The sequence below is a fragment of the Silurus aristotelis genome (assembly GCF_946808225.1).
Source record: "Silurus aristotelis genome assembly, chromosome: 2".
In the NCBI taxonomy this organism is placed as follows: Eukaryota; Metazoa; Chordata; class Actinopteri; order Siluriformes; family Siluridae; genus Silurus; species Silurus aristotelis.
In genome coordinates, this window is record NC_139575.1 from 1,187,057 (window position 1) to 1,248,004 (window position 60,948).

General features: G+C 44.1%; 3 protein-coding genes across 3 annotated transcripts in view; all 3 read right to left on the reverse strand.

Annotated features, from left to right (window-relative positions):
- espl1 (extra spindle pole bodies like 1, separase) overlaps window positions 1-16,162 on the reverse strand; it is a 24,016-nt gene extending 7,854 nt beyond the window's left edge. The window contains exons 1-25 of the mRNA XM_083562403.1: window positions 16,028-16,162; window positions 14,818-14,905; window positions 14,391-14,696; window positions 13,605-14,315; window positions 13,386-13,475; window positions 11,866-11,977; window positions 11,068-11,195; window positions 10,754-10,947; window positions 10,403-10,645; window positions 9,637-9,781; window positions 9,213-9,378; window positions 8,973-9,112; window positions 8,759-8,893; window positions 7,821-7,937; window positions 7,419-7,587; window positions 7,016-7,144; window positions 6,546-6,702; window positions 6,245-6,354; window positions 4,070-5,301; window positions 3,599-3,950; window positions 3,379-3,510; window positions 2,583-2,796; window positions 2,301-2,494; window positions 2,091-2,215; window positions 1,860-1,982 (exon numbers count right to left, since the gene is read on the reverse strand). Of these exons, the coding sequence (XP_083418529.1) occupies window positions 1,860-1,982; window positions 2,091-2,215; window positions 2,301-2,494; window positions 2,583-2,796; window positions 3,379-3,510; window positions 3,599-3,950; window positions 4,070-5,301; window positions 6,245-6,354; window positions 6,546-6,702; window positions 7,016-7,144; window positions 7,419-7,587; window positions 7,821-7,937; window positions 8,759-8,893; window positions 8,973-9,112; window positions 9,213-9,378; window positions 9,637-9,781; window positions 10,403-10,645; window positions 10,754-10,947; window positions 11,068-11,195; window positions 11,866-11,977; window positions 13,386-13,475; window positions 13,605-14,315; window positions 14,391-14,696; window positions 14,818-14,898 (5,505 nt within the window). The 5' untranslated portion in view covers window positions 14,899-14,905; window positions 16,028-16,162. The remainder of the gene's footprint in view (window positions 1-1,859; window positions 1,983-2,090; window positions 2,216-2,300; window positions 2,495-2,582; window positions 2,797-3,378; window positions 3,511-3,598; window positions 3,951-4,069; window positions 5,302-6,244; window positions 6,355-6,545; window positions 6,703-7,015; window positions 7,145-7,418; window positions 7,588-7,820; window positions 7,938-8,758; window positions 8,894-8,972; window positions 9,113-9,212; window positions 9,379-9,636; window positions 9,782-10,402; window positions 10,646-10,753; window positions 10,948-11,067; window positions 11,196-11,865; window positions 11,978-13,385; window positions 13,476-13,604; window positions 14,316-14,390; window positions 14,697-14,817; window positions 14,906-16,027) is intronic.
- A 16,027-nt stretch (window positions 16,163-32,189) lies between these two features.
- Window positions 32,190-40,284, reverse strand: LOC310737243 (uncharacterized protein; the record flags this gene model as incomplete). The annotated part of the gene is made up of 5 exons (XM_083561458.1): window positions 40,202-40,284; window positions 35,984-36,071; window positions 35,557-35,862; window positions 33,931-35,481; window positions 32,190-32,195 (listed from the first exon to the last, which is right to left on the reverse strand). The coding sequence occupies exons 2-5, from the start codon at window positions 36,062-36,064 to the stop codon at window positions 32,190-32,192; spliced, it is 1,944 nt and encodes a 647-aa protein (XP_083417584.1). The 5' UTR covers window positions 36,065-36,071; window positions 40,202-40,284.
- Window positions 40,285-43,362: 3,078 nt separating this feature from the next.
- LOC310739020 (uncharacterized protein) lies at window positions 43,363-58,275 on the reverse strand. The gene is made up of 2 exons (XM_083564606.1): window positions 58,044-58,275; window positions 43,363-44,745 (listed from the first exon to the last, which is right to left on the reverse strand). Exon 2 carries the CDS (start codon window positions 44,651-44,653, stop codon window positions 43,868-43,870), a length of 786 nt encoding a protein of 261 aa, XP_083420732.1. The 5' UTR covers window positions 44,654-44,745; window positions 58,044-58,275; the 3' UTR covers window positions 43,363-43,867.
- Between the last annotated feature and the right edge of the window lie 2,673 nt (window positions 58,276-60,948).

Here is a 60,948-nt window from a genome sequence, read left to right on the forward strand (position 1 = left end):
TACATAGTGCACTGTGTCGAGTCAACCATTACCCATCATACACTACATAGTGCACTGTGTCGAGTCAACCATTACCCATCATACACTACATAGTGCACTGTGTCGAGTCAACCATTACCAAATCATACACTACATAGTGCACTGTGTCGAGTCAACCATTACCCATCATACACTACATAGTGCACTGTGTCGAGTCAACCATTACCCATCATACACTACATAGTGCACTGTGTCGAGTCAACCATTACCCATCATACACTACATAGTGCACTGTGTCGAGTCAACCATTACCCATCATACACTACATAGTGCACTGTGTCGAGTCAACCATTACCAAATCATACACTACATAGTGCACTGTGTCGAGTCAACCATTACCAAATCATACACTACATAGTGCACTGTGTCGAGTCAACCATTACCAAATCATACACTACATAGTGCACTGTGTAGAGTCAACCATTACCAAATCATACACTACATAGTGCACTGTGTCGAGTCAACCATTACCAAATCATACACTACATAGTGCACTGTGTCGAGTCAACCATTACCCATCATACACTACATAGTGCACTGTGTCGAGTCAACCATTACCCATCATACACTACATAGTGCACTGTGTCGAGTCAACCATTACCCATCATACACTACATAGTGCACTGTGTCGAGTCAACCATTACCCATCATACACTACATAGTGCACTGTGTCGAGTCAACCATTACCCATCATACACTACATAGTGCACTGTGTCGAGTCAACCATTACCCATCATACACTACATAGTGCACTGTGTCGAGTCAACCATTACCCATCATACACTACATAGTGCACTGTGTCGAGTCAACCATTACCCATCATACACTACATAGTGCACTGTGTCGAGTCAACCATTACCAAATCATACACTACATAGTGCACTGTGTCGAGTCAACCATTACCAAATCATACACTACATAGTGCACTGTGTCGAGTCAACCATTACCAAATCATACACTACATAGTGCACTGTGTAGAGTCAACCATTACCAAATCATACACTACATAGTGCACTGTGTAGAGTCAACCATTACCAAATCATACACTACATAGTGCACTGTGTCGAGTCAACCATTACCAAATCATACACTACATAGTGCACTGTGTCGAGTCAACCATTACCCATCATACACTACATAGTGCACTGTGTCGAGTCAACCATTACCCATCATACACTACATAGTGCACTGTGTCGAGTCAAACATTACCCATCATACACTACATAGTGCACTGCGTCGAGTCAAACATTACCAAATCATACACTACATAGTGCACTGTGTCGAGTCAAACATTACCAAATCATACACTACATAGTGCACTGTGTCGAGTCAACCATTACCAAATCATACACTACATAGTGCACTGTGTAGAGTCAAACATTACCAAATCATACACTACATAGTGCACTGTGTAGAGTCAACCATTACCCATCATACACTACATAGTGCACTGTGTAGAGTCAAACATTACCAAATCATACACTACATAGTGCACTGTGTAGAGTCAAACATTACCCATCATACACTACATAGTGCATTATATTGTACCCCCACTACATAGGGTACAATTAAGGCATTATAGACCCTACATAGTGCACTATATACTCTACCCGGACTACATAGGGGATAATTTAGGCATAATGGGCCCTACATAGTGCACTATGTAGTGTACGATAGCTAATGTTTAAACCTACATAGTGCACTGTGTAGGGCCTATTATGCCTTAATTGTACCCTATGTAGTGGGGGTACAATATAATGCACTATGTAGGGTTTATGTGATTATAAGTGTTAATAAATGTTACAATATGAATATAAAACCTGCACACGAGCGTCCAGAGACTTCCTGCCTTCCCACCACTGCACCTTATCTGCTACTGTGCTCACTTTCTTCTGCCCCTGCAGGACCGCCTCCATCTCCTCCAACAGCATGGTTATAGGGTGCTACACACACACACACACACACACACACACACACACACACACACAGTAAATAAACCCAGCAGCACACGGGTTGGTACTGCACTGCAGAAACCTAAGCACTGCTCGTACGCTGTGTGCGGTCAAGATCCTCATGGTGATGGGGGCCGAGTCACGCTCCAGTCGAGTGATCAGAACGGTGCTGCCAATCTCCCCAGGACATGCCCCCACGAGTGAGATCAAACAAACTGTTACACCTGTAAAGGACGAAACACTCCAGTTAATCTGCGCTCACCTGCACGGCATTCGATTGGTAACGAGTCGCCCCGCTGCACGGTTTACCTGCGGGCAGGTGTTCCAGCTGCTGTGTAAACTCTGTGCAGTGTGTGTGTGGGAACTGTGCTGGCTGCGTGCAGGTAAACGAGTAAATGCTCTCGAGCACAGACAGAGTTTTCACTTGCGTCTGGCTCGGGGATTCGTCCAGACTCAGGCCACTCAGAGTCTCCGCTACGTCGTCGCCAGACTTCTTCAGCTTCCTGAAATATCAGGGGTAAATCCAGGGTTAGACGAGCAGAGACGGGTGGAAAAGGGTTAGGGTTGATGAACACAGCCTGCTGAACATACCTGAGGCGATTGGCCAGGTGGCGGGTCATGTGGTGACGAGAGGACACGCCCAGTGCCTGAGAGTGCAGCATTGCCGTGGTGATGGGATCGGACTGGCCGAGCGACTGGGCGAGCAGCGAACACAGGTGTGAGTAGAGGGAAGGGTGTGGGAAGTGGTGGAGGAGGAGCCAAGACGAGGTCAGAAGTGATCGGATCCCATTTACCGAAAGATCACCTGTACATACGCATTCACACAAACACTTTATTACAGGGTTTTATTGTTAATGTAATTTTAAATAGGTTTTACTCGTATCATATCTGTATCTGATAAAAAGTTCGGCTTTCAAACTAAAATGTTCTTTAGTTATTAATAGAGGTCGAGGCACCGATAAAGTTCCAGTTTTTAAAAAACTCTAGGTTGATTAATCGGTTATCGGCGAATAAGATCCAACATCACTACAGGTATCACTGAAATCCACTATCGCTCGACCTCGTCTTAACATAACCTAATTATTGATTACATTCAGCCACCAACCACATGCATATGTAAATGTTTTAATTTCAATAGTAATGAATATGAAAGGTCATAATGACAGTAATGATGCTCTTTAAAAGGTAGATATTAGGGTGAAAAGATAAACATCAATGTAAAATGTATGAGGGGGCGGGGCTTCCAGATAATTTGAAGAACTGTCAATCATTCCAGATTCATGTCTATCTTCGGTCTGCTGCTGGTAATTATCAGTAAGAGCCTGTAGCAGGAGCTCCTAAAGACAGGTCTTCTGAGAGAGGTAATAAAATCAGGAACTGCGGTCACCTGGTGCGACGTGTGCCAGTGGAATCTCGATTCCGGTCTGTCCAGAGCTCTTGAGCTCCTTCACACAGTCTCTGGTGGAATCTGCTCCGAAATCTCGTCTTAACACCTCACAGTCTCCGTCAGCTGCACTTCCTGCACGAGTGCGCAAACACACACACACACACATCCAGGATACAGCTACATGCACCAGTCACATGAACATACACATGAACATACACACCTGTGTTCACCATCTCAGAGACAGACTCCTGAAGTTTCTCCAGGCTGATATCCAAACTGTCTCCATCTTGGTCCTCATGGACCATCCTCATCCTCTCCGGTATTTCGACGCCGTCGGAGCTGGGAGTTTTCCTGGAGCGTCCTCGCCGTGGCTGCGGTTCTTCCTCTGAGGAGGCGTCACTGGTGCACGGGGCGGTGCTCTTCTTAACGGTTCTTGTGCGTCTGGGCCGGTCCTGTGCTGAAACTCTGCTCACGGAGGATTTAGACGAAGGTTTAGGTGCAGAAGGGACAGAGAGCTTGTTTTCCGATTTTGTCTCGAGTGTCTCAGCATCGCTCTCGTCACTGAACTCCACCTGGAAGAGGAAGAAACGAGGATGGGATTTAAAGGTAAATATGGAATAAAACGTTAGAGAACATCGTCTGAAAACAGCCTGTGTGTGTGAGAGAGATGTGTAAAGATCACTTCTCAGACCTTAAAACGTGAACGTTTTGTCCGTCTCGGAGCAGCTGGAACAGGTACAGGTTTCTCCTGCAGGCGTGAAGAATCTTCAAAAACTTGGAAGGAACCCTTGGGCGCATCCTTCGCCCTCGTGATCCCGCACCGGCTACTGGTTGTAGCTTTGGTTGAGGGAAGAGGGGTGGAGCTTACTGTAATATCAGGCACCTCATTGGTGAAGTCGAAAGCGCTCAGGTCAGCGCCCATCCCAGCCGGAGTTACGGCGGAAACACACCTGGGCCTGGGGGTCCTGCTTGCTCTGGGGGTTTTGAAGGCCACGGCAGGGTTCGTGGTGCTGATTTTTGGCAGTGAGCTCTTGGTTTTCTTCGAGGAAGCGATCAGGACCTCTTTGTTTTTTCCCCCCCCTGTCTCCATGTAAGCCTCTCGTTTGTTCTCTGTGAGGTTCTTCCCTGATGGAGCTGTAGCTGGAAGAAGTCCGTCACTGCTGGAGCTCTTTCCTCGAGATTTGACATGCGCTTTGATTTTAGGAGTCGTCCAGCCCCACACAGAGGAGAAAAGCTCATCAGGGCTGCACTGCTTTTTCCCGGCTAGAGCCAGGCAGCAGACTACAGCTTTTGCCCCAAGCAGAGCGGCTTTCAGATGCCCCAGATCGGGTAACAGTGCCCCCTTGGGTTTCACTGCTTCCAGTCCTGCCTCTAACTCCTCCCACAAAGCAGAGACTTTCCCCACCTCTGCCCCATTGCAGCACAGCTGACTCAGCACTGTGCTCAGCTGCGCTCTCACCATCTCTGTCTGCAGCATGCACGGCCTCTCTGACCGTTTAACGGGCACCAGTTCTGCTAAGCGAGCGTGGACTTTAGCATGGATGTTCTGACAGCGGAGTTTGGCAACATGGCGTAGGCGGAGTGAATTCTGCGCCTCGCTCTGGGCGTCTGCCTGCGCCAGGGCCCAGAGTACGCCGACCCTTGCCAGGCCTGGGTCGGTGCAGCAGGGACAGGAGCAACCCTCGGCGTGGCTCAGGCACGACAGCATCCGCTGACGTTTGGGCTTCAGAGGAGGCGAGGAGTCCTGCCCCAACTCAGACAGCTCCTCCAGAGCATCCCGGCCCAATGCACGAGAGCTCAGGAGCCCACTCATCTCCTCTTCGTCCTCCTCCGGGACCTCAGGGGCAGAGATTTTCACCGCTGGGCGACCCTTACGGGGTTTAATCTTCACTTCACACTTCTGCTGCTGCTGACGACCAAAATCTAACATGCAGAAATGCTGGATTATTTTCCTACCACAGAATGTCCCCCAAAGTGTTTTGATCTCGATCTCGATATCTCTCTCTCTATCCTATTTTATTAAAGAGCATAAAGAGAATACGGAACCTATGGCCCCATAGTCACTGGAACGTTCGTCTACTGGTCCGCTGTCATTATGAGAGCGACCTCTAGAGGTGAATCACTGAAGCCACGTGCTGGTTTAATTTAATTTTTTTTTACACGAGACTGCACGCTGCATGGAGGGCGCTATATTATATTTATCATTTATAAGTTAATATATAATTATATTTATGAATTTATATTTTCATATTTATTTCATTTAGCACATTGATGATTCGGCAATGTTTTTTATGTATTATTTTTGTAATAAAGTTTAGCACTATTTTACATGGAACATTAATATTTTATTTATTTTTTAAGGTTTTATGCAGTATTATTTTGAAACCTATCGGTTGATTAATCATCTAGTTGTATCATGTAGTTAATCATGTAGTTATTAACAAGATATAAAAGTGTAATTATTGATTACATTCACCAACCAATCACATGTTTTGAATTCAATAGTAATGAATATGAAATGTCATAATGACAGTAATGATGCTCTTTAATATGTGATAAATCTGTTGAAAAGTGACGCTCGTGTGTCAGTACACTGCAGCACAAAATAATAAACTAATCTAGAATTAGGGGTCAAAATAAATACATTTAAAATGATAATACTGGTAGTCACTACAACTGACCCGGTCCCCATTAAATAAAGGAAAAATGATCCATCTCATAGAAAAAAGTTTAAGATCCCTGCATTAGACTGTAGATATAATATACACTTTTTGTATTAAATGACAAACGTGTGATTTCCAGCTCCAATATCAGGAAGTTTAAATCAACCATTCAGAAGCAGCAGTGATAAAAATAATGTGTTTACCTGTGCAAAGGTCCAGTAAGTGTCTGACCTGCTCCAGGTCTAAACCACCTGCTTCACCTGCACCTTTCATCAACTCCAGCTCAGCCTTCAACACCAACAGCTCAGCACAGCTAACGCACACACACACACACACACATTAGACGTAACACAATCTCATAAGACATGCAGCATAAAAATCACAAAGTCTGGAATAACTGATATTTAAATGCATAGCAGGAGATTATGTTGGAATGATTCGGGTGAATGTTTCAGTGTGTGTGTGTGTGTGTGTGTGTGTGTGTTTTACAACATTAGGACTTACTGGCTGAGTGTGTGCAGTTTGGTGGCAAGTTTGAGGGCCTCAAGGCACTGAGCTTTGGCTTCATGAGCTGTTCCTCCGCTGCTCCTCAGGCGCACCATCCTCTCCGAGCAGAGCAATACCTCACTGAGCAAGAGCCATTTAAACACCACGCTGTCTCCTACACACACACACACACACACACCAAAAACCTAATTTACATTCAAGAGCTCCATATACACCAACAAAAGAAAAAGACAGACATGGTGAAAATACTGGTGTAACTTGGGTTATTTTATTTCATGGCCTGATGTTCAGTTGAGAGGCATTGAGAAGGTTTTTTCAGACCAGCTTGGTGCATTGCTTGGCCCCTTAATTACCGCTATATACCTGCTATTACAGTAGAATTTCAGCTAATTTCACTCCTACAGTTTATCAGCGTGTTAGTAACAGGGACTTTAATGAGCTTCCAAGTGATTGTTTTTTTTTTTTACCCTGGTCCACAAAGAGAGTGTCTGTATTGAGACCAGGTGCTCCATAAAATCCATTCCCCAGCAGCATCATCACCAGACTGCACAACAGCTTCAGTGCTTCATACTGAGTAGTGTCTGGAGTCTTTAATCCTACACACACACACACACACAGAGAAGGATATTAAATAAAGGACATTATCGGTAGTAGAGGTAAGAAATACTTCAGTCATAAACATGTTCAAACAGAATGTGCTACAAGTCATTAAAGTAATAAATCTCTGATTTTAGAAAAGTGATAAAAACGTCAGAAGTCTTTGTTAGAGTGAAGATGAGCCTCACACTGGCTCTCTAAACACATTCCTATGTTGTGTGTTCAGTGTCTATAGGATCTGTATGATGTGTGTATGTGAGGGTGTGTGTGTACCGTGCTGGATGATGGTGTGACGCAGGTGCGTGTGCAGTGTCCCCGTGTCCAGACTGAGGTAAGTGCTGGCAGTCTGCAGAGCTTGAGCTTTCAGCATATACCAGCTTTTAGAGTGATGCAGCGCAGTCTCCTTTAACACCTCACACAGAACCTGTACACCTGTCTCCACCTGACACACACACACACACACACACACACACACGGTGTAATCATGCTGTCTGCACATTATCTTTTTTATTAAGATAATAGTCTTAGAATACAAGCACCATTTAAACAAGCATATGTTGATTTCTGTAAAGCTGCTTTGAGACAATGTCTGTTGTGAAAAGCGCTATACAAATAAACTTGACTTGATATGTGTGTGTGTGTGTGTGTGTGTGTGTGTGTGTGTGCGCACGTCACCTGTCCTGATGCATAACAGACTTGTGCTCTGAGCAGTGTGTTAGTGACAGACAGGATGGTTGCTCCCTCAGAGCTCGTATCTGTGTTTAAACACTGTTGTGCCTCATCTAACTGCACCTGAACACACATCAACCCAACACCATCACAATCTTAATAAACAGTGCGATAAACACCGCAATGACCCTTACAGAAAGGCATGAGAGCAATTAGAAAGGTCATGAACATTGACTAAGTGTGTCTTTTCAGAGTCATATTGAACCACACCCTTGGATCATTTAAAAGGCACCAATAGTTGATAGCTGGAACTATCGGTTATTGGAAAAAATCCATACGGAGTTTTTCTCGATTGTCTTATACAGTACCACAGCGGCCTCTAGAGGCGAATCACTGATACCACATGATTGTTTAAGACGACTGATCTGCCAATTTGAGAACAATGTATGAATTTTCAAGAACACAAAATGTATGTACTAATAAATAAACACTAAGCGTTAGTAGCCTTAGCAGGGTTACATTCAATATAGACACAGACCAACACTAAAGAACTAACACCATAGATACACAACACTAAATAATTAATACTATAGATACACAGATACGCAGCTGTGAAAAGCGTAGAAACAAGTGTTTAAACCATTTTTATAAAGTTATATAATACAGTAAATAACAAAAAGTCACAAGAATTAAAGAGTGAGTTAAAAAAAAAAAAAAAAACCACCACCACGTGGAGTCAGCGATTTGCCTCTAGAGGCTGCTCTGGGACTGCATAAGGGAACCCAGTAGAAGCTATTGGTATGGATTTGCTGATAGCTGATGACTCCAGCAATCAAATATTGGTGCTGCTTAATCTGCAAAACCGATGAATCACTTGAGCTCTACATTATAATAAGATACTATTTATTGTAATGTACATGCATGTATGATGATGCATCACTTACCTGGGCAAGTTGCGGAGCTCCCAGATATAGTAGGAGCTTCGCAGCGTGAAGTGAAGCTCCGGCGCTGTTCTGGACGTCACAGAGGAGCCGGAAGAGAGATGCAGCCAGCTGATAAGACTCCAGAGCCTGCAGAGGCTGCAAGAGGACAGGAGAATATAAACTAATAGATAGAGAAGCTGTGTATATACAGTATTGTGTGTGTGTGTTTGTGTACCTTGCCCATGAGTGTATAAAGAGCAGCCATTAGCAGGATGGAGGAGGCAGTGTGTTTGTGGTCCCTCACTGTAGGTACAGAGCCGTCCTTTAGCAGAGTCGCCCAGAGTGATAAACACTTCTCTAAAGGCTCAAGATGCTCTACACACACACACACACACTTTTGTGAGATGCAGTTGGACAGTAAGGTTATGGCTGTTTGTGGTTGAGTGTGTTATGATTAGAAAGAGGTGTCCCTCACTGCTGTGTTCAGACAGATTAAAGCTCAGTCCATCGTACACCAGCTGGCTCTCCTGGAACTTCTGTTTGTCTTCATACTCCAGATCGTTAGTGGGAACCGAGTCAAGATCAGCGGCGGTCCTGCTGCCTTCACGCACTGCACGCAGACGCTTCTCCATGTCCACCGCCTGAGACGAACACATGGGAGAACTTCTAATCAGGGTTTGATTGCATCCTGAGCTTTTATTTTTTTTAAGGTTATTGCATCATAAGTAGCCTATCAGGTTAGAGAAGGCAAATGTACACCATGAGAGATGGAAAATGGGCGTGGCCTGTTGGACTGACTTTCTAATCGATATTTTTTTCCCCTACAGTTAAGCTCTGTCAGCTTAACTGTCTTTAATTCAGTCTTTAATTGATGTGAAGGCATCTGCCCAGTTTCTGACCTCCTGTAGATTGGTCTCGAGGGTGCAGATGTACAGCCAGAGATAGGCATGGGCCTTCTCATCCTTCAGCCTATCAGAGTTCTCCGCTGTCTCAGGCTCCTCCTCCAACAAGCGCAGAGCTTCGTGGGCAAAGTCCACTGCAGAACTGAATGATGAGAAAAGATTAAATTAAAGACCTTATTAAAATCTGGGTGTGGGGAATAATAATAAAAAAATCAAATATTATGACATCATAACACACACAGGCCTATGAGTTTACAGTATGCAAATGAAGATTAGAATCATTTAAAATAATTCTTATACACTACATGATCAAAAGTATTCACATGAATTTTCCACCCATAGGAGACCCAAAACCTGCTCCAGCATCATCACTCGTCAGCTGTGCACAAAACATGCTTCATGAAGATCTGCTTTACATAGGTTGGAGTGGAAGATCTCCTGCCATTGAGCTCCAACCCTATTGAACATAACTGATGGATCCTAGGCCCCCTAACCTCACCTACATCGGTACCTCACTGTATTTACACCCTTGTGAATAAACAAATCTCCACAAAATCTAGTGGAAAATCTTCCCAGAAGAGTGGAGGTTATTAGGAGTGAATGAAGACTAAATGTGGGCTGAGATGTTCAAAAAGAGAAACATAGCAATCTTACAGTCATGTGTCCACAAACCTTTGGCCCATAGTGTTTATTTTCCAACAAAGCCATAGAATCAATGTTTGTGTGTGTGTGTGTGTGTGTGTGTGTGTGTATATAGACACACCAGTCGGTCTGTTTACTGAAGTCATGGTAACACACCACCTGAGCCATCTCACACAGGTAAGAGGCACGGCGTAGAGTGTGTGTGGTTTCCTCGTGGCAGATATCGAGGAGGTCACAGAGTGTGTTATAGCGCTCTTGCGCCGTGTCTCCGCTCTGCTCCTTGTACATCCTTAGCTCCTCCTCCAGGAGACGCAGACACACCTCCTCATCCACCGTTGCTGCTCCCAGACCGTCCCTCAGGGTCCTGAGATAATGAGACAGAAGCTCTGGGTTCTCATGCCAACCACAACCACAATCTAACAGGACGATCGGCTAAAACACTTCGCTCACAGGCCGCGTGCTTACGTGTTACCTGAGGCGCGTGTCGTCCTCCCCGGCCCGGGCCGCGTCACACTTGCTTTTAACCCACAAAGACACCGGTTCTGTGAGATGATCCAGAACACGAGAACCTAAAACCTGAATCCAGCGCACTACCCAGTCCAGAGCTCTGTCCAACTGAGACGCTCTCCGACTGCACTGCACTGCCAGCATGAAGCAGCGGTTCACCTGCACACACACACACACACACACACACACACACACACACACACACACACACACACACAGCTAAGAACTCAGTAATCATTAGTAAAGCAGGTGTGTGAGAGACGCAGGGGCAGGACTTACTCTGTCTACAGGGAAAGAAGAAGGACAGTCTTTACTCAGCTCCTGACAAATAATCTCCACCAGTCCATACGCTTCCTCATACAACTTCCTGTTAAATAACTCATACACCACATTGTTCACCACACACACTACACACACACACACACACACACACACACAATGAAATAAATAATTACACAGATGTTCCATTTACTGTCTACGTCATTACAATTCATTTTCAGACATTTTAAAACCTGCTTTACATATTTTAGTGTGACGCATAAATTATAGAAGCAATTTAGGAAATAATTACAATATAAAACAATAAATACACTCAGTCATAACATTATGACCACCTGCCTAATATTGTGTTGGTCTACTTTTTGCTGCTAAAACAGTTCTGACCCATCGAGCATCAACATCATGAACTTCTTCAGCAGTTTGAGCTACAGGAGATCGTCTGTTGGATCGGACCACACGGACCAGCCTTCACACCCTGTCGCCGGTTCACCACTGTTCCTTCCTTGAAACGCTAATAGATACTGACCACTGCAGACCAGGAACCCAGACGTCTAGATGTCACAATTTATCAAACTCCTCAAATCCTTACGCACATTTTTTCTGCTTCTAACCAACTATGAGGACAAAATGTTCACCTGCTGCCTGATAAATAAATCCACCCACTAACAGGAGCCATGATGATCACCAGTGTTCTTCACTTCACCACTCACTCAGTGTTATTGGTTAAAGAAACCGAAACCCAAGCCAAAGCTATCAGTAAAATAAAGATCAATAGAATAAGGATAATAAAATCTTGACCTGCTTTCAGGAAAAAGCCTTCGTTGGAAAGTTTACGAAGTTCAGTCATCAAGCGTCCTGCTGTAGCCTGGCAGTATAACAGGATTCTGTCCAGGAAATCAACAACAGAGTCCTACACACACACAACACACACAACACACACAACACACACAACACACACAACACACACAACACACACAACACACACAACACACACAACACACACAACACACACAACACACACAACACACACAACACACACACGTTCAGAAAACGCTGAACAAAATACTGGTCACTTGTGGAACAAATTACCCAGAACATTGTTTTTCTATCTTCCCATATTGAATATAAAATGGGATCTTCTGAAGAGGAAGGAGTCACTCAGTAGTTATGGAGTTGGACTTCTGATCAGAAGTTTAAATCCCAGGGCAAGGGCCCTAACAGGCTCAGGTGTATGAGATCAGTGTAAGAAACTCTAGATAAGCACATCAGCATGGAGTATGTTATATTAAATACTAATAAATAAATCAGAGGATAATGAATCATTAGAGTTGTGTGAGTAAAGTTCTGTTCTAATGCTAATATCCTGATTAATTAAAAGGATATATTGAAGGGCGATATTTATTAAATAAGACTGAAAGACTGGAGTAAGAAGAACATAAATCACTGCTCTGCTGTAAAGTGAACTGGTCAGAATTCAGCCGGCGTGTTTTTGACTCCCACCACAACCGACTGCTTCGGACACGTGTATGAACAGGTCTGCTTTTCTGCACGTATTTCACCGTTTGGTTCATTGAGGGCTGTTTAGATCCTTAGAGTGAAATCTCTTCGCTGTTTATTTGCTTTCACTTTCTCGTACCCAAGTTTTTGCTCTTGTTGTATGGAGGATGAATATTTGGCTTTTTCTCTGGGTGTTTGTGGACTTCTTTTTTTCCTCATTCTGGTGCCGTGTTCTTTAAATAAAACCCCTTGTTTGTCTCTGGGTTCTCACACACTGCAGAGGCACAGCTCGCTCGGAGCACACTTCCAGGATCGAGCTGCAAACATGCCCACAGGATTGTGCAGTACAAACAGAGGTATTACATCTTCACGTTTCCATGCTCATTAGAAGTTGTTCAACACACCACATGCTGCATGCGTGAGCAGTAGTACAAAGTGTGCAGTGAATTATTTTTGATTGGTCACTGAAAATGAGAGATATTCCAAAAATCTGATTCAGCGTAGCGTTAAAACAACAATTACGCCTAATGTTCAATGCTGCAAGTGTGAATGAAATAATGCTGCTTGTTTCCAAAACATTGTTTTAATTTTTAATTTGCACAAACAGCTTAAAAAAAACAAACAAACCAACAAACAAACAAAACTAATAACAATAAGGAACAAACATTTACAATATGAACTGATTCTGGTGTGAGTGGAGACATCTGAAGTTACAGAGATCAATAATCACTAAAACATTCTAATGGAGGAGGGAGAAACTCATACCTCCTTCATTTTCTGTCTGACTAGTGTGCGTGTGTGTGTGTGTGTGATGGCATTACCTGCGAGGTGTGTAAACTGTCGTAGGTGCTGATGAAACCCTGGTAGAGACTGAAGCACAGAGAATACTGCAGCTGTTGTGAGAATGAGCCCTGAAACACACACAATTATATATATATATATATATATAAAGAGTAATCTGTCAGATGAGGAAAGAAGGAAAGAATGGAGAAGGAAAGGGAAAAAAAATGAAAGGATTAAAAGGAAAAATAAAAGCTCACTGTCTGTAGTTTGATCAGAAACTCCTGATATTCCTCCCAGAAGGAAAAACTGGCCAGCAGCGTAGCTCCACCCATCCCTTTAGTCTGCCCTGCCTCTGTTGCCCAGACAACCAGCTGACACGCTTCCACCAGGGCGTGCGTCTCTGCATCCCCGAGGACAGGAGGCAATGCTCTGAGGATGCGAGCGCAGTCCGTGAACGTCTCACTGCATGCGGTTCCTGAGCCGAGGTCTCGATGCAGACGCGGTGCCCGAGCGGTTAACTCCAGCGCCGAGCGCAGCCCCTCCCCCTCCCGCACACACTCCGTCGCTCCGTCCACCAGCCGCACCGCTTCGTCCCACAGTCGGTTCTTACACAGAGGCTTACACACCTTCACCACCGCCTCGCACCTCAACCCGAGCGGGGGCGGAGTCAGAGCGCAGTCACGCCCCACGTCTGCGCCGAAGAAACGCGTCCGGAACTCGGAGAGAATAAAGCCAGCGTCGTCCTGAGACAGGCCTCCACATGCACGCTCGTACTCGCTCACGGCCTCCTCCACAAACGCCGGGACTTTACACGAGGCGGAGCACGTCGTCTCCAGCAGACGGAAACGGAGAGCCTGCAGCTGACCGGCTAGTTGCTGTCTGGGTGAGAGGCGCAAAGCCTGAGCGCCGCTCGACCCGTTCCACAATACGGCGAAACAGTTCCTCGCGACAACACCGAAGTCTTCGACCTGCAACCACAAATGTTTTAGATAATGAAGCTCATAAATGAGCACACTTTTTTAGGGGCGTGGCCTTGTAGGTACCTGTGAAGACACGCCCTGCAGTCTGAGATACATGAACTCTGCGAGACGCCCTGCAGGACCGTGAGCCTGCTGCGCGACCAGCTTCTGGAGGATGTGGAAGATGATCTTCTCCAGATAGAGCGAGGAGCCCCGCGATCCGGATTCAGGGACGGCTCCGTATCCGTGTGCGGCGAGTTCCACTAGATCCACCAGATGCTCCTGAAGCTCAGGGTCTGGAGCTCCTCCGGCCAGACGCTGGTTACAGGCCCGGATAATGCGATCGCACGCCGTGCGGCCGAACGCCCCGAGCCCCTGCTTTATGTGTTTCTGTAGGAACGGCAGGGTTCAGAAATACAGATGGTCACACACACATTGCATTGTGGGATTTTAGGAGTTTTCTGAGCATGAACCAATATACGGTATAGCGTTCATCACATCCTCGTCTCACCTCCAGCTCGCCGTGAAGAACAAAGGCGTCCTGTACACATGATATCCGCTGCACATACTCCTCTGTTTTTAGACATTTCATTCTTCTTCTGCAAAAATAATTAAATGTGATCATTGGTGAGTGTTTACACACTCTGAACTGTTACCAGGGGAGGATCATTACCCTCCTGATCCCTGTGATCTAGGAGACGCCACCACTAAATCAATAGCGAAAGCTGAAGCGTGAGTAGTGAAAGCTCAAGCGCGAATAGCGAAAGCTGAAGTCTGGTGTGAGATTGAAGACAAAGTTGTTATATTACTTGTGTTTGACTTTGTCCACTGATATCGTGAGTAAAAAAATATGTCCCAAATGTTTCACTGTTCACTAGTTATGGAACAGGCAATTACACTGCTGTTGTGTGAAATGTACATTAAAGGAGTTTATAAATGGAGCACAGTAACTTGTGATGTAATGGAATTAAATTCAGTACAAACTACACAACAATTTGCTGTAAAACATTAGAGGAGTTATTATTGTTGTGTTGTTTAAGTGGTGTTTATTGTAGTGTATAGTTGATTCATGGTTTCACACAGTGATCAGTAATAAACACTGCAGTATTTATAAGAGAGAGTGGAACAGTTCTAAAAAATACTCCTTTTTTAGGGTCATTTATAGTCAACACTGTTTGGCACTGCATTTATCCATTCATTTGACACAAGTATGCACTTGACACTGATCAGCCCCGACATGAGGACCATCATGAGTGATAATGGTGATAAAGAGCTGCTCTGTGGGCGTGTCCTTCAAATGACCCTCAAAACAGCAACACAAACCAGGAATGCAGATTTTCCCAGCCGATAAGTCCACCTTCTCCCTGCAGTCCTGACACACTGCTCCTGACACACTGCTCTTCTTATTATTTACACATTCTTTTACATTCTTTCTAGTCATAAAAAACAGATCAAATCCCCGCTATCGCTCCTGTAATACTTTACACCGGTGTTTTGATTCTATAAAATAAATAAAACAAACCGAGTGTAACATATATATGAATAAAAGACTTGAATAAGTGATATTAAAGCGCTATTTGTATGTGTTTATAATATTAACGCGGTGTTTGTTGATCACGTGATGCTCCTGTGGAGACTCCTGACTGACTAGCGTGCTAGCAAAACACCGCGCGGGTTAGCTCGCGCGCAGCTAAAGCACATGAAGTGTAAATGTCACCTACCGAGAATAAACTCCACTCGTGTTTATAAGAACACACCAGGGACCGGTTTCAACTCTCAGCTTCCGCTCCCACTGTAGCACTGCTCACGCTCACCGCGGCCTCGCGCACTTATTCAAACTGCGCACAGCCTGTCGGGAAACACGCGACACGGCATTCTGGGTAATGCAGTGCCACCCGGTTAACCCGATCCAACATGGCGCTGATGTAGTTCTTTATTGTTTTGTTTTACAGAAACACGCACGCGTTATTCTAAATACCCCGAGTGTTTAATAGTGTTTTAGAGACACATTAATGTTCCTTTTGTTTCTAAGCAACAAACTTCTGAAGACTGACTTTGACTCTGATACAATTCACGTGTATTTATATTGCGCTTTTATCAGTTAAAATTGTATTTGTCACATACACATATAGAATATGAGGATAAAAATCTTTTCTATTTTTTTTTATTAAGCAATTAACCATATACAAACACCGTGGCAATAACAAGTACAATTTCAATTATAAAACACAGAACTGGTGCATGAAAATACAAATATATACATGTATTTAGGGGAAAGAGGGAAAAAATAGATAAATCAAATGTATAATAATAATAAAATTAAAGTAAAAAAAATAAACAGTGCTATAGTTTATTCTAAAAAATCATATTTTTCTATAAAGGACAAAAGATTTAATCACTTTTAGGGCTTTTGTAAAAGAAAAAGAAAGGGAAAAAAAATTTTTGTTTCACTTTCAAGTATTTAAATTTTGTAAATAAAATTTTCCCATCAGAAGTATTTTATCAACAAGAAAGTCGTCTTTGTTAGTGTTCATTACAAGTCCAAAGAGAATGTCCTTCACAGTAAAAGTTCTTAGATGTTGAAGCTTTGTGTAAATCCAGTTATGGATATCAGACCATAAAGCGTGTGCAGTAACAGTCTGCAGCAGGAGAAAGTTGGAACGTTTGTGTAAAAGTGTAGAAAATAATCTTTATGTGATGATATACTGCAGCATCTCCAACATCACTGCATATCAATGTCCTTCCTTAAAGTAGCTCTGAATTCATTCCAGTTTCTCCCTGATTCTGTTTCCTTCTGTTATTTTATTATATTTAAAGTTGCACTTCTTCTTCTTCTTCTTTTGGCTGCACCCATTAGGGGGCGCCACAGTGGATCATCCGTCTCCATACCCCCCTGTCCTCTACATCTGCCTCCTTCACACCAACTACCTGCATGTCTTCCCTCACCACATCCATAAACCTCCTTCTTGGTCTTCCTCTTTTCCTCCTTCCTAATGGCTCCATCCTCAGCATTCTCCTACTGATATACCCCATGTTCCTCCTCTGCACATGTCCAAACCATCTCAATCTCACCTCCCTCACCTTGTCTCCAGAAACGTCCTACATGCGCTGTTCCTCTAATAAACTCATTTCTAATTCTGTCAATCCTCATCACTCCCAACGAACATCTCAACATCTTCAGCTCTGCTACCTCCAGCTCCACCTCCTGTCTTTTACTCACTGCCACTGTCTCTAATCCATACAACATCTCATGTCTCACCACAGTCCTATAAACTTTCCCTTTCACTCTCACAGATACTCTACTATCACAAATTACTCCTGCTGTCACTCTTCTCCACCCACTCCACCCTGCCTGCACTCTAACACACTCTCCATTACTTTGCACTGTTGACCACAGGTACCTGAACTCCTCCACCTTCTCCACCTCTTCTACCTGCAACCGCACCCCTCCACTGCCCTCCCTCTCATTCACACACATGTACTCTGTCTTACTCCTACTGACTTTCATTCCCCCTCTCTCCAGCATGTACCTCCACCTCTCCAGGATCTTCTTCACCTGCTCCCTACTCTCAACACAAATCACAATATCATCCGCAAACATCATAGTCCACAGAGACTCCTGTCTGACCTTGTCCTTTAACCTGTCCATCACCACTGCAAACAGGAAAGGGCTCAGGGCCGATCCTTGATGCAGTCCAACCTTCACCTTGAACCAGTCTGTCGTTCCTACTGCACACTTCACTGCTGTCACACTGTCCTCATACATGTCCTGCACCACCCTCACATACTTCTGACACACCAGACTTCCTCATACAATACCACAACTCCTCTCTCCACCCTGTCGTACGCTTTCTCTAAATCCACAAACACACAATGCAGCTCCTTCTGTCCTTCTCTATACTTCTCCATCAACATTCTCAAAGCAAATAATGCGTCTGTGGTGCTCTTCCTCGGCATGAAACTGTTGCTCACAGATGGTCACCTCTTCTCTCAGCCTGGCTTCCACTACTCTTTCCCATAACTTTATGGTGTGACTGATCAACTTTATTCCCCTGTAGTTACTGCAGGTCTGCACATCTCCCTTATGCTTAAAGATCAGTACCAGCACACTCCTTCTCCATTCCTCAGGCATCTTCTCACCTTCCAGAATTTGTTCCAAAACAATCTGGTTAAAAACTCCACTGCATCTCTCCTAAACATCTCCACGCTTCTACCGGTATGTCATCTGGTCCAACCGACTTTCCACTCTTCATCCTCTTAATCACTGCTCTCACTTCCTCCTTACTAATCCTATCCATTTCCTGCTTCACCATCTACACACCATCCAACCTTCTCTCGCTCTCATTTTCCTCGTTTATCAGCTGCTCAAAATACTCCCTCCATCTTCTCAACACACACTCCTCACTAGTCAACACATTTCCCTCTCCATCCTTTATTGCTCTCACTTGCAGTACATCCTTTCAAGCTCGGTTCCTCTGCCTGGACAATCGGTACAAATCCTTTTCTCCTTCCTTAGTGTTCAACTTCTCCTACAGTTCCTCATATGTCTTTTCCTTGGCTTTCGCCACATCCCTCTTTACCTGCTGCCGCATCTCCTTGTACTCCTGCCTACTTTTCTCATCACTCTGTCGATCCCAATTCTGTTTCTCCAACCTCTTTCTCCTTCTGCTCTCCTGCACTTCCTCATTCCACCACCACGTCTCTTCATCTTCCTTTCTATTTCCAGATGTTACGCCAAGTACTTTTCTAGCTCCCTCCCTTGCACTAATCCAAATAAAAAAGTTTTATTTTTTTATTTTTTATTTTTTTTACTTTACACATGTACAACAAACAAAGTTATGATTTGATACTTCTTGTGGATGTTAAATGACAGGTGTCTCGTCCAATGATCAGTAAGTGTTTTATTCACACACTTTACCTCCCTTTTCCACTGTCTGACTCGTCCTTGTGTTTTCGGATTTGTTAATGTTTTTCTCGGCCATGGTAGAGAATGTAAAATACACAAAGTCTTTGTCTGGACTTACATCTCTGGTTACTATGTTGTCCTACCAAATCAGGAACAGTTGTAGCTCATGTTTTTTCCAGTACAGACTCTCCCACTTTACGAACATTCACTTTTACAAATGTCTGCGGATATGAACAAACCTGTCCTGCTACTCCTCTTACTAGTGAGGTGAAGGTGGAAAACAGTTGGAATCGGTTAGAGGTGATCTCTGGTTCTTTCAGGTAAGTAGTACATGTTTGTACTTGTGGCCTGATTTCTGTGTCCTTGTCAGGTTCAACAAGCTCAAACATCTCACTTGTTTGTGTTTTTTCTGCGGGTGGCTGACATAGGAAGAGGGACCCGTGAACCAAGAAGTCTGAGTCAGACGGGATGCTACCACTGATCTTGAAGCGTGATCTGCAGGGTTTAGTTCTGTACGCACATAGTGCCACTGCTCCGGTCTTGAAGATTGACGGATACGTTGAACTCTATTGTGAACATACACATAGAATCGTTTTGACTCATTATAGATGTATCCAAGCACTACTTTGCTGTCTGTAAAGAAACTTATATCATTCAACTTTAGATCTAGTTCTTCCTGGATGAGATCTGCCATCTCTACTGCTAAGACATCAGCACATAACTCAAGCCTTGTTATGGTGGGTTCAGACAGGGTTGCTAGCTTTGCCTTGCCCATAACAAAACCTACTTCAACTTGACCAACTTTCTGAAGTGTTTTTAGATATGCCACTGCACCTATGGCTTTGGTAGATGCATCTGAGAATACGCATAATTCTGTGTGTACTACTTTAGTGAGTGAGGTCGTTGTGTACATACGCTGAACATGAAGCTGTTTAAGGTCTTGAAGAGAATCTCTCCAGGTTTCCCATTTGCTTAGTTTGTCCTCTAGGAGGGGTGTGTTTCAGGCTGAAGGTTCAGGGGTGAGTTCTCTGAGAAGAAATTTTCCCTGGATCGTGACAGGTGCCAGTAGACCAAGAGGATCGAAAACACTGTTAACAGTGGAGAGGACTCCATGGCGGGTGAATGGTTTGTTACTAGTCGATGCGGAGTAAATGAATGTGTCCACCGATATCTCCCACAAGAGACCTAAACTTCGTTGCATAGGTGAAGTTTCTCCACTCAGATCCAAGTCCTTGATTACTGGAGCACAATCTTCAGGTGGAAGAGCTTCCATGACAATCTGAGAGTTTGACGCAAACTTATGCAGGTGGAGGTTTGACTCTGCAAGCGAGGCCTGTGTACGTTGAAGCAAATCTATCACCTCAGCTTCAAAAGGTACAGATACCAAACCATCGTCAACATAGAAATGTCTTTCCACAAACTTGACAGTATCTTCTCCATGTTCCCTTGAGCCTTCTCTGATGGCTCATCGTAGCCCATAAATGGCCACCGCACGAGATGGCCCATTGCCAAACACATGAACCTTCATCCTATACTCGACAATTTCTTTGTTTATGTCATTGTCCTTGTGCCAAAGAAAACGCAGAAAGTTGCAATGGTCTTCACGCACCAAGAAACAGTGGAACATCTTCTTGATGTCCATTATGATTGCAATTCTCTCTTTCCGAAAGCGTAGCAGGACGCCCACAAGAGAGTTGTTGAGGTCAGGGCCCGTGAGGAGCACATCGTTAAGAGAGACGCCGGAGTATCTGGCACTGAAGTCAAAGACCACCCTGATCTGATCGTTTTTTTGTGGATGGTAGACCCCAAATGTTGGAAGGTACCGGCATTCTTCCTCTTCTCTCAGTGGTAGTGCTACCTCGGCATGTCCATTGGCAAAGATCTTATTCATGAATTCCACATACTGTTTCTGCATCTCAGGTTTCCTCTTCAGGGTACGTTGCAGAGATCTGAAACGATTAACAACTTGCTCTCTATTGTTTGGCAAATGCTTGCGTGGTTCTCTGAATGGTAGAGGAGCTACCCAGCTGTTGGCATCGTTTCTGTAGACGTTTGCAGCCAATTTTTTTCAAGAAAGCTATGTCTTCTATGGATGGGGCAGGTTTGTTGTCATGCTCAGTTCTGTCGAACACTGTCTGACCAAGCAGCTTCTTAGTGGGTTTACAAGACCTATTAAAGTTTTGCTGCATCTCCTTGACCTGGATAAAGCTTGTACAGGGTTGAAAAATGGAATGAAGACCACCTTCCAGTATGTTGGTCTTAAACGTGTTGACCGTTGGCTTATGTACGTTACCCAGGCATACTTCTCCTATTACCATCGGGAAGTTTGTTGTGGTGCTCTTTCTCGGCATGAAACCATACTGTTGCTCACAGATGGTCACCTCTTCTCTCAGGCTGGCTTCCACTACTATTTCCGATAACTTCATGGTGTGACAGATCAACTTTATTCTTCTGTATACACACTCTCCTCACTAATCAACACATTTCCATCTACATCCTTTATTGCTCTAACTTGCAGCACATCCTTCCCAGCTCAGTTCCTCTGGTTTTCCTTGGCTTTTACCACACCCCTCTTTACCTGCTGCTGCATCTCCTTGTTTTCCTGCCTACTTTTCTCATCACTTTGTCGATCCCAATTCTGTTTCTCCAACCTCTTTCTCCTTCTCCTTCTGCTCTCCTGCACTTTCTCATTCCACCACCACGTCTCTTTGTCTTTCTATTTCCAGATGTTACACCAAGTATCTTTCTAACTCTGACTCCGCCTCCTCTGCCATTTAGACGAGGCCGATGTATGTAACTATACCCAGAAGGACTCGCTTCATTTAATGCAAAATATTAGTTCAGTTTAATCCACGTTTCTGTTTAACCCAGGGGTCACCAACCTTTTTGAAACTGAGAGCTACTTCTTGGGTACCGATTAATGTGAAGGGCTTCCAGTTTGATACACACTTCTGAAATAATGAATTTGCTAAATGTACCTTTAATTTTGTTATTATTATTATTAATGAATGATATTTATCTATGTGAAGACACTGATCATGTTAATGATTTCTCACAATAATTATCAACAATGATTTAATTATATAAGTAGTAATAAGTAGGAAACAGAAATATACATATGCAAAACTTTATTTCTATAAATCTCTGCAAATATTTAAATTTTCAAATGATCACTTTTACAACATTTTCACCAGCCACTAACAATTTTTAACAAATCATCCACTACGTTGCATCATGTTTGTACAGATTATTAATTACGCAACACAAAATCAACTTTCAGATTTTAATGAACTTATCACCAAATCTGCAGCATTTTTTAAACAAAATTATCATATCTTACATTTTTAGAAATAAGTTTATTAGAGGGACAGCGCATGTAGGATGTTCTGGTGACAAGGTGAGGGAGGTGAGATTGAGATGGTTTGGACATGTGCAGAGGAGGGACATGGGGTATATCAGTAGGAGAATGCTGAAGATGGAGACACCAGGAAGGAGGAAAAGAGGAAGAACAAGGAGGAGGTTCATGGATGTGGTGAGGGAAGACATGCAGGTAGTTGGTGTGAAAGAGGCAGATGTAGAGGACAGGGGGGGATGGAGACGGATGATCCGCTGTGGCGCCCCCTAATGGGAGCAGCCAAAAGAAGAAGAAGAAGAAGATCATATCTTACATTTAACAAACATTAGCATCAGTGTTGGGCAAAGTTACTTTTAAAAGTAATGCATTACAATATTGAGTTACTCCCCAAAAAAGTAACTAATTACGTTACTTAGTTACTTTTTATGGAAAGTAACGCGTTATATTACTTTTGCGTTACTTTTGCGTTACTTGTATCTCTTTCACGCCTTACAGGTGTAACAGGTGTAATATAGATCATTGCCATTAAGAAATAAGTTATATTAGGGCAAAAGACATTTCTTAAACATTTAAAATGCTTAATAACTTCTAAGAGAACAATAAGATGATCGACTAACTTTTGAACGCAACTTTAGCTGTCATCTCGTAAAACGTGCAATTCCGTAAATATCACCTCGTCCTCGTCTACATCATTCTCTGCTTCATCATCAGCTTGAAACATTCTGAACGCTTTTACAAAGTTCACGCTATTATCAGTGACCGTGGCAGTTTATCTTCCCACAAAGAGCAAATGAGCTGTGAATTTGCTCTCTTTCTCATGTACATGTGTCTCCCACAGAAAACTTTTATTCTGAGCAGTCAATAAATCTGCAGTGGTGGAAAGTCGGCAAAAGTTGTCTATATTTCTGTCTCCATTTTCATATATTCAACATTATACACACACACACACACACACACACACACACACACACACATATGTAGTGCTGTGCTTTGCATGCAGATGTTTTTTTTTTTTTTTTTTTTGAAGTGGTATTTTTTTGCAGTTGACAAGAGCTTTTCACCAACACATAATCTACACTTAACCATTATTTCTTTCTCCTTTTCCTCAACTATTTTAATATAATAAGAACACTTCCATCACAGTGATGTAATGCTCTGGTTTGCCATCTCCGCTTTTGACCAGCTTCTGTTCCCACGGTTCGCACGTCTGAGTGCGCGATTCTACGTGACTACGTTCATTTTAATTCAGTATTTATTTTTTTATGCAAAATAATTTAACTAAAAAAGTAACTCAGATATTAGTGTGTAAATTTATAATGTAACGCGCGACATCGGAGAAAGTGCCGATTACATCAGTTCTATATTTCTTGTTTTTAAGCACAGTTTTTGCAATTATTATCATTGCTTCTTTGAAAACCTCCTCTTTTGAAAATGCCTTTTTTTCTTCTTAATCAAGAAATGTGTAGCTCTAAATGAGGCTACGGTTTTTCACCGGCCTCATAAAAAAAAGACTGCTGTTTGCACAAACCTGCCTTTAACTCGCTGACTTTTTCCGCTCGTAGTGCGCTCCCCAGCGGGTAGTTAGCATGGTAGCTTGCGTGACACGTTCTGAAATGTCTCTCAACATTGTGCTGCTTTGCGGTCGCCACAGTCACCCCGCAAGTGAGACACAGACAGGAATCTTTCACAGTGGTTAAAAAAAAAAACTTTTCCTCCCATTCACTGTGAAAATGATATGTTTTCTTTCTCTTTTCTGCCATGTTTTTGAGGGTAAATCATCTCCCCAACTACACTGTGCCCGCTAGCTCCAACCGTTGCCGTGTCACAACAGGTTTTACTGGCGGAGCTATTGTTTTTTTTATTTTTATATTTTGTGTATTGTGTATTGTCCTGCACTGTCCTGTGTTGTCTTGCACTGTCTTGTGTTGTCTTTTGCACTGTTTGCACCAGTTGCACACATGCACTTTATGTGGCGAGGATCTTAGTTCCTGGCCCTGTGTTCTTCTGTTCTGTGACTGTTGTTTACTGTTGTTTTATGTTGTTTTATGTAGCACCTGGGTTCAGGGGGAACGTTGTTTCATTTCACTGTGTACTGCATCAGCTATATATGGTTGAAATGACAATAAAAGCTTCTCGACTCTTGACTTGAGACCAGCAAGCTCTAATTTAATATGAATTTTTTTTTTTAAAGTTTTTCTTTTAATATTGTCATTATCAAATTCACACCAATGCAAGTGTGATTTCAAAAAGAATAGCAACCAAAAAAATGTATGCAGCTCAATGGTAAGTGGAGCTGTGGTGAGCTATTTTTAGAAAAGGCCCACAGGCAAATCATGTGGTCCTTGCAGGCACCATGTTGGTGACCCCTGGTTTAATCTGTCTGTCTGCTCCCTGGCCTTGACTCTGGACAGTCACTTGTTAACTAGTGCTGTTCTGAGACTATTACCTATAATACAAAAAATGAGAGCAGCACCTGTCCGAGTGGGATGGATACCGTCCCACCCTAACAGGCCAACCTTGCCCTCAAAATTGCTCCAATTATCTATGAAGCCCACATTGCTTTTGGAGCACCACTCGGACATCCAGCAGTTCAGTGACCATAACCTGCTGTAAGCTACATTAGCATGCTGTATTAGGATGGGGCCAGAGCATGTTACTGCATCTGAAATTGAGTTAGCTAATTTACACACCTCTATAATGTTACTATTAGTAACCTCTGAATGTCGAAGGCGTATATCATTAGCTCCTATGTGAAAAACTCTTAGAGAACCTGTGCTTTCCTAAAAATCAAACCTGATCTGCCATGTCCGGCGCCCTGCTCCCGGTATACACATGACCTGTGCTGCAGAATAGAGTCTCCTATAACCAGAGCTCTTTAAGGTTTCTCAGCAGATGATTCACTGAGGAGAGCAAACCTACTGGGTCTCTACATATTGTGGTTGGTTTTTTGATGACCCCTTTGTGATGCGTAGCTTGTGACGTAGCTTCCTGTGTTTTACTTGTTTGCTGCGAGTTCCGTGTTTGTATTTCTGTTGGCGTTTTCAAACAAACTTTACTATTTATCTATCCTTTTTTCCTCCTTAAACAATCCTAAATTGTTTTTTGTCTTCCTGACTTGTGCCTGTAGCTCGTTATCTCGACTATCACTAGTGTTTACTACATTCATTGCCTCACACAATCATAACTCTCACACTTTTCGCTATTATAAGCACTATGTCGGTTGTGTCTCTGCCCTTGAGCACAGGTGAGGACTCGATCGAGTTACAAACGGTGGAGTTGGAGGCTTTGGAGAAACAGATTCACAAGCTGCATGCAAAGCAGAAAGCAGAAAGCAGAAAAAGCGGTGCTGGAAACATCTTGGGCGGACGCTCACTCGTCCCAGGTAAATTCTTGGGTTGAACCTAATGCTCCCAACATCTCAACTCCGCGTGTCTCCCTGCCCAGGCCCAGCGCACCTACAACGTGGCCCGCCCAGGTATCGTTCACTCCGGCACCGGTGCACCACGGACCCTGGATGCTACAGCAACAGAAGACGCGAGCCAAGCCCCGGTCAAGGACGTCTCCCCCGCCACCACCACCAGCCTTCGAGATCTCGACCGAGAACCGATTTGCCAATCTCCGCGGGACAGAATGCAATACAGTGATTTTTGAAGATTCCATCACTCCCGGCATGTCCGCGCTACCAGAGCCAAAGGTAAGGTGCACACCCGCTGTTTTCCTGGTGCTCGTGTTCTCAATGTCGCTGCACAGGTTCCTGCGACTCGAGGGAGAACTTCGGAGCGGTTGTTCTCCATGCCGGAGCGAACGACACCCAGCTGAGGCAAACGGAGATCTTAAAGATGGATTTCAGGATCCTGGTGGAGACGGTACGCAGCACATCACCCACAACGAGGATCATAGTGTCAGGACCTCTTACCACTTATCAGCGAGGGATTGAGAAGTTTTGTAGACTTTTTGCACTAAATGAATGGTTACAGTCATGGTGTCGAGAACATAAACTTCTCTTTGTTGATAATTGAAATCTTTTCTTTAAGCGTCCGAGGTTCTTCCGCCCTGATGGCCTGCACCCCAGCAGAGTTGGAGCAGCAGTGCTATCAGATAACATCTCTAGGATACTTCACACCATCTGACTGGTAAGACATCAGGAAATCTTCAACTATGAGAACACGCATACAACAGACCAAATAATTACAAGTTCACACACAGACCAGTTTATAGAAACCGTATCTATTCCTCGTGTAGTAAAATCAAGAATCAAATACACAAGATCCAGAAATAATCTTATTGCAGTTAAAACTGAAAAATGCCAGATAAACAAACACAACAAAGTTCTAACGTTTGGTCTTTTAAACATTAGATCACTTGCACCCAAAGCACTGATTGTAAATGAGATGATCACAGATAATAATCTCGATGCACTCTGTCTCACTGAGACCTGGATTAAACCAGATGATTATATGGGTCCTACAGACCCTACGCTGATTTTCTTCATGAGTTTGCTTGTTTTCTCTCAGACCTCTTGATCAGTTTTGATAAAGTGCTGCTTGTAGGAGATTTTAATATTAATGTAGATGATGTAAACGATGCTCTAGGATTATCATTTGAGGACTTAAACTCTTTTGGGGTTAAACAAAACGTCACCGGACCAACTCATTGCTTTAACCACACATTAATCCCACGGAGCAGATGACACTAATATAGATATTTTACCCCAGAGTGATGACATCACAGACCATTACCTCATACTGTACACACTACCGGTAGAGCAGATTAGCCGTTTTTCATCACGTTATCGACTTGGTAGGACTATTGTTCCGAACACTAAGAACAGATTCATAAATAACCTGCCTGATTTATCTCAATTTCTCACTAAACCCATAACTGCTAATAATCTTGATGAAGTGACTACAACATAGACCTTATCCTCACTAGCACATTAGCATTGTGTATAAAGACAGTATGCTCAGCTACAGACAGGCGCTAAAAGCTGCTAGAGCTGAACACCCGAGCAAACTCATAGAAAATAACAAAAACAATCCCAGGATCCTTTTCAGTACAGTAGCTAAATTAACTACAAATCAGGGATCTGAAAAATGTATCGAACACAGTTTAGTAGTGAGGACTTTATAAATTTCTTCACTGAGAAAATTTGAAGTATTAGAAAAATAATTGTGTAGGTCCAACCTCTGAGATCATCTCCTGACCAATTCTCACCTAAAACTCCACAACTCCACTGTTTTACATGTACAGGACAGGAAGAGCTGTATGATGTTATTACCAAAGCGAAATCAACATGTCAGTTAGATCCCATTCCAACTAAACTACTGAAGGAAGTGTTATATACAGCTGGTGAGTCTCTTCTCAATATTATTAACTCCTCACTATCTTTAGGTCATGTCCCTAAACCCCTCAAGTTAGCAGTTATTAAGCCCCTCATTAGGAAACCTAATTTGGATCCAAACACGCTATCGAATTACAGACCAATTTCAAATCTCCCATTTATGTCTAAGATTTTAGAAAAGATTGTCGCTGCCCAGTTCTGTTCCTACATACAAGAGAACAATATCTTTGAAGAGTTTCAGTCAGGTTTCAGGCTCCATCATAGCACAGAAACTGCTCTAGTTACAATCACTAATGACCTGTTTTTAGCTTCAGACCAAGGTTTCATCTCGCTGTTAGTCTTACTAGATCTTATTGCTGCATTCGACACTATAGATCATGATCTTCTCCTGGATCACTTACAGAATTACATCGGCATTCAGGGACAGGCATTAAGCTGGTTTAAATCCTACCTGTCCAATCGTTACCATTTTGTAGACTTAAATGGAGAGGTTAATTCAGGTTATCCAGGTTAATGCAAGTAAATTATGGCATGCCACAAGGTTAAATTCTAGGACCCCTGCTTTACACAATATACATGCTTTCCTTAGGAAATATTATTAGAAGGTATGGGATTAGCTTCCACTGTTACGCTGATGATAACCAGCTAAATATCTCATCTAAACCAGGCGATACACTCAATTAGCTCGCATAACTGTTAAAGTGTGTTAAAGAATTAAAAGACTGGATTACCCATAACTTTCTACTATTAAATTCTGATAAGACGGAGATTTTGCTCATCGGCACAAAAACCAGTATACAGAAGCTCCAGCATCTCAACCTGCATTTAGAAGGATGTTCTGTAACCACTAGTTCAACAGGAAAAGACCTGGGAGTTATTTTAGAGCAACTTGTCTTTGTTACAAAAACAGCTTCTTCCACCTTAGAAATATTTCTAAGCTAAGAAACATGTTGTCTATATCTGATGCAGAGAAGCTCGTCAATGCGTTCATGACCTCCAGACTGGACTATTGTAATGCATTACTAAGTGTTTGTCCTGCATCATTAATAAACAAGCTACAGTTAGTTCAAAATGCAGCAGCCAGAGTTCTCACAAGGTCGAGAAAATATCACCATATAACCCCAATCTTCTCATCCCTACACTGGCTTCCTGTTAAGTTTTAAATCCACTAAAAACTACTGCTTCTTACTTACAAAACACTAAATGGTTTATCTCCATGTATCTCCAGTCTTCTAACACGCTACAATCCGTCACGCTCCCTGAGATCTCAAAACTCTGGACTTCTAGTAGTTCCTAGAATAGCAAAGTCCACTAAAGGTGGTAGAACATTTTCACATTTAGCTCCTAAACTCTGGAATAGTCTTCCTGACAGTGTTCGGGGTTCAGACACACTCTCCCAGTTTAAGTGCAGATTAAAGACGTATGTTTTTAGCGAGTTCTACACATAACACACATCACATCATAACCTTGTGCTCCAGAACATCTGATCACATGCACATTATCAACTTGTGCTGTTAATATCATGAACAGCAGCTACGCTAATTCCTCTCCACTGCTTCTCTTACTCTCCCCATCCCGAGGCATCCTGAGGTTCCTCCAGCTCCAGTCACGTCCCACCTCATCAAGATTGTGGACCTTTAAAGAAGTAGATGCCTGCAAACATCCTGAACCCTCTAGAGACGTACCAGTGCCAGCTGGATCCCACTACATGTGTGGAGTTTGGCCACTGGACCTCTTTGAGTGTTTAAAGGTTTTGGCATGGAGAAGCTGGTGTTGGATCTGTGATGATCTCAGATGTTGAGTTATTTTATGAGTTGCTCAGTAGCTCCTAGTTTTATAACCATAATGACTGTAAAAGACTGTAGAAAGATCATCAGTCATAATCACACACTCCAGTGCTCATGTTAGTTCTCACTCTCCAGTGTTCTGTAGTGTTTAAAGACTATAATCACACTCTTGATGTCACCCAAATGAGATTAAGGTTCTGCTTTTGAGTCTGGTTCCTCTCAAGGTTTTTCTCCTCATAACATCTAAGGGAGTTTTTCCTTCACCACAGTCTCCATGGTGATCATCAGGGATAAACACAAACCATTCACCTTCACTGTTAAATTCTGTAAAGCTGCGTCTGACGTCTGTTGTGAAAAGCGGAATAGAAATAAACTTGACTTGACCTGTTGGACACGTGAAGCGGAGAGAAATGGTGCTCCCATGGGCGAGCCTTAACGTTAAATTTGGCTTTGCGAGTATGGTCGTCACCCACTCGCGCCGCTGCGAGGGCTCTAATACCGGAGTCGGGAAATGTTAACTCCATCTAGGGCATCCAGACTTTCCCCTGTAGAACCTGGACTGCTCTCGCATTTACTACTTCTCTTTAGACTCTAGATGCTCCTCTCGTGTGAAGATCTTCTCAGTCAAAGAGAAACCTACACTTCTCACAGATAAATTTATCGCTAGCGACAGAGAAAGACTGACTAAACATGTCACAGCAGAGAAAATGCCTACTGTAATGTGGTTACTGTAGTGTGTTTGTAGTTCTTATGGGAATGACCTCCACTCACTGCTTTAAAACAGGGAATAAAGCGATCTTCCAAAAAAAAAAATTATCTGTATTTCTGAGAGGAGAAACAATCAAAAAAATATAATAAAATAAAGTTGCTTTATATTTCACATGTACTTTACAGCAAAATAAAAAAAATATACCAGTAATGTGTGGAAGCTGGGGGCAGAGTGCAGGGCCAGACATGATACATCTCCCCCTGGAGCACAGCGGGTTAAGGGCCTTGCTCAGGGGCCCCAAGAGTGGCAGTTTGAAGATACTGGAGCTCAAATTAAATTTTATTTGTTTGAGCTTGAACCCCCGACCTTCTAAACAGCAACCCAGAGCTTTAACCAGTGCGCTTCCACTCCCCCACACATCTACCTGTATTTATAAGTTAATACCCTTAGAGAGCGATCACTGGAAATGCACAAGCAGTTTTATCCTAATGTCCCTATATCTTTTTTTTTCCAGCTTCTCCCATTAGGGGGCGCCACAGCGGATCATCCGTCTCCATACCCCCCTGTCCTCTACATCTGCCTCTTTCACACCACCTACCAGCATGTTTTCCTCCACCACATCCATGAACCTCCTCCTTGGTCTTCCTCTGTCTCCACCAGGAAGGGGGAAAACTGATATACCCCATGTCCCTCCTCTGCACATGTCCAAACCATCTCAATCTCACCTCCCTCACCTTGTCTCCAAAACGTCCTACATGCCGCTGCCGGTATAACCTTTTATTAATTCTATAAAAGAGGTATCCCCCCCGGCCGAGAAAGACAATCACTTATGAAAAACACTGCGTTTAATGAATGAGACAAACAACATAAAACTTACTACACATACAAACAAAGAATTAAAGAAAATAAAAATAAACAAAAAGTTAAAAATAGGAAAAGGAGGAAGAGAAGGGAAAAGAAGAAAGTAGAGGCAAGCTTAAGCTTCAAAATTAAAAAACAGCCTAAACAAGACTCATCAACGATTCAAATTCACCTTAAAATAAAGGAGCTCACACTTAAATACGCATCTAAATTGGTTGGTAAAACGGTTACTTGCATTGGCTTGTTGCACAAGAGTCCAGATGCGACAAAGAGATCTTTGAAGAGTCAGTTAGGATGGAGTCAGATGTTCTTCCAGGTTCTCCTGAAGATCAGAGCAGTTGTTCTTGAAAGCAAAGCTTGCCGGAAGATCTTGAAGGAAGAGAGACTCGTTTCCAAGCTGTTCCGAACGCATGACCCTCTGGGCCTTTGGTCCCCTGGGCCCTCGGGCCCTTCCCTCGAGCGAGCGAGTTGACCTGGCTGACTGCATGATTAGTTGGGTTCAAGATGTTTTAAAGGTCCTGAACCCCACCCATCTTTGGGGGAATGGCCAATGCTATGGCCTGAGATTTTGGAGGGAAAAACCCCCCTTGTGTTTGTGGGTGTGGTTTCCAGCTTATACTTGCTTTGGAGAACTTAAAGTTTTATCCCAAGTGTATTAAGACAGTATGGTACATTTCATGATCAAATAAAATGCACCATTGTTTACAAAATAAGGAACAGATCATTTTGGTGATTGTTTTGATATTAGACATGGAAAGTAAGGACAGCATTAAACAGAGGTACATTACATACCAGTTCACATTTAACATACTATTAACATACCGGTATTTAAGGTATAACTGTTAATACATTGTTATATTCAGGTATATAAAATGCCCCTTGTTAGGAAAATAAAGAGAAGATAATTTTATGTCGACTTCGACATCAAGCCTTAACAGAAAAGACAGCGTTAAAACAGATGTACACTGTACCAGGACCAGTATTTAAGCTATAACTTATGTTAATACAACATTAGATTCTGGTGTATACAATGCATCCCTGTTAGGAGAGAAAGAATAAAGAGAAGATCATTTTAAATCAACTTTGAAATCAAAAAGAAGAGACATTAAAACAGAGGTATATTACTAAACCTTTAGAGTGTAACTATTATTGAGGTAGAAGTAAACACTTGCTTTATTTATAGGAGAAGATACAAACAAGATGTATGTTTGTGTCGTGTGAAGTGGGACATTCTATTTATTAGTTAATTAATAAAAGAATGCTCCCTTTTGGTGTGTGTGTCTGTATATGTGTGTGTCACAAACAGACGTACTGAGGCGGATTTCCAAGAGTGAATTGTTTTATGGTTTGAGGGTCCCTGTGAATTCAACCAGAGAGGCCAGGGGGTTATTTGGGTTTCAGGGTGGTGTATGTATGCATGTGTGTACAGTGTAGGGTATGGAGAGTGGCTTGTGTTATCAGTTGAATGCTGCTTTGAAGCTGGAGGGATCAGGGTTTGTCCTGCTTTGTGTCGTCCGGGGTGGAGGTATGACACTGTGGTATACAAACTCTCAATAAAAGTGTAAGCCGTGGTGCTCATCCTTTGATTGAAAAGCAGATGTCAAGGGTTAAAAAGGGATGCCTGAGACATGAAGTCTACATGACACCCACCAGATGTTACACCACAACTCCTCTCGCCACCCTGTTGTACGCTTTCTCCAAATTTACATTTGCGGCATTTAGCAGACGCCCTTATCCAGAGCGACGTACAAAAGTGCTTTGAGTCTCTAGTAATGGATAAATCTACACTGGTACACAAGATTCCAAACGTGAAATAAAATATAACTCGAATGTGATGTGATGAGGTCTCTGGGGTAAGATGGTGCTGGTCCATTTTTGGCCTTGTAGGCAAACATCAGTGTTTTGAATCTGATACGTGCAGCTACTGGAAGCCAGTGGAGGAGCAGCAGTGGGGTGGTGTGGGAGAACTTGGGCAGATTGAACACAAGCCGTGCAGCTGCGTTTTGGATCATTTGCAGTGGATGAATAGCGTTCAGGGGAAGATCTGCCAGCAGAGAGCTGCAGTAGTCGCAAATCACAAGAGACTGAACAAGAACCTGGGCAGCCTGTGTGGAGAGAAACGGTCGAATCCTTCGCATGTTGTAGAGAAGAAATCGACAGGAACGAGAAACATTAGCGACATGTTGGAAGAAAGACAGTTTATTGTCCATAGTTACCCCAAGGTTACAAGCAGTGGCTGAAGGGGAGAGCAGAGAGTCATGAAGTGTTAAATCCACAAACACACAATGCAGCTCCTTCTGATCTTCTCTATACTTTTCCATCAACATTCTCAAAGCAAATAATGCGTCTGTGGTGCTCTTCCTCGGCATGAAACCATACTGTTGCTCACAGATGGTCACCTCTTCTCTCAGCCTGGCTTCCACTACTCTTTCCCATAACTTCATGGTGTGACTGATCAACTTTATTCCTCTGTATACACACACTCCTCACTAGCCAACACATTTCCATCTCCATCCTTTATTGCTCTAACTTGCAGCACATCCTTCCCAGCTCGATTGCTCTGCCTGGCCAATCAGTACAAATACTTTTCTCCTTCCTTAGTGTCCAACTTCTCCTACAGCTCCTCATTTGCCTTTTCCTTGGCTTTCGCCACATCCCTCTTTACCTGCCCCTGCATCTCCTTGTTCTCCTGCCTACTTTTCTCATTCCACCACCACGTCTCTTTATCTTCCTTTCTATTTCCAGATGTCACACCAAGTACCTTTCTAACTGTCTCCCTTATAACTTCTGCAGTAGTTTCCCAATCATCCAGCACCTCTTCACCACCACCGAGCTCCTTTCTGACCTCTTCCCTGAATCTCAAACTACAGTCTTCATCCTTCAGTTTCCACCATCTTATTCTTCTTTCAGTCTGTACACTCCTCCTCTTCTTCTTCACCTCCAAAACCATCCTACAGACCACCAACCGATGCTGTCCATCTACACTGTCCCCTGCCAACACCTTACAGTCACCAATCTCCTTCAGGTTGCATCTCCTACATAGAACATAATCCACCTGTGTGCACCTTCCTCCACTCTTATACGTCACCCTATGATCCTCCTTCTTCTTAAAATACGTGTTCACCACTGCCATTTCCTTCCTTTTAGCAAAATCTACCACCATCTGCCCTTCCACATTCCTCTCCTTAAGACCATACCTACCCATCACCTCCTCATCACCTCTGTTCCCTTCACCTACATGCCCATTAAAGTCTGCACCAATCACCAATCGTTCTTTCCTAGGTACACCATCCACCACTTCATCTAACTCACTCCAGAATCGTTCCTTCTCCTCCATCTCACAACCCACTTGTGGAGCATAAGCACTGATGACATTTATCATCATCCCTTCAACTTCCAGCTTCACGTTCATCACCCTATCAGAAACTCTCTTCACCTCCACTACACTCTTACTGTACTCTTCCTTCAGAATCACCCCTACACCATTTCTCTTTCCATCCACACCATGATAGAACAGTTTAAACCCACCTCCAATGTTCCTGCTCTTACTCCCTTTCCACTTGGTCTCCTGAACACACAACATATCTACCTTTCTCTTCTCCATCATATCAGCTACCTCTCTCCCTTTACCAGTCATAGTACCAACATTTAAAGTGCCCACCCGAACCTCCAATGCTCTGAGGATGCGAGCGCAGTCCGTGAACGTCTCACTGCATGCGGCTCCTGAGCCGAGGTCTCGATGCAGACGCGGTGCCCGAGCGGTTAACTCCAGCGCCGAGCGCAGCCCCTCCCCCTCCCGCACACACTCCGTCGCTCCGTCCACCAGCCGCACCGCTTCGTCCCACAGTCGGTTCTTACACAGAGGCTTACACACCTTCACCACCGCCTCGCACCTCAACCCCAGCGGGGGCGGAGTCAGAGCGCAGTCACGCCCCACGTCTGCGCCGAAGAAACGCGTCCGGAACTCGGAGAGAATAAAGCCAGCGTCGTCCTGAGACAGGCCTCCACATGCACGCTCGTACTCGCTCACGGCCTCCTCCACAAACGCCGGGACTTTACACGAGGCGGAGCACGTCGTCTCCAGCAGACGGAAACGGAGAGCCTGCAGCTGACCGGCTAGTTGCTGTCTGGGTGAGAGGCGCAAAGCCTGAGCGCCGCTCGACCCGTTCCACAATACGGCGAAACAGTTCCTCGCGACAACACCGAAGTCTTCGACCTGCAACCACAAATGTTTTAGATAATGAAGCTCATAAATGAGCACACTTTTTTAGGGGCGTGGCCTTGTAGGTACCTGTGAAGACACGCCCTGCAGTCTGAGATACATGAACTCTGCGAGACGCCCTGCAGGACCGTGAGCCTGCTGCGCGACCAGCTTCTGGAGGATGTGGAAGATGATCTTCTCCAGATAGAGCGAGGAGCCCCGCGATCCGGATTCAGGGACGGCTCCGTATCCGTGTGCGGCGAGTTCCACTAGATCCACCAGATGCTCCTGAAGCTCAGGGTCTGGAGCTCCTCCGGCCAGACGCTGGTTACAGGCCCGGATAATGCGATCGCACGCCGTGCGGCCGAACGCCCCGAGCCCCTGCTTTATGTGTTTCTGTAGGAACGGCAGGGTTCAGAAATACAGATGGTCACACACACATTGCATTGTGGGATTTTAGGAGTTTTCTGAGCATGAACCAATATACGGTATAGCGTTCATCACATCCTCGTCTCACCTCCAGCTCGCCGTGAAGAACAACGGCGTCCTGTACACATGATATCCGCTGCACATACTCCTCTGTTTTTAGACATTTCATTCTTCTTCTGCAAAAATAATTAAATGTGATCATTGGTGAGTGTTTACACACTCTGAACTGTTACCAGGGGAGGATCATTACCCTCCTGATCCCTGTGATCTAGGAGACGCCACCACTAAATCAATAGCGAAAGCTGAAGCGTGAGTAGTGAAAGCTCAAGCGCGAATAGCGAAAGCTGAAGTCTGGTGTGAGATTGAAGACAAAGTTGTTATATTACTTGTGTTTGACTTTGTCCACTGATATCGTGAGTAAAAAAATATGTCCCAAATGTTTCACTGTTCACTAGTTATGGAACAGGCAATTACACTGCTGTTGTGTGAAATGTACATTAAGGGAGTTTATAAATGGAGCACAGTAACTTGTGATGTAATGGAATTAAATTCAGTACAAACTACACAACAATTTGCTGTAAAACATTAGAGGAGTTCAACTCTTCAAGTTAAGAGAAAAATGCCTGAATTGAAACCAAGTTCTCTCCATTTAAAGACTAATACAGGTCAATCAGTGAATGTTCTAGGAACCAGTAAAGATCAAGTGAAGTATAATAGAGTAGTTAGAGCTTTCAGTGGTGGTCGTGGCAAGATCTGGTCCTAATCTGTTGGGAAGATCATGGCTGGCAGAATTAGAAATGGGTGAGTAAAATGCAAGACATTTTACAGAAGCATGAAATTGTTTTTAAAGAGAAACTTGGGACATTAATTGGAGCCACAGCAACGATTCACGTAGCCAGTGGTGCAAAGCCACATTTTTTTGAACCACGTTTATTGCCTTTTGCCATGAGACAAAAAGTTGAAGCTGAACTTGATAGTTTAATTATAGAGAAAATAATTGAACCTGTGAAAAAGTGGGCATCTCCTATCGTGCCGGTGTTGAAGCCAGATGGATCCTTGAGACTTTGTGGAGATTGACAGAGTGACTGTTAACCGGGAATCATCACTGAAGCAGTATCCTATTCCTCGGATAGGAGATATGTTTACAGTTCTGTCTGGAGGTGACAAGTACACTGAACTAGACACGAGTCATGCATATTAGCAGATGCTGTTGGATGAAACTTCTAAGAAGTATGTTACAATGAATACTCAAAGGTTTATTCACTTACACAAGATTACCTTTTGGACTGAGTTCCAGTCCAGCAATTTTTCAGAGAACTATGAAGGGGAATTCTTAAGGATATTCCAAAAGTAATGGTGTACTTAGATGACATTCTGTTAACAGGAAGCAATGATCAGGAACATCTGAGGACATTGGAGTATGGACTGAGGCTGAAAAGAGGTAAATGTAAGTTCATGGAAGAAGAAGTGGAGTTCTTGGGATATACGGTTGATGCCACAGGTATTCATCCTGTTCCAGAAAAGGTGCAAGCTGTAAAGGATGCACCAAGGCCAACATCAGTGACGGAGCTGAAAGCATACTTGTGTTTGTTGAACTTTTATAACAGATTTCTTCCAAACCTTTCTACTCTTCTGGATCCTTTGCATAAGCTTTTGAGGAAGGATGTGCGTTGGGGTTGGAAAGAAGAGCAAGAAAGAGCTTTCCAGAAATCGAAAGAATTGTTACAGTCTAACCGTGTGTTAGTTCATTATGATGAAAGAAAAGAACTAAACCTTTCTTGTGATGCTTCAGCGTACGGTGTGGGAGCTGTGTTAGCACATCGTATGAAAGAAACTGAACTGGAAAAAATGGAACTGAAAGACCCATTGGATTTGTGTCCAGGACCCTTACAACAGCCGAGAAAAACTACTCACAGCTAGAAAAAGAAGGATTGGCTGTTGTGTTTGGAGTTAAAAAAAAAACCTTTACCTTTACTCAGTTTACTAAATGAATTAAAGCCTGTACCTCAAATGGCATCTCAACCAATTATGAGGTGAGCAATAATGTCGGGAGCATATGAGTATGTGATTTCTTATAGAGCTGGGAGAGATCATGGAAATGCAGATGCCCTCAGTCGTCTTCCTGCGTTACAACAATCTAAAGAGGAACCAGAGGAAGAACAGGTACTGATGCTGGATAGTGTAATGGCCCCCTTAAATACAGCAGAGCAAATTAGGCACTGGACTAATAAAGATCCTGTTTTATCAAGAGTGCGTGAGTATGTGCTTAAAGGCTGCCCTGATCACAATACTTCTGCTGAATTTATACCTTCTAAGCAAAAACAGCAAGAGCTCAGTGTTCAGGATGGATGTGTGCTGTGGGAAACCCGTGTTGTTATTCCAGTACAAGAACGTTTAAGGAAAATAAGAGAAAAATGAACGGGTTGGCCAGGAGTTATCTATGGTGGCTGAAACTGGATGCCGATATTGAGACTCGAGTAAGAGATTGTACAGTATGTCAAGAACAGAGGAAAGCCCCTGTGAGGGCACCGCTTCACCCATGGGAGTGGCCCAGACAACCCTGGAGGAGAATTCATATGGATTACGCAGGTCCATTTCTGGGTAAAGTGTTCTTAATTTTAACTGATGCCTATCCGGTAACTACAGCAACCACAGTTAATACATTGGAGTGTTTACGGAAAAGTTTCAGTGCACATGGGATTCCGGAAATGATAGTGTCTGATAATGCCCAGTGTTTTGTGAGTGAAGTCAAGTCAAGTGAAGTTTATTTGTATAGCGCTTTTCACAACAGACATTGTCTCAAAGCAGCTTTACAGAAATCAACAGTGAAGGTGAATGGTGTGTGTTTATCCCTGATGAGCACCGTGGAGACTTGAAGCAAGCAAGGAGTTCATGTCTAATAATGGAATAAATCATGTCACTTCTGCACTATATCACCCTTCATCTAATGGTTTGGCAGAACGAGCAGTTCAAACTTTTAAAGATATGATGGAAAAAAGTTCTGGCACTACACTGAAGACCAAGTTACACAGAGCTTTGTTTAACTATCGGATCACACCCCAGTCTACAACTGGACTGTCGCCTGCTGAAATGTTGATGGGAAGGAAATTGTGTTGCACATTAGACAAACTACATCCCGACTTCACCAGGAAAATGGAAATGAAACAAGAAGTTCAGAAAGAGTATCATGATCAACATGTGAAACCCCGACATTTCCAAATTGGAGCTCCTGTGTATACCAGAAATTTTGGATATGGCTCAAAATGGGTAGAAGGAGTAATTCAGGACATTACAGGACCTGTATCCTATCAGGTAACTTTGGGAAATGAGCAGGTAGTGCGACGTCATGTAGATCAATTGTTTAGTCGCCAACAAAAGGAAATAACTGACTTTCAACCAATCAGAGAGGGTCAGTGGTGTGAGGATGTTGTGTCTATGGATACTGAGGCTAAAATGGTAACATCACCCAGTAGGTTCCATCTCCTGTTCTACTCCTGAGAAAAATTAACTGGAAATGGTACAACCCACACTACCAGAATGGTCAAGTACTCCTAAAACACCTAAAGTAATACCAGGACAGAAATAACTGAATCTGAAACTGTACCCTCTGTGGGTTTACGACGGTCTGTAAGAGAACGGAAGGTACCCACACACCTTAAGGACTTTGTGATTTAAAATGTGTTGAAAACTTCTGAACATTATTGTTGAATTGGTAATGGGGAGTGCACTGTATTTTTTTAAATGGTTATTGAAGGTGAAAAATGTACTGCCTATTTTTGAAGAAGAAAGTGTGGGGGGAATGTTTTATAGTGAGATCTAGCTATGTATGTCCAGCAGGTGGCAGTAATGTAATATCTTGGCACTGTTAAAAGCTTGTGAAGAAGAGCTATCTGGGCTCACCAGGGATAACACTTAATGTGTGTATGTTTGGCTGCTGTGATGTGTCCTAAATAAAGCGACCAGCAAGAATGACTTATCTGAGTATTTCTGGTTGCTATCTCAATATATCACATTCTTTCTAGTCATAAAAAACAGATCAAATCCCCGCTATCGCTCCTGTAATACTTTACACCGGTGTTTTGATTCTATAAAATAAATAAAACAAACCGAGTGTAACATATATATGAATAAAAGACTTGAATAAGTGATATTAAAGCGCTATTTGTATGTGTTTATAATATTAACGCGGTGTTTGTTGATCACGTGATGCTCCTGTGGAGACTCCTGACTGACTAGCGTGCTAGCAAAACACCGCGCGGGTTAGCTCGCGCGCAGCTAAAGCACATGAAGTGTAAATGTCACCTACCGAGAATAAACTCCACTCGTGTTTATAAGAACACACCAGGGACCGGTTTCAACTCTCAGCTTCCGCTCCCACTGTAGCACTGCTCACGCTCACCGCGGCCTCGCGCACTTATTCAAACTGCGCACAGCCTGTCGGGAAACACGCGACACGGCATTCTGGGTAATGCAGTGCCACCCGGTTAACCCGATCCAACATGGCGCTGATGTAGTTCTTTATTGTTTTGTTTTACAGAAACACGCACGCGTTATTCTAAATACCCCGAGTGTTTAATAGTGTTTTAGAGACACATTAATGTTCCTTTTGTTTCTAAGCAACAAACTTCTGAAGACTGACTTTGACCAATCAAATCTATAAATATACAGACTTTATTCTGCATCAGCATGAAGATCAGCTTCACACACTCTCAGCATCCGGACACTTCTGGGCAGGTGGTTCCATGATAAATATCACTCCAGACGTCTGTTTACTCTCTAAATAACACGTACAGAACTCAGACGTGCTCTTCAGATCATCATCTTGTTGTACGGTGAAGTCGCTTCCAATGAGCCGCAGTCCAGACGGAACTGCATGATGATGAAGTGTGGAATGGAGACATGTTGGATCAGGATTCCTTTCACTTTCCGGAATCTTCACTGATCCTAAACAACCTCAAACCATGAAACTTCCACCTCCATGTGTGAGTGTGGGGGTGAGGGAGTCTAATCACATCTTCTCTCCTGTTCTCCTTCTTACACAAGTTCTTCTGTCAGAGACACAAACGTCCCATTTGAACTCCACACAACTTTCATCCACTCGTTCAACTCTTGTGTTTTACCAATTTATGTGTTTAATCAGTTAAACATTATCAGCATCTCAACCACACACACACAGTCTAAAAAACTTACTACTCCAAGAAAATAAACATCAGTATTAATATAAATGTGTTTATTCATGTCTATTTGTAAATTACACATGATCTGTATTTCTGAGAGGAGAAACAATTCATTTAAAAAGAATATAATAAAATGTGCTTTATATTAATCACATGTACTTTACAGCAAAATAAACAAATATATCAGTAATGTGAGGAAACTGGGGGTCAGAGTGCAGGGCCAGACATGATGCATCTCCCCCTGGAGCACGGCGGGTTAAGGGCCTTGCTCAGGGGCTCCGACCTTCTAAACAGCAACCCAGAGCTTTAACCAGTGAGCTGCTCTTTTCTTCACTGAGCACTATTTTATTCTAATGTCCCTAAATCTAATTTATTAGTGTCTAAAAACATATAGTAATATAAACTGCATGCACAGAAATACACACACACACACACACACACACACACACACACACACACACACACACTGCAAAATATACATAATCAGAACTCAATCCTTTATCCAGAGCGACGTACTTAAGTGCTGTGAGTCTGTAGTAATGAATAAATCTACACTGTACACCAGATTACAAACTTCCTATAAATATAACTCTTGAATTCTGCAAACTTGGAAAGTGGAAATGTAAGTATTTCAGGAAGATGAAGGTCTTCAATCAGTGGTTGAAGATAATCAGGGACTCTGCTGTACAGATATCTAGGAGAAGTTCATTCCACCACCTCGGTGCCAGAACAGAGAAGAGCCTTGAAGTGTACTTACCTCTCATTCTGAGAGAAGGTGGTACCAGTCGAGCAGTGCTGGAGGATCTCAGACAGCGTGGTGCAGTGCGAGATGTGATGAGGTCACTGAGGTAAGATGGTGCTGGTCCATTTTTGGCTTTGTAGGCAAACATCAGTGTTTTGAATCTGATACGTGCAGCTACTGGAAGCCAGTGGAGGAGCAGCAGTGGTGTGGTGTGGGAGAACTTGGGCAGATTGAACACAAGCCGTGCAGCTGCGTTTTGGATCATTTGAACAAATAGTGTTCAGGGGAAGATCTGCCAGCAGAGAGCTGCAGTAGTCCAGTCTCAAAATCACAAGAGACTGAACAAGAACCTGGGCAGCCTGTGTGGAGAGAACTGGTCGAATCCTTTGCATGTTGTAGAGAAGATATCGACAGGAACAAGCAACATTAGTGACATGTGGGAAGAAAGACAGTTCATTGTCCATAGTTACCACAAGGTTATGAGCAGTGGCTGAAGGGGAGAGCAGAGAGTCATGAAGTGTTATTTGGAGATCTTGACCTGGAGATAATTCACCTGGAATGACCAGCAGTTCTCTTTTTCTGGGGTTGACTTTTAGTAGGTGAGCACTCATTCATGAAGATATGTCTGTCAATCATGCTGATATCCGAGTGGAAGCTGTGGTATCTGATGGAGGGAAAGAAAAGATTAGTTGAGTGTCATCTGCATAGCAGTGATAAGAATGACTTGTCTCGAAACTCTGCACTAGAGCGCCACTGATACGGGAATGACTAGTCTGCCACAGACGTTAGTGTGGAAAGAACCGGATGGTCCAAATGCTTTCAGATCCTCACGTTTAATCATATGACTTCCTCCTAATTAACCCTCTTCAAGTCATGAGGTGGTGAAGACTCACCACAGGACACTGTTTAAATCAGGAGAAATCTTTTATTTGAGAACATTTCAGCTCCTGTTATATGATGAAAGACTACAGCACAGCTCTAATCTATAAGAACTGTTTACATTAAGAGGAACTCCCATTTGTTTCTCTCAACACATGATCCTATAATATCTGTGTGAAGTCTTTCATGCGTATACAGTGTGAATTCCCGTCAGATCAACTCTTCCATAGTGTTGGTTCTGTTTCCTTAGATAGTAATGAATGTAGACACTAAACCCTGAATATGTGTTTAACACTTCTACACTAATACACCCCCCCCCCCCATCATTCAAATCCACACTGCAGTCTGACAAAACCCTGTCCAGATTAGATATCTATCAGACCTTATAGAGAATATTAAATGATCTCTTCAGTGTCAGAGCTAGAAGGTGTAGAGTCATGAACAGAGCACAGAAGAGAGTCTGACCAAGTGATCAGGACCAGGCTGATTAATATGCAGACGCGTCTACAAAGACACCGGACAGACTATTCGATTTTATAGCATGAAGGGAAAAAATAGGTCAAACATATATCAGCTATCAGCTGCCCTGATTCTGAATCTCAGCTTCGGTCAGAGAAAAACCCATATCAGTGGAGCTCTAGTGCAGAGTTTCGACAAGAAGAACAGAGAAGAGTGAAGTTCTTTAATAATCCCCATGGGGGAACTCTGATGTCACAACAACAACAACAACAACAACACAAAACACACAAATAACCAACATAAATAATAAACATCTAAATATAAATGATATACCTACAACATCTGAGCTCTTAACAGACTGTTTACAGTTTTCTGTGTAGATGAACCTTCCAGACAGAAAATACTGTATATGCGTGATGAGGTGTGTGTGTGTGTGTGTGTGTGCAATAGTCACAAGTAAAGTCATAAATAAATAAAAAGTGTCAGTGCATGTGTGTAAGAAAGTGCAGTAACATCGAGTATGAAGTTCCTTTAGAGAAGATCTAGTTCTTCAGCATATCCTGGTCCTCAGCAGTGTGAATGTGTTTGTGTTGCTGAACGTTCCTCCTCTTGCTGAACCTGTTCCCACACTCGGAGCACTGACTCGGCTTGTCTGCAGTGTGACTGTGCTGGTGGACCTCCAGCGTTTCGTCCCGACTGAAGCTCCTCCCACACTCTAAACAGCAGTATGGTTTGTCTCCGGTGTGAATGTGTCGGTGTCTCTGAAGGTTACTGTGACTGCTGAAGCTCCTCCCACACTCGTTACAGAGATATGGCTTCGGCCCCGTGTGAACACGCTGGTGGATCTGCAGGGCGGTTCCTTGCCTGAAGCTCTTCCCACACTCCAGACAGTAATAGGGTTTATCTCCGGTGTGAATTCGGAGGTGGATCTGGAGCCCGGTTCCTTGTCGAAAACATTTCCCGCACTCCAGACAGTAGTAGGGTTTATCTCCGGTGTGAATGCGGAGGTGCTGCTGGAGCTCTTGGAACACAGCGAGCACAGATACGGTTTCTCTCCGGTGTGAACGCGTTGATGTTTTATAAGACTGTCGCTTTCTATAAAACTCTTCTCGCAGTGCGAACACCGATACGGTTTCTCTCCGGTGTGGATGCGCTGATGCCGCTCGAGATTGCTCTTGCTGCTGAAGTTCTTCCCACACAGCGAACACCGGTACGGCTTCTCCTCAGCGTGAACGCTCTGATGTTTCCTCAGGTTGCCCTTCTGGCTGAAGCTCTTTCCACACTGTGAGCACTGGTACGGCTTCTCTCCGGTGTGAACACGCCGGTGCTCTTTAAGTGTGCTTACCTGACTGAAGCTCTTCCAACACTCGGAGCACTGATGAAGCTTTTTCACTCTTCTGTCATAGTGGTTCCTGAGGAAAGAACCTGATGATATCTGAGCACTACTGGGGCTCTCTCGGTGGGGTTCCTGATTCTCACATTTCATCTTCTCAGACTTCATCCGAGTTGTATTTCTGGGTGTTCTTGCTGAGGAATCATATATGACGTAGGCACAGAAGACTGAGAGGATCAACAGATTCCAGTCGATTAGATCTGAATTGGAAAAGAGGTGGGAATGGTTTCAATCATTTCATCTGCAGTCCAAAATCAAACATCTATACTATAGCTATATTATTAGCTATATATTAATTTTACATAAGTTTTTAAGTTCACATATATAATATAAATATATAATATATTACATGTGTAAACTGATCTTCAGGCCCTCAGGCAGCAGTGCATTTAAATCAGTGATGATTCTGTAATGTGAATTACTGCATGGGCTCATTAACACCTCCAGAAATCACTGTCTGTAAACACGGTTCTCCATGTCATCTACTAATGCAGATTAAATCTCTATCACACAAAGAAGCAGAATTTATACCTTTACGCCTTCACACCGCGCCGCACGGTGCTGCTTTACACTGGACCTCCTGGACTGTTTAAAGGCTCGGGCATGGAGAAGCTGGTGTTGGATCTCAGATGTTGAGTTATTTTATGAGTTGCTCAGTAGCTCCTGGTTTTATAACCATAATGACTGTAAAAGACTGTAGAAAGATCATCAGTCATAATCACACACTCCAGTGCTCATGTTAGTTCTCACTCTCCAGTGTTCTGTAGTGTTTAAAGACTATAATCACACTCTTGATGTCACCCAAATGAGGATGAGGTTCTGCTTTTGAGTCTGGTTCCTCTCAAGGTTTCTTCCTCATAACATCTAAGGGAGTTTTTCCTTCACCACAGCCTCCATGGTGCTCATCAGGGATAAATAAACATCCTTCACCTTCACTGTTAAATTCTGTAAAGCTGCTTTGAGATGATGTCTGTTGTGAAAAGCGCAATAGAAATAAACTTGACTTGACACCGTGCCGCACATTGGTGCTTTATATCACACCACACTGCACATGGGTACTTTAAAGTCACTATATCACTTTAATTTGTACTGTTAATATCTGCCATACGCAATGATGTATATACATATATTTTCATATATTTTATATAGTTTATACTTTTTATTTATCTGCATTTTATTTTGGCTTCTGAACTGAGCGCTGAGAACAACTTGGGTTGTCCTTTTCCTCTTTAGTCCGGATGAGATGGCGTCCCAGTTTTCCAAAAAGAACTTCAGATTTTGATTCGTCTGACCACAGAACAGTTTTCCACTTTGCCACAGTCCATTGTAAATGAGCCGTGGCCCTGAGAAAACGGCTGAGCTTCTGGATCATGTTTAGATATGGCTTCTACTTTAACCTATAGAGTTTTAGCCGGCGACGGCGAATGGCACGGTGGATTGTGTTCACCAACAATGTTTTCTAGAAGTTTTCCTGAGCCCAAGTTGTGATTTCCATTACAGTAACATTCCTGTATGTGATGCAGTGGCGTCTAAGGGCAGAAGATCACGAGCATCCAGTATGGTTTTCCAGCCTTCACCCTTACGCACAGAGATTGTTCCTGATTCTCTGAATCTTTGGATGATATGATGCACTGTAGATGATGAGAACTTCAAACTCTTTGCAATTATTTCTCTGAGAAACTCCACTATTTATCACCACAGCATTGGGGGAACTGGTGATCCTCTGCCGATCTTCACTTCTGAGAGACACTTCCACTCTGAGAGGCTCTTTTTATACCCATTCATGTTGCCAATTGATCTAATAAGTTGTAAATTGGTCCTCCAGCTGTTCCTTATATGTACATTTAACTTTTCCAGCCTCTAATTGCTACCTGTCCCAACTTTTTTGGAATGTGTAGCTCTCATGAAATCCAAAATGAGCCAATATTTGGCATTAAACTGTCTCTCTTTCAACATTTGATATGTTTTCTATATTCTATTGTGAATAAAATATAAGTTTATGAGATTTGTAAGTTATTGCATTCCATTTTTATTCACAATTTGTTCAGCATCACAACTTTTTTGGAATCGGATTTGTATGTGTATGTGACAAATAATATTTGATTTTGTGGAGACTCATTTAGCTACAAGGGTCTTAGTAAAGACAGGTACTGATGTAGGTTGTGTATCTAGTGTAGACTTTGTAGTGCACTACGGAGTGTGTAGTAAACGGCGCTAGTGTAGACTCTGTAGTGCACTACGGAGTGTGTAGTAAACAGCGCTAGTGTAGACTCTGTAGTGCACTACGGAGTGTGTAGTAAACGGCGCTAGTGTAGACTCTGTAGTGCACTACGGAGTGTGTAGTAAACGGCGCTAGTGTAGACTCTGTAGTGCACTACGGAGTGTGTAGTAAACAGCGCTAGTGTAGACTCTGTAGTGCACTACGGAGTGTGTATTAAACAGCGCTAGTGTAGACTCTGTAGTGCACTACGGAGTGTGTAGTAAACGGCGCTAGTGTAGACTCTGTAGTGCACTACGGAGTGTGTAGTAAACGGCGCTAGTGTAGACTCTGTAGTGCACTACGGAGTGTGTAGTAAACGGCGCTAGTGTAGACTCTGTAGCGCACTACGGAGTGTGTAGTAAACGGCGCTAGTGTAGACTCTGTAGCGCACTACGGAGTGTGTAGTAAACGGCGCTAGTGTAGACTCTGTAGCGCACTACGGAGTGTGTAGTAAACGGCGCTAGTGTAGACTCTGTAGCGCACTACGGAGTGTGTATTAAACGGCGCTAGTGTAGACTCTGTAGCGCACTACGGAGTGTGTATTAAACAGCGCTAGTGTAGACTCTGTAGCGCACTATGAAGGAGTGTGTGGTAAACAGCGCTAGTGTAGACTCTGTAGTGCACTATGAAGGAGTGTGTGGTAAACAGCGCTAGTGTAGACTCTGTAGTGCACTACGGAGTGTGTATTAAACGGCGCTAGTGTAGACTCTGTAGCGCACTACGGAGTGTGTATTAAACGGCGCTAGTGTAGACTCTGTAGCGCACTACGGAGTGTGTGGTAAACAGCGCTAGTGTAGACTCTGTAGTGCACTACGGAGTGTGTGGTAAACAGCGCTAGTGTAGACTCTGTAGTGCACTACGGAGTGTGTATTAAATGGCGCTAGTGTAGACTCTGTAGTGCACTACGGAGTGTGTATTAAACGGCGCTAGTGTAGACTCTGTAGTGCACTATGAAGGAGTGTGTGGTAAACAGCGCTAGTGTAGACTCTGTAGTGCACTATGAAGGAGTGTGTGGTAAACAGCGCTAGTGTAGACTCTGTAGTGCACTACGGAGTGTGTATTAAATGGCGCTAGTGTAGACTCTGTAGTGCACTACGGAGTGTGTATTAAACAGCGCTAGTGTAGACTCTGTAGTGCACTATGAAGGAGTGTGTGGTAAACAGCGCTAGTGTAGACTCTGTAGTGCACTATGAAGGAGTGTGTGGTAAACAGCGCTAGTGTAGACTCTGTAGTGCACTACGGAGTGTGTATTAAACGGCGCTAGTGTAGACTCTGTAGTGCACTACGGAGTGTGTGGTAAACGGCGCTAGTGTAGACTCTGTAGTGCACTACGGAGTGTGTGGTAAACGGCGCTAGTGTAGACTCTGTAGTGCACTATGAAGGAGTGTGTATTAAACGGCGCTAGTGTAGACTCTGTAGTGCACTACGGAGTGTGTAGTAAACAGCGCTAGTGTGGACTCTGTAGTGCACTACGGAGTGTGTATTAAACGGCGCTAGTGTAGACTCTGTAGTGCACTACGGAGTGTGTATTAAACGCCGCTAGTGTAGACTCTGTAGTGCACTACGGAGTGTGTAGTAAACGGCGCTAGTGTAGACTCTGTAGTGCACTACGGAGTGTGTAGTAAACGGCGCTAGTGTAGACTCTGTAGTGCACTACGGAGTGTGTAGTAAACGGCGCTAGTGTAGACTCTGTAGTGCACTACGGAGTGTGTAGTAAACGGCGCTAGTGTAGACTCTGTAGTGCACTACGGAGTGTGTAGTAAACGGCGCTAGTGTAGACTCTGTAGTGCACTACGGAGTGTGTAGTAAACGGCGCTAGTGTAGACTCTGTAGTGCACTACGGAGTGTGTAGTAAACGGCGCTAGTGTAGACTCTGTAGTGCACTACGGAGTGTGTAGTAAACGGCGCTAGTGTAGACTCTGTAGTGCACTACGGAGTGTGTATTAAACGGCGCTAGTGTAGACTCTGTAGTGCACTACGGAGTGTGTAGTAAACGGCGCTAGTGTAGACTCTGTAGTGCACTACGGAGTGTGTAGTAAACGGCGCTAGTGTAGACTCTGTAGTGCACTACGGAGTGTGTAGTAAACGGCGCTAGTGTAGACTCTGTAGTGCACTACGGAGTGTGTGGTAAACGGCGCTAGTGTAGACTCTGTAGTGCACTACGGAGTGTGTGGTAAACGGCGCTAGTGTAGACTCTGTAGTGCACTATGAAGGAGTGTGTATTAAACGGCGCTAGTGTAGACTCTGTAGTGCACTACGGAGTGTGTAGTAAACAGCGCTAGTGTGGACTCTGTAGTGCACTACGGAGTGTGTATTAAACGGCGCTAGTGTAGACTCTGTAGTGCACTACGGAGTGTGTATTAAACGGCGCTAGTGTAGACTCTGTAGTGCACTACGGAGTGTGTATTAAACGGCGCTAGTGTAGACTCTGTAGTGCACTACGGAGTGTGTAGTAAACGGCGCTAGTGTAGACTCTGTAGTGCACTACGGAGTGTGTGGTAAACAGCGCTAGTGTAGACTCTGTAGTGCACTACGGAGTGTGTATTAAACAGCGCTAGTGTAGACTCTGTAGTGCACTATGAAGGAGTGTGTGGTAAACAGCGCTAGTGTAGACTCTGTAGTGCACTATGAAGGAGTGTGTGGTAAACAGCGCTAGTGTAGACTCTGTAGTGCACTACGGAGTGTGTATTAAACGGCGCTAGTGTAGACTCTGTAGTGCACTACGGAGTGTGTATTAAACTGCGCTAGTGTAGACTCTGTAGTGCACTATGAAGGAGTGTGTGGTAAACGGCGCTAGTGTAGACTCTGTAGTGCACTATGAAGGAGTGTGTATTAAACAGCGCTAGTGTAGACTCTGTAGTGCACTACGGAGTGTGTAGTAAACGGCGCTAGTGTAGACTCTGTAGTGCACTACGGAGTGTGTAGTAAACAGCGCTAGTGTAGACTCTGTAGTGCACTACGGAGTGTGTAGTAAACGGCGCTAGTGTAGACTCTGTAGTGCACTACGGAGTGTGTAGTAAACGGCGCTAGTGTAGACTCTGTAGTGCACTACGGAGTGTGTAGTAAACGGCGCTAGTGTAGACTCTGTAGTGCACTACGGAGTGTGTAGTAAACGGCGCTAGTGTAGACTCTGTAGTGCACTACGGAGTGTGTAGTAAACAGCGCTAGTGTAGACTCTGTAGTGCACTACGGAGTGTGTAGTAAACGGCGCTAGTGTAGACTCTGTAGTGCACTACGGAGTGTGTAGTAAACGGCGCTAGTGTAGACTCTGTAGTGCACTACGGAGTGTGTAGTAAACGGCGCTAGTGTAGACTCTGTAGTGCACTACAGAGTGTGTAGTAAACAGCGCTAGTGTAGACTCTGTAGTGCACTACGGAGTGTGTGGTAAACAGCGCTAGTGTAGACTCTGTAGTGCACTACGGAGTGTGTATTAAACAGCGCTAGTGTAGACTCTGTAGTGCACTATGAAGGAGTGTGTGGTAAACAGCGCTAGTGTAGACTCTGTAGTGCACTATGAAGGAGTGTGTGGTAAACAGCGCTAGTGTAGACTCTGTAGTGCACTACGGAGTGTGTATTAAACGGCGCTAGTGTAGACTCTGTAGTGCACTACGGAGTGTGTGGTAAACGGCGCTAGTGTAGACTCTGTAGTGCACTACGGAGTGTGTGGTAAACGGCGCTAGTGTAGACTCTGTAGTGCACTACGGAGTGTGTGGTAAACGGCGCTAGTGTAGACTCTGTAGTGCACTATGAAGGAGTGTGTATTAAACGGCGCTAGTGTAGACTCTGTAGTGCACTACGGAGTGTGTAGTAAACAGCGCTAGTGTGGACTCTGTAGTGCACTACGGAGTGTGTATTAAACGGCGCTAGTGTAGACTCTGTAGTGCACTACGGAGTGTGTATTAAACGGCGCTAGTGTAGACTCTGTAGTGCACTACGGAGTGTGTAGTAAACGGCGCTAGTGTAGACTCTGTAGTGCACTACGGAGTGTGTGGTAAACAGCGCTAGTGTAGACTCTGTAGTGCACTACGGAGTGTGTATTAAACAGCGCTAGTGTAGACTCTGTAGTGCACTATGAAGGAGTGTGTGGTAAACAGCGCTAGTGTAGACTCTGTAGTGCACTATGAAGGAGTGTGTGGTAAACAGCGCTAGTGTAGACTCTGTAGTGCACTACGGAGTGTGTATTAAACGGCGCTAGTGTAGACTCTGTAGTGCACTACGGAGTGTGTATTAAACTGCGCTAGTGTAGACTCTGTAGTGCACTATGAAGGAGTGTGTGGTAAACGGCGCTAGTGTAGACTCTGTAGTGCACTATGAAGGAGTGTGTATTAAACAGCGCTAGTGTAGACTCTGTAGTGCACTACGGAGTGTGTAGTAAACGGCGCTAGTGTAGACTCTGTAGTGCACTACGGAGTGTGTAGTAAACAGCGCTAGTGTAGACTCTGTAGTGCACTACGGAGTGTGTAGTAAACGGCGCTAGTGTAGACTCTGTAGTGCACTACGGAGTGTGTAGTAAACGGCGCTAGTGTAGACTCTGTAGTGCACTACGGAGTGTGTAGTAAACGGCGCTAGTGTAGACTCTGTAGTGCACTACGGAGTGTGTAGTAAACGGCGCTAGTGTAGACTCTGTAGTGCACTACGGAGTGTGTAGTAAACAGCGCTAGTGTAGACTCTGTAGTGCACTACGGAGTGTGTGGTAAACGGCGCTAGTGTAGACTCTGTAGTGCACTACGGAGTGTGTAGTAAACAGCGCTAGTGTAGACTCTGTAGTGCACTACGGAGTGTGTGGTAAACAGCGCTAGTGTAGACTCTGTAGTGCACTACGGAGTGTGTATTAAACAGCGCTAGTGTAGACTCTGTAGTGCACTACGGAGTGTATAGTAAACGGCGCTAGTGTAGACTCTGTAGTGCACTACGGAGTGTATAGTAAACGGCGCTAGTGTAGACTCTGTAGTGCACTACGGAGTGTATAGTAAACGGCGCTAGTGTAGACTCTGTAGTGCACTACGGAGTGTATAGTAAACGGCGCTAGTGTAGACTCTGTAGTGCACTACGGAGTGTGTAGTAAACGGCGCTAGTGTAGACTCTGTAGTGCACTACGGAGTGTGTAGTAAACGGCGCTAGTGTAGACTCTGTAGTGCACTACGGAGTGTGTAGTAAACGGCGCTAGTGTAGACTCTGTAGTGCACTACGGAGTGTGTAGTAAACGGCGCTAGTGTAGACTCTGTAGTGCACTACGGAGTGTGTAGTAAACGGCGCTAGTGTAGACTCTGTAGTGCACTACGGAGTGTGTAGTAAACGGCGCTAGTGTAGACTCTGTAGTGCACTACGGAGTGTGTAGTAAACGGCGCTAGTGTAGACTCTGTAGTGCACTACGGAGTGTGTAGTAAACGGCGCTAGTGTAGACTCTGTAGTGCACTACGGAGTGTGTAGTAAACGGCGCTAGTGTAGACTCTGTAGTGCACTACGGAGTGTGTAGTAAACGGCGCTAGTGTAGACTCTGTAGTGCACTACGGAGTGTGTAGTAAACGGCGCTAGTGTAGACTCTGTAGTGCACTACGGAGTGTGTAGTAAACGGCGCTAGTGTAGACTCTGTAGTGCACTACGGAGTGTGTAGTAAACGGCGCTAGTGTAGACTCTGTAGTGCACTACGGAGTGTGTAGTAAACGGCGCTAGTGTAGACTCTGTAGTGCACTACGGAGTGTGTAGTAAACGGCGCTAGTGTAGACTCTGTAGTGCACTACGGAGTGTGTAGTAAACAGCGCTAGTGTAGACTCTGTAGTGCACTACGGAGTGTGTAGTAAACGGCGCTAGTGTAGACTCTGTAGTGCACTACGGAGTGTGTAGTAAACGGCGCTAGTGTAGACTCTGTAGTGCACTACGGAGTGTGTAGTAAACGGCGCTAGTGTAGACTCTGTAGTGCACTACGGAGTGTGTAGTAAACGGCGCTAGTGTAGACTCTGTAGTGCACTACGGAGTGTGTAGTAAACGGCGCTAGTGTAGACTCTGTAGTGCACTACGGAGTGTGTATTAAACAGCGCTAGTGTAGACTCTGTAGTGCACTACGGAGTGTGTATTAAACAGCGCTAGTGTAGACTCTGTAGTGCACTACGGAGTGTGTATTAAACAGCGCTAGTGTAGACTCTGTAGTGCACTACGGAGTGTGTGGTAAACGGCGCTAGTGTAGACTCTGTAGTGCACTACGGAGTGTGTATTAAACGGCGCTAGTGTAGACTCTGTAGTGCACTACGGAGTGTGTGGTAAACAGCGCTAGTGTAGACTCTGTAGTGCACTACGGAGTGTGTATTAAACAGCGCTAGTGTAGACTCTGTAGTGCACTACGGAGTGTGTATTAAACGGCGCTAGTGTAGACTCTGTAGTGCACTACGGAGTGTGTATTAAACGGCGCTAGTGTAGACTCTGTAGTGCACTACGGAGTGTGTGGTAAACGGCGCTAGTGTAGACTCTGTAGTGCACTACGGAGTGTGTAGTAAACAGCGCTAGTGTAGACTCTGTAGTGCACTACGGAGTGTGTGGTAAACAGCGCTAGTGTAGACTCTGTAGTGCACTACGGAGTGTGTATTAAACAGCGCTAGTGTAGACTCTGTAGTGCACTACGGAGTGTGTATTAAACGGCGCTAGTGTAGACTCTGTAGTGCACTACGGAGTGTGTATTAAACAGCGCTAGTGTAGACTCTGTAGTGCACTACGGAGTGTATAGTAAACGGCGCTAGTGTAGACTCTGTAGTGCACTACGGAGTGTATAGTAAACGGCGCTAGTGTAGACTCTGTAGTGCACTACGGAGTGTGTAGTAAACGGCGCTAGTGTAGACTCTGTAGTGCACTACGGAGTGTGTAGTAAACGGCGCTAGTGTAGACTCTGTAGTGCACTACGGAGTGTGTAGTAAACAACGCTAGTGTAGACTCTGTAGTGCACTACGGAGTGTGTAGTAAACGGCGCTAGTGTAGACTCTGTAGTGCACTACGGAGTGTGTAGTAAACGGCGCTAGTGTAGACTCTGTAGTGCACTACGGAGTGTGTAGTAAACGGCGCTAGTGTAGACTCTGTAGTGCACTACGGAGTGTGTATTAAACAGCGCTAGTGTAGACTCTGTAGTGCACTACGGAGTGTGTATTAAACAGCGCTAGTGTAGACTCTGTAGTGCACTACGGAGTGTGTGGTAAACAGCGCTAGTGTAGACTGTAGTGCACTACGGAGTGTGTAGTAAACAGCGCTAGTGTAGACTCTGTAGTGCACTACGGAGTGTGTAGTAAACAGCGCTAGTGTAGACTCTGTAGTGCACTACGGAGTGTGTAGTAAACAGCGCTAGTGTAGACTCTGTAGTGCACTACGGAGTGTGTAGTAAACAGCGCTAGTGTAGACTCTGTAGCGCACTACGGAGTGTGTATTAAACAGCGCTAGTGTAGACTCTGTAGTGCACTATGAAGGAGTGTGTGGTAAACAGCGCTAGTGTAGACTCTGTAGTGCACTATGAAGGAGTGTGTGGTAAACAGCGCTAGTGTAGACTCTGTAGTGCACTACGGAGTGTGTATTAAACGGCGCTAGTGTAGACTCTGTAGCGCACTACGGAGTGTGTATTAAACGGCGCTAGTGTAGACTCTGTAGCGCACTACGGAGTGTGTGGTAAACAGCGCTAGTGTAGACTCTGTAGTGCACTACGGAGTGTGTGGTAAACAGCGCTAGTGTAGACTCTGTAGTGCACTACGGAGTGTGTGGTAAACAGCGCTAGTGTAGACTCTGTAGTGCACTACGGAGTGTGTATTAAACGGCGCTAGTGTAGACTCTGTAGTGCACTACGGAGTGTGTGGTAAACGGCGCTAGTGTAGACTCTGTAGTGCACTACGGAGTGTGTGGTAAACGGCGCTAGTGTAGACTCTGTAGTGCACTATGAAGGAGTGTGTATTAAACGGCGCTAGTGTAGACTCTGTAGTGCACTACGGAGTGTGTAGTAAACAGCGCTAGTGTGGACTCTGTAGTGCACTACGGAGTGTGTATTAAACGGCGCTAGTGTAGACTCTGTAGTGCACTACGGAGTGTGTATTAAACGGCGCTAGTGTAGACTCTGTAGTGCACTACGGAGTGTGTAGTAAACGGCGCTAGTGTAGACTCTGTAGTGCACTACGGAGTGTGTGGTAAACAGCGCTAGTGTAGACTCTGTAGTGCACTACGGAGTGTGTATTAAACAGCGCTAGTGTAGACTCTGTAGTGCACTATGAAGGAGTGTGTGGTAAACAGCGCTAGTGTAGACTCTGTAGTGCACTATGAAGGAGTGTGTGGTAAACAGCGCTAGTGTAGACTCTGTAGTGCACTACGGAGTGTGTATTAAACGGCGCTAGTGTAGACTCTGTAGTGCACTACGGAGTGTGTATTAAACTGCGCTAGTGTAGACTCTGTAGTGCACTATGAAGGAGTGTGTGGTAAACGGCGCTAGTGTAGACTCTGTAGTGCACTATGAAGGAGTGTGTATTAAACGGCGCTAGTGTAGACTCTGTAGTGCACTACGGAGTGTGTAGTAAACGGCGCTAGTGTAGACTCTGTAGTGCACTACGGAGTGTGTAGTAAACAGCGCTAGTGTAGACTCTGTAGTGCACTACGGAGTGTGTAGTAAACGGCGCTAGTGTAGACTCTGTAGTGCACTACGGAGTGTGTAGTAAACGGCGCTAGTGTAGACTCTGTAGTGCACTACGGAGTGTGTAGTAAACGGCGCTAGTGTAGACTCTGTAGTGCACTACGGAGTGTGTAGTAAACGGCGCTAGTGTAGACTCTGTAGTGCACTACGGAGTGTGTAGTAAACGGCGCTAGTGTAGACTCTGTAGTGCACTACGGAGTGTGTAGTAAACAGCGCTAGTGTAGACTCTGTAGTGCACTACGGAGTGTGTGGTAAACAGCGCTAGTGTAGACTCTGTAGTGCACTACGGAGTGTGTAGTAAACAGCGCTAGTGTAGACTCTGTAGTGCACTACGGAGTGTGTGGTAAACAGCGCTAGTGTAGACTCTGTAGTGCACTACGGAGTGTGTATTAAACAGCGCTAGTGTAGACTCTGTAGTGCACTACGGAGTGTATAGTAAACGGCGCTAGTGTAGACTCTGTAGTGCACTACGGAGTGTATAGTAAACGGCGCTAGTGTAGACTCTGTAGTGCACTACGGAGTGTGTAGTAAACGGCGCTAGTGTAGACTCTGTAGTGCACTACGGAGTGTGTAGTAAACAGCGCTAGTGTAGACTCTGTAGTGCACTACGGAGTGTGTAGTAAACAGCGCTAGTGTAGACTCTGTAGTGCACTACGGAGTGTGTAGTAAACGGCGCTAGTGTAGACTCTGTAGTGCACTACGGAGTGTGTAGTAAACGGCGCTAGTGTAGACTCTGTAGTGCACTACGGAGTGTGTAGTAAACGGCGCTAGTGTAGACTCTGTAGTGCACTACGGAGTGTGTAGTAAACGGCGCTAGTGTAGACTCTGTAGTGCACTACGGAGTGTGTATTAAACAGCGCTAGTGTAGACTCTGTAGTGCACTACGGAGTGTGTATTAAACAGCGCTAGTGTAGACTCTGTAGTGCACTACGGAGTGTGTGGTAAACGGCGCTAGTGTAGACTCTGTAGTGCACTACGGAGTGTGTATTAAACGGCGCTAGTGTAGACTCTGTAGTGCACTACGGAGTGTGTGGTAAACAGCGCTAGTGTAGACTCTGTAGTGCACTACGGAGTGTGTATTAAACAGCGCTAGTGTAGACTCTGTAGTGCACTACGGAGTGTGTATTAAACGGCGCTAGTGTAGACTCTGTAGTGCACTACGGAGTGTGTATTAAACAGCGCTAGTGTAGACTCTGTAGTGCACTACGGAGTGTGTGGTAAACGGCGCTAGTGTAGACTCTGTAGTGCACTACGGAGTGTGTAGTAAACAGCGCTAGTGTAGACTCTGTAGTGCACTACGGAGTGTGTGGTAAACAGCGCTAGTGTAGACTCTGTAGTGCACTACGGAGTGTGTATTAAACAGCGCTAGTGTAGACTCTGTAGTGCACTACGGAGTGTGTAGTAAACAGCGCTAGTGTAGACTCTGTAGTGCACTACGGAGTGTGTAGTAAACGGCGCTAGTGTAGACTCTGTAGTGCACTACGGAGTGTGTATTAAACGGCGCTAGTGTAGACTCTGTAGTGCACTACGGAGTGTGTATTAAACGGCGCTAGTGTAGACTCTGTAGTGCACTACGGAGTGTGTAGTAAACGGCGCTAGTGTAGACTCTGTAGTGCACTACGGAGTGTGTAGTAAACGGCGCTAGTGTAGACTCTGTAGTGCACTACGGAGTGTGTAGTAAACGGCGCTAGTGTAGACTCTGTAGTGCACTACGGAGTGTGTATTAAACGGCGCTAGTGTAGACTCTGTAGTGCACTACGGAGTGTGTATTAAACAGCGCTAGTGTAGACTCTGTAGTGCACTACGGAGTGTGTATTAAACAGCGCTAGTGTAGACTCTGTAGTGCACTACGGAGTGTGTGGTAAACAGCGCTAGTGTAGACTGTAGTGCACTACGGAGTGTGTAGTAAACAGCGCTAGTGTAGACTCTGTAGTGCACTACGGAGTGTGTATTAAACAGCGCTAGTGTAGACTCTGTAGTGCACTACGGAGTGTGTAGTAAACGGCGCTAGTGTAGACTCTGTAGTGCACTACGGAGTGTGTAGCAAACAGCGCTAGTGTAGACTCTGTAGTGCACTACGGAGTGTGTAGTAAACAGCGCTAGTGTAGACTCTGTAGTGCACTACGGAGTGTGTGGTAAACAGCGCTAGTGTAGACTCTGTAGTGCACTACGGAGTGTGTGGTAAACAGCGCTAGTGTAGACTCTGTAGTGCACTACGGAGTGTGTGGTAAACAGCGCTAGTGTAGACTCTGTAGTGCACTACGGAGTGTGTGGTAAACAGCACTAGTGTAGACTCTGTAGTGCACTACGGAGTGTGTATTAAACAGCGCTAGTGTAGACTGTAGTGCACTACGGAGTGTGTAGTAAACAGCACTAGTGTAGACTCTGTAGTGCACTACGGAGTGTGTAGTAAACAGCGCTAGTGTAGACTCTGTAGTGCACTACGGAGTGTGTATTAAACAGCGCTAGTGTAGACTGTAGTGCACTACGGAGTGTGTGGTAAACAGCGCTAGTGTAGACTCTGTAGTGCACTAGTGTAGGGAGCAGAAACCCGTTTAGGATTGAGCCACTGTTAGCTGAGTTGAAGTTACCTTGATGTTTCCAGCAGAACGCAGTGAAGCTCCTCAAATTCAGCTCCAGCGGATCAGATGGAAGTGTGGAGGTAAAACCCTGTCAGAAATATTGGAATGGAAAGATGATTAGTAGAGTCCGAGATCAGATCATCAATCAGCAACACTGCCGCACGCCTTCTTCTATTCCTGTAACACAACGCGACCTGGACGCTCACAGCGACACCTACTGGACGATCAAGTTAAGTCACCTTTATGTATGTAGTGTTGGAAAGAGTAATAAGATATTGTACTTAAGTAAAAGTGATTTATATATATATATATATATATATATATATATATATATATATATATATATATATATATATATATATATATATACAGTGTTGTGTTAGTTACTTAAAAATAGTAACTAGTTACAGTTACTCGTTACTTCATTCAAAAAGTAACTCAGTTACTTTGTTGATTATTTACACCAAAAAGTAATGTGTTACTGTTAAAAGTAACTTTAATGTTCTTTAACGTTCTTTAATGTTCTCATTAATGCCCTTTTATGCGTTATGGTCTATACAAACACAAAACTGACTTAAACAAAAAGTAATTTTTAAACACTATTTTATTGAAGTCAGAGCAGCACAAACTGAATATATCACAAGGATTTCTGAAATAAATAACAAAACAAGCTGAATAATATTTTCACATTTAAAAACTAAAGTGGCTTCTGCATCATAAAAGCTGTTGTGTTGAGCTCCCAAAAATGTTCCTTTCACAGCTGAAGTATAAAAACTATCAACAATGTTCAACAGAACACCAGGTTAGCTTCTAGCTTCGTCGAGGCATGGAGTTCTCTGGAATGCACATTTGCAGCAAAAATTCTTGAATTCGCACAGTAAATGCACACATTGAACAACTCCAGCATTTTCCACAGCGGCAAATCAAAATGCTTTGATTGGACACTGCATTTTCAATAAAAGTGTGTGATTGGTTATACTGTAATGCTCAAGTCTAATGCAACATCAGCAGAAATACTCAAATATTACACTTTTCATTCATTTCATAAGACAGTGCAGAGACAATTTCCCCCCCAAGTCCCTGTTAATTTCCAACCCTGGTGATAAGCATCATTAACAATGTCACACAGTGATGCAATTCAATCGTACAAAAATTATGTAATTGTAAGATAAGTATTTTTAACCAACCTCAACATGCTTGCACAGGTTTAATGTCAAGTTTTTATAAGCTGCCTGTTCAGTCGCTTTGGGCAAACACAGCTTATAGTGCATAATATAGCTGCTTAATAATTATAGCTCAAAATAGATTTCATAGCGGATTAGTCGAGGCCCGGGTTACCAACGACCACCACAGGTATCGTTAACAACAGGGTACGGGTGTAAATTGTGCTACTGTTATCTGAAGAAGGAGAGGAGAAAGACGTCTACAGAGACAGCAGGGAAAGGAGAAGTGGAGGAGAGTGGAGGTTTGGGTTGGTACTTTAAATGTTGGTACTATGACTGGTAAAGGGAGAGAGGTAGCTGATATGATGGAGAGGAGAAAGGTAGAGATATTGTGTGTTCAGGAGACCAAGTGGAAAGGGAGTAAGACCAGGAACATTGGAGGTGTTTAAACTGTTCTCTCATGGTGTGGATGGAAAGAGAAATGGTGTAGGGGGGATTCTGAAGGAAGAGTACAGTAAGAGTGTAGTGGAGGTGAAGAGAGTTTCTGATAGGGTGATGAACGTGAAGCTGGAAGTTGAAGGGATGATGATAAATGTCATCAGTGTTTATGCTCCACAAGTTGGCTGTGAGATGGAGGAGAAGGAAAGATTCTGGAGTGAATTAGATGAAGTGGTAGAAGGTGAACGTAGGAATGAAAGATTGGTGATTGGTGCAGACTTTAATGGGCATGTAGGTGAAGGGAACAGAGGTGATGAGGAGGTGATGGGTAGGTGTGGTTTTAAGGAGAGGAATGTAGAAGGGCAGATGGTGGTAGATTTTGCTAAAAGGATGGAAATGGCAGTGGTGAACACGTATTTTAAGAAGAAGGAGGATCACATAAGAGTGGGGGAAGGTGCACACAGGTGGACTATGTTCTATGTAGGAGATGCAACCTAAAGAAGATTGGAGGCTGTAAGGTGTTGGCAGGGGACAGTGTAGCTAGACAGCATCGGATGGTGGTCTGTAGGATGGTTTTAGAGGTGAAGAAGAAGAGGAGGAGAGTGAGGACTGAAAGAAGAATAAGATGGTGGAAACTGAAGGGAAGGGGTCAGACAGGGGCTCGTGGTGGTGAAGAGGTGCTGGATGATTGGGAAACTACTGCAGAAGTTATAAGGGAGACAGTTAAGAAAGGCACTTTGGGTGACTTCTGGAAATAGAACGGACTGGTGGTGGAATGAGGAAGTGCAGGAGAGCAGAAGGAGAAAGAGGTTGGAGAAACAGAAGTGGAATCGACAGAGTAATGAGAAAAGTAGGCAGGAGAACAAGGAGATGCGGCAGCAGGTAAAGAGCGATGTGGTGAAAGCCAAGGAAAAGGTATATGAGGAGCTGTGGGAGAATATGGACACTAAGGAAGGAGAAAAGGATTTGTAGTGATTGGCCAGGGAGAGGAACCGAGCTGGGAAGGATGTGCTGCAAGTTAGAGCAATAAATATTTGAATATAAGATGGCGGCGCGGCAAGAGCTCGCAGCGTACTCTCCGGATCCAAAAATGGTGCTTTTACCGTATTTAGCCCAACTTTTCACAATACATGGAGCTCTGTGCGGTGACTCACAGTGGAGGCGTGTGTTTATATCAACAAGGAATGGAGCAAGAACTCTGTGCTTGTCTCATGCTACTGCTCATCGCTAGTGGAGTTTGTGACTGTAAGATGCAGACCGTTTTATTCACCTCGGGAATTCACAACTGTTTTCGTTGTCTGAGTGTACATTCC

Excerpts from the sequence above, each read along its gene's own strand:
- LOC310739020 (XM_083564606.1), bottom strand. The coding sequence starts at position 44,653 with ATGAAGTCTGAGAAGATGAAATGTGAGAATCAGGAACCCCACCGAGAG.